General features: G+C 41.5%; 3 protein-coding genes across 4 annotated transcripts in view; 2 read left to right on the top strand and 1 right to left on the bottom strand.

Annotated features, from left to right (window-relative positions):
• Positions 1 to 23,639, top strand: part of MAP3K13 (mitogen-activated protein kinase kinase kinase 13) — a 42,867-nt gene extending 19,228 nt beyond the window's left edge. Inside the window, exons 2-14 of the mRNA XM_015426836.1 lie at positions 2,690 to 3,255; positions 5,028 to 5,211; positions 6,994 to 7,185; positions 7,300 to 7,458; positions 7,639 to 7,797; positions 8,805 to 8,913; positions 10,000 to 10,109; positions 11,793 to 11,909; positions 12,681 to 12,818; positions 15,801 to 16,518; positions 16,768 to 16,835; positions 21,424 to 21,721; positions 23,447 to 23,639. Of these exons, the coding sequence (XP_015282322.1) occupies positions 2,757 to 3,255; positions 5,028 to 5,211; positions 6,994 to 7,185; positions 7,300 to 7,458; positions 7,639 to 7,797; positions 8,805 to 8,913; positions 10,000 to 10,109; positions 11,793 to 11,909; positions 12,681 to 12,818; positions 15,801 to 16,518; positions 16,768 to 16,835; positions 21,424 to 21,721; positions 23,447 to 23,548 (2,853 nt within the window). The 5' untranslated portion in view covers positions 2,690 to 2,756 and the 3' untranslated portion in view covers positions 23,549 to 23,639. The remainder of the gene's footprint in view (positions 1 to 2,689; positions 3,256 to 5,027; positions 5,212 to 6,993; positions 7,186 to 7,299; positions 7,459 to 7,638; positions 7,798 to 8,804; positions 8,914 to 9,999; positions 10,110 to 11,792; positions 11,910 to 12,680; positions 12,819 to 15,800; positions 16,519 to 16,767; positions 16,836 to 21,423; positions 21,722 to 23,446) is intronic.
• Positions 23,640 to 29,568: 5,929 nt separating this feature from the next.
• TMEM41A (transmembrane protein 41A) lies at positions 29,569 to 41,652 on the bottom strand. The gene is made up of 5 exons (XM_015426830.1): positions 41,362 to 41,652; positions 37,309 to 37,462; positions 35,289 to 35,450; positions 33,737 to 33,875; positions 29,569 to 32,185 (listed from the first exon to the last, which is right to left on the bottom strand). Exons 1-5 carry the CDS (start codon positions 41,460 to 41,462, stop codon positions 31,962 to 31,964), a joined length of 780 nt encoding a protein of 259 aa, XP_015282316.1. The 5' UTR covers positions 41,463 to 41,652; the 3' UTR covers positions 29,569 to 31,961.
• A 772-nt stretch (positions 41,653 to 42,424) lies between these two features.
• Positions 42,425 to 68,986, top strand: SENP2 (SUMO1/sentrin/SMT3 specific peptidase 2). Of its 2 annotated transcripts, none has more exons than XM_015426833.1 (17): positions 42,425 to 42,562; positions 50,583 to 50,638; positions 51,493 to 51,602; positions 53,558 to 53,633; positions 54,596 to 54,677; positions 56,661 to 56,817; positions 59,081 to 59,184; positions 59,724 to 59,800; positions 62,279 to 62,324; positions 63,128 to 63,188; positions 64,485 to 64,649; positions 64,948 to 65,079; positions 65,242 to 65,445; positions 65,550 to 65,629; positions 66,211 to 66,295; positions 66,958 to 67,053; positions 67,303 to 68,986. In XM_015426833.1, the coding sequence occupies exons 1-17, from the start codon at positions 42,453 to 42,455 to the stop codon at positions 67,363 to 67,365; spliced, it is 1,704 nt and encodes a 567-aa protein (XP_015282319.1). In that variant the 5' UTR covers positions 42,425 to 42,452; the 3' UTR covers positions 67,366 to 68,986. The 2 variants fall into 2 exon arrangements, with proteins under 2 accessions (XP_015282319.1, XP_015282317.1); XM_015426831.1 differs by having other exon boundaries at positions 64,482 to 64,649.
• Positions 68,987 to 70,820: the final 1,834 nt, after the last annotated feature.

Here is a 70,820-nt window from a genome sequence, read left to right as displayed (position 1 = left end):
TTCTGTCCTAACAGTAGCCTCTTATCCAGAGTATAGGTTGTCTTTTAAAATCAACCATAGCTTTTCATGATCCACACAATCAAAAGCTTTGCTGTAATCTATGAAACACAAACTAATTTTCATCTGAAATTCTCTTGTATGTTCCAGTAACCACCATAAATTTGCAGTATGATTTCAAGTGCCTCTTCCTATTCTGAATCCAGTTTGAGCATCTGGCATTTCTTGTTCCATATATGGTAACAATCTTTGTAAGATCTTGAGCATCACTTTACTTGAGTGAGAAATTAATCTAGTGGTCTGATAGTTTCTGCAGTCTTTGATATCTCCTTTTTTCCAGAATTGTACTGTAGGTCAAACATTTCAAGTCTGTGGGCCATTGTTTTGTTTTCCATATTTGTTGACATTGTCTTGTTAAGATTTTGATGAACTCCATTTCTGTGGCTTGAAGTAGCTCTATTGATATCCCATCTACTCCTGGTGATTTGTTATTCCCTGTTGCATTGAATTCAGCTTTCACATCACTTTCTAAAATTGCAGGTTCTGCAAAAGATTCTTCTTGGAAGGAATCTGTCATCCTTTCATCTCTTCTGTATATTTTTTCAGTGTATTGTTCTCATCTTTTCCTTATTGTGTCCTGTTCTGTTATTGTATTTCCATGTTGATCATTTGGTATGCTTAACTGTGCTTTAAATTTCCCTTTGATTTCTTAGATCTGTTGCAATAGATCTCTTGTTCTTCCTTTTTGTTATTCTTTTCTGTTTCTTTACACTGGTAGTTATAATAGTTCTCTTTGTCTCATGTGTCAATAGCTGGAAGACTACATTCAGACTTCTGATTGTATTTCTGTCACCTTTTCTTTTTTGCATCTTGTCTATATTTAACAATTTAAAGAGTTTTGTCAGTCATCCATCAAGGATTCTCATTTCTTTTTGCTACAGGAGTAGACTTTGCATATTCTTCTTTGATAATATCTCTGGTTTCAATTCACAGTTCTTCCAGTTTCTGTTCACTTGAACTAAGTAATGCAAATCTGTTCCTAACATCGTCTTTAAACTCTTCAGGAATGGTGTTTTTAGATTGTATTTTGGCACTATGAATATTTTATTTCGTTCTTCAGCTTTATTCTCTGCCTCCTGTATGCTAAAGCTCAGTCAGCTAAGAAGTTTTATTCCTCCTCTGGCAATACAGGCCTACCCTGAAATCAGGTCTCCTGTGTTTTCTCATCTATTAGTTTCCAGTCAGCAGTCCACGTCTGCATGATTATCCTGCTTGCCACTAGTGGTCAGGTGACCAGTGTTCCTTCTAAGGTGAGTTAGTGTGAGCTAGCTCACAGTTTTTTAGCCTTCAGCTCACAGATTTTTGTCTTAGCTCAGGAAGGATGGCTCCAGAGCAATGTAATTTATGCAGTAGCCAAATCGTGCGCTCACAATTTTAATGCCGGTAGCTCACGAATTAGAATTTTTGCTCACAAGACTCCACAGCTTAGAGGGAACATTTAGGTCTCTTGAGGTTATACCATGTCCTATTTCAAGTAACTGGTATATTCTATGCTGGACTTTTTTGAGGTGGGCTTTGGGGACTGAGTCATAGTAAAACAGATATTTCTAATACAATAATGGGTCATTCTGTGTAACTGTGGATGTTATAATTTTAGTTATTTTTAATTAATAAATTACATGGATTTTCAGTTGATGCCACAATATTGAATGAATCCAAGTGATTCACATGAATGGCAGCTGTCTAGAAATAATTTATTAATAATAATTGATTCACACAAGTTATAACGGTTCATTTTTGCAGCCATATGTGAACATTTGGGGGGTATAATTGGTTTTAAGTACTGTAAAGAAGTTTATTAACCCATCTAGGTACATCAATCTGAGCAGTATAGAATTCAGAATCTTTTATGACACATGAATTACCATGGAATGAACTTACTGAAGTTTGAAGTCATACCCTACCACAAATTTTGTTAGTCTTTTAAGATGTTACCAGACTCTTACTCTTTTCAAAGAGAGCAGTGAATCATGAAAGGTCATACCCTACCACAAATTTTGTTAGGCTTTTAAAGTGTTACCAGACTCTTACTCTTTACTACTGCTACAGACAGGCTAACATGGCTGCCCATCTTATTCTGCTCTGCGAAAAGTCTTCACTTCCATTACTATTGAGATGTATGTCTGATTAATAACAAATAAGTAATCAGCCATGTATATGTTCCTGTTGAGGATAATGGTGAATGAGTCACTGTGTTTCAGTTTATAAGAATCTTTTATGACACATGAATTACCATGGAATGAACTTACTGAAGTTTGAATGGTTTTTTTTGTAAAATGGAAAGCCATGTAAATACTTCAATAGTTTTGTCACATGCCCAAGATCTAGTTTGGTTTTTATGTCAGATGATTTAGTGTGACTGATGTACAAAGTCCAGTGTTTAATATATTACTGGTATCACTATCCTGGGAGGAGCGCGCAGAAATATTTTTGCCTTGGATGAAGTTTTTTCATGCTGTTGTAACTTTTGTGGTTACCTAAAATGTTTCTCTTGAGAGGATGGTAAGCTAGAAGAGGCACTGGGTTAGAGACTGAGGACCAGGTAAACAATTTAGATGAAGGATTCTCAATTTTAAATTTGAAGTGTAGTCTTTTGCATTATTCTTATATGTTGCCCTCTGTATCTTTTCAGGGGCCACTTGCTGCACCAGGGGTGAGGATATTCTTTTGTTTATGTAATATCTCAGACTTTCTGTTCCATGCACACCCACAGTACAATGACCAGTTCTCAGGAACCCCTGAGCTGGTCTTCTTCTACAACAGTGATCACCAAGACCCTAAGTGAAGACAAAGATTTTAGTGGGATGCATGGAGAACATATGCCCGCTGGTCTTCACTCTTCACCTGAGATTATAGAAGATGTACAAGACAAGGGTTTGTTTCAGAGCAATATATCAGAGAACATGAGCAGCCCAGTTGCCACAACAGTACTGACCAGCATAAGTGAGGATTCCAGGGACCAGTTTGAAAATAGTGTGCTACAGTTAACAGAACAGGATGAATTAGAAACCACTGTTAACCAGGAAAATGACAGCGTGGGGAGGGAGACCAACAATGGAACAGATGATATCAAGATCCAGTTCAACAGATCAGGCAATGGAAATGGTGGATTTCTTGAAGGACTCTTTGGCTGTTTGAAGCCAGTATGGAATATTATAGGCAAAGCTTACTCCACTGACTACAAGCTGCAACAACAAGGTAAATTTCCATGGCAAAATCATGTATTTTTGTGGGCTTTTAAAAATATTGTCAAAGTCAGTTGAACTTAGTGGTAGGGGGGAGGATATTTGTCTCTATAGTGTCATTAAATCCCCATAGCCTCAAGTTCATCTTTTTGCATGTGTGCATCAGTGTTTCATATTCCACTCACTTTCAATAGCTCTAAAGGCAGGGAGCTTTCATCCAGAAGTCCTATAAACTTGAGTAGCCATTTCTCTTATGTCTCAGTTGCTCCTTGGGTATTTCATCTGGGGTTTGTAAACCTTGACATAACATGATTCCTGCTTTGTCAAGAAGCAAATAGGATAAGCTTCTTCAGGGCTTGGGGGACGACGATGCGTCGGAACAGAGTCCCAGAACCTCTTCGACAAAATTCTTTTAAAACTGTTTAAAAGTTCATGAGTTTTTAGTATACAGATTGAAAATTTCTTTTCCCTCTTGAGACTTCCGGCACCTCTTTAAAAAGAAAAAAGAAAAAAAAAAGCCCTGAGCTTCTTAAAAGAGTAATAAGCAAAGCAAATATAAATCATACAAATCAATGGCAACAAATCAGCTCAAACCTGAGCTGTCATCTGTTACTTATAACTATGTAGCACATGATGTATGATACCAGGTCTCTCTTTGCTTAATTCCTTTCCCTTTTCTCCTCTCTTCCTGCAACTTTCTTAAAATGAGGTAAATGATTTTCTTTCCGTTATAACTGAGAAATTGAGCTGTGTATCAAGAAACAGCTTACTGGAATAGAAATCTTTAAGACACCACTGGACTTCGGTTTTGTTTTACAAAAAATGGGGCAATTGTGATCTACCCATTTACTTGATAGCTGGGGAAAGCTCCATTACAGTGAGAATGAATGTTCAAGGCTTCCTTGTTGAAACAGGGCATCCCTTGCTTCCATAAAGTCTGTAGTGTGCACCAAAACTACTAGATCATCTGTTTCTTATCTCTGAAATCAGGCCACTCTGGGGAGGCAATGTTAAGGTATTTACCCAGGTCACAGAGACTTAGTGTTTTTTTTAAAATATTGCATACCCTGTAGGAATCTCAAAAAAAAAGTTTCTGGTGGCACCTGACATCAATGCTTAAAAAGTCTTCTTTCCCCACACCAATATTCATAGAGCTAAAACAGTAGTCAGTGCCCCCATAGGCACCCCCCCCCCAAGACGAGGGCAAAGTTCTCTTTTTCAGTAGTACAGTTCCAAAGAATCCATGTATCCATTATGGTGGCTTCTTCATCTTGCCTAGCTTATGTCTGGCAAACCAAATTCATAATGGATGCAGTCAGAGTGCCTTCATAGGCAGAAGACTGTGTTTTTCCTGTATGTCTTCAGAAAGGGAGGAGAAAGGGAACTTGGACTATAAAATCAGAGAATCAAATTAAAGCTGGGAGAAGATTGGGCTTCAAAAGAAAAGTTAGACTTCAGAGATCAGATTTCCCGTATCTAGATTGTTTCTAGTCAGCGTCTCTAGCTGCTAATATGAACTACTAGAATATTCCTTTAGGTTAAAGAATTAGGGGTGTTACTTCTCCTAATTCAGGATTTCCTGCTTGGGGGCCAGGAGGATCTCTTGGTTACTGCCTGCCATCCCTAACATCTATAGAAGGACAGATGAAGAGATGAATGTAATTTTTCTTGTTCTCTAGCATTCTATTGGTTAATTAAGTTCAAGATAGCAGATCACAAGGGTAGAAAGTGGCCTGTTACATGGTTGCTTGTTGGAAGCTATAATAGTGTGCTTGTTGTTATCAGATACATGGGAGGTTCCTTTTGAGGAGATTTCTGAGCTGCAGTGGCTGGGCAGCGGAGCACAGGGAGCTGTTTTCTTGGGTAAATTCCGAGCAGAGGAGGTGGCCATCAAAAAAGTGAGAGAACAGAGTGAAACGGATATCAAGCACTTAAGGAAGCTGAAGCATCCTAACATCATTGCTTTCAAGTAAGTCAACTTTTGATTAGGAAGACTATTTCTACAGCAGTGTTATCTGGTCAGACTTAGTGGTTGTCCTCATGGTCAGCAAAATTGTGCTTTGAATACGGCAGCTTCCTTATATCATCTGATCTGCAGTAGTAACGAGAAAATCTCATTTACAGGACAAAATGCTATAGCCATGCATGCTGATGGTATACTGTGTTCTTTTTTGTAAGGATGGTAGGGGGAAAGGAAAGTAGGTAGAAGTTTTGAAAGTTATCGATCTTCCATTAATGATGATGGAAGCTTTAATGAACTCTCTGAGAGTGCTATGGTGTAATTGCCTTCCATTGTGTAATGGAATAATAGTAGCCATCTTCAGCAATATTGATCATGAATGACAAAAACAGTGGGTTGGAGTCTGTCAGCCTGTTGCATTGGGAGTGGTACTTTCATCCAACACTCAGATTACTTTGCTGACACAAGACTGTGGAAGGAAACTGGAGAAATGTGCTGCCACTGGTGAAATGGAGTGATAGGATGCAGCTCTATGCATTCAGTGTAAACTGTGGGCTGTCCTCAGTCCCTTATCATTGCAAGCATTTCCCCCTGTCTTGTTTCAGGAATGCATCATTGATAAAACTGAAGGACTTTAAATATGGACTGATTCAATGGCTGCTTTCACACCAAGGGTTTTCCACATTTCAGCTGCCTGACTGGAGCCTTTTTTCATATTTCCACTTGATTTCATCCTTTATTTGTGCACAGGCCATTTTCTACACACAAAAAGTCTACTTTATTTTAAACCTGTAAAAAAATATATGGTGTGACCTGGGCAGGACAGTGAGCAGCTAGTCTCAGTTCCTCTTTTCATTTGTTGATGATTGCAAGGGATCAGTCCCTTGCAACAGTTAGCAAGAAAATCACTGGCCTTTTAAATAGGTAAGGAAGAGAAGATGTCTGGAGGTACCTCTGTAAATATGTGGAGGTTTTTTTAAAAAAAAAAGGTATTGTTACTGTTGTGCAATGTTAGGCATGCTGGTGGAAGTCCCCCCCCCCTTTTTTTAAACCAGAAGAGAATCCTCCACACCTCAGTCTATCTTCTGGGCAGGGGACAGGAGGGGATTGTTCCTCAAAATAAATTAAAACAGTGTGTGTGGAGAATCCTGAGGATCATGTGAGAACACAGCAGTGGTGGTCAGGCTTCAGTGCACGTTGGTTGTGAAAGGGAAACCACAGTTAGCAGTGAAGAGAAAAACAGGTCATATGCCATCTAGAATCTCCTTGGCAAGAGCGCTTTCATGCACCATCATATTAGTAACCTGACCACCATGGAAAAACACTCTGGTGAGGAAGCAGCCATTGTTTCATCCCCGGCATTCTGCCCCGTAAAGGCTCCAAATAACTTTATAATTGAGTGGGGTTTTTTAGAACTGAACAGTCATACCCTACCACAAATTTTGTTAGTCTTTTAAGGTGTTACCAGACTCTTACTCTTTTCAAAGAGAGTAATGAATCATGAAAGGTTACCCTACCACAAATTTTGTTAGGCTCTTAAAGTGTTACCAGATTCTTACTCTTTACTGCTGCTACAGACAGGCTAACATGACTGCCCATCTTATTCTGCTCTGCGAAAAGTCTTCACTTCCATTACTATTGAGATGTATGTCTGATTAATAACAAATAAGTAATCAGCCATGTATGTATGTTCCTGTTGAGGAGAATGGTGAATGAGTCACTGTGTTTCCGTTTATAAGGTCCCATTGTTTTAAGTTTGTCTTTTTCATCTATAGTTCTATTTTATGTTAGGGGAGTTTGCACTCAGGCACCATGCTACTGTATAATAATGGAGTACTGTGCACATGGACAGCTGTATGAAGTGTTGCGGGCAGGTCGGAAGATCACACCTCAGCTACTTGTAGACTGGTCCACGGGAATTGCTAGTGGAATGAACTATTTGCATCTTCATAAGATCATCCACAGAGACCTCAAGTCACCTAAGTGAGTTTCTAGTGTGTATTAAGAATAAGAAATAGAACTGAATGTAAATTAAGCTTGAATTGCTATAATAGTGCAAAACATTCTCATGCTTTGTTCTGTTTTGTCTCTCTTCAGTGTATTAGTCACTCACAATGATACGGTAAAAATTTCGGATTTTGGCACGTCTAAAGAACTTAGCGATAAGAGTACAACAATGTCCTTTGCAGGAACTGTAGCCTGGATGGCCCCAGAAGTGATTCGCAATGAACCTGTCTCTGAAAAAGTGGATATTTGGTGAGCAGTGTTCACAAAAGGACTAGGCAATTTCTGTCCCCCCAACAGAACTTAATTTAACATCAGCCAAATATTTCATGAGTTGGTATTGGTACTGGTGTTTAGAAGTCATTTTTCTTCTTTGTGATCTTCCTTGCTAAATATAGTTTTCCAATTTCTTCATTTCCCTTTTTGTATCAGGTCATTTGGGGTGGTTTTGTGGGAACTTCTCACTGGAGAGATTCCATATAAAGATGTAGACTCTTCAGCCATCATCTGGGGTGTAGGTAGCAATAGCCTGCACCTTCCTGTGCCCTCCACTTGTCCAGATGGATTCAAGCTCCTTATGAAGCAAGCATGGTAAGAATTGCTGCTTGTGTAGTGTGCAAAACTGATTCTGTAACCTGCTTCCAGCCTTGCAATACTTGCGTCACACCATGTCCTCTGCAAATAATCAGCAGGTGTCCCCCTCCAGGACCCTTACTACAGTCCTGACCAGTGTTCCCTCTAAGCTGAGTTAGTGTGAGCTAGCTCACAGTTTTTTAGCCCCTGCCTCACACATTTTTGTCTTAGCTCAGGAAGGACGGCTCCAGAGCAAACTAATTTATGCCATAGTGAAATTGCTCACTCACAACTCTAATGCCAGTAGCTCACAGAGTAGAATTTTTGCTCACAAGACTCCACAGCTTAGAGGGAACATTGGTCCTGACTCTGGCAAAATTCACTTACACAACCCACAACAGAAATGTTGACAGAAAGTGTGCTTAGGGAGATACTATGTGAAAAATGGAATTTCCCTTGATTGGTTTCTTGCTAGTGAAGCATGAGGAAATGTGTAGATGGATTCTGAGTGTTTCTTGCATTGGATGAATGTGCTGCCACCAGTGAAATGGAGGAACAGGATCCAAGCTGTACATGATGTGAGTTGCTGTCTATGGATGACAGAGAATATGCATAGTCTGCATAGCAGATGGGTGTGAGCATAGTATAAGCAACCACACTGTGTCAGGAAGCGTATCAGTGTGAGTGCAGCATGCCTTGCTGCTCTAGGTTTAATGAAAGTTTACACCTTTTGTCCTGCATTGGACCCATGATCATTGCTCTGGATCCAACCCACTTTCTTTAAATTGACAACCAAAGCTGAGATCTCTCCCTGTACACACCACTCTAACAATGCAATGCCTATTCTTGTGCAAATATATAATAATTTATTGTAATGTGTTGGCTTGATAAAATGACTTCAGATTCATGAATACCTTAATATCGCCACAGTTTACTTGAAATGTCACTGTAAAGTGAAGTACTCCAGATATGTTCATAATCATACTTTTAACTTACTGCACAGATGGACTCCATTTATTTTCCAGGCAAAGCAAGCCCCGGAATCGGCCCTCTTTCCGACAGACACTTATGCACCTTGATATTGCATCTGCTGATGTGCTGGCCACCCCTCAGGAGACTTATTTCAAGTCTCAGGTAAATCTAGAAATGCTACTAGCAGCAGAATTGCACAGGTATGGTCAGCTTTCTACGTGTCTTCTAATGAGCTGTGTATACTTGAAAGAGGACGACAAAGCAGAGGCAAGGACTGATGGTACTAAATTGGTGTGTGTAGGGGAATATGAAGGGAAGAATTTTAGGTATGGGACTCAACATGTGTCTGAAGTACTTAAAAAAGAGGCACGGGGCAAAGAAACAAAGCGTGTTCTACAACAGAATGACATTTGCTCTGGCACCTTAGGTATTAATTATTTTACAGTACTATAAAGTTTCATAAGCAGCCTGCTTCTTCAGATGTATTCCATAAACCAAAAAAGTGTGGGTATTCAGAGAGATTGAGCTACAAGAGGGAATAAACCAGATAAAGATAATACCCTAATACAGACTACACCTTTATCACTGAAGTACTGTATAGGAGTAAAGAAAAGTGCGTCTGAGGCAAATGTTGTATGAAATTAATGTAACAGTGCAGGATATATGCCACAACAAGAAGAGACATTTGGATTCTTCTAATTTGTTATTGGCTTGTTGCAAGTCAGGCCAAGCACAGCAGTGCTTTTTTAAAGATAAGGAGAAGTCTATCTTAGGTGCAGCAATCTAACATCATTGTGGTAATTCAGCAAAGGTAATCCCTGTACAGAAGTGTGCCTGGATGCACATCCTGATCCCTATTTGCATGATGATGAACACTTGGGCCTTACTGAATTGGCTGGATGTAGATAGGGTGGGGGGGTTGGAGACGGGGGAAAGACAGGAGTTGATTGATCTGAAACAGAATCAGTTTTATAGACTAAGATTACCTCATTATAGTACTGTTCCTGTTAGCGATGGTTGAATGAGTGTAGGAAAATCAGATTAAATTACAAGGAGAGAGTGGGAAATTAGATGGCATCAGCCTTTCAGAATCTGAAATGGTATTGTTTGTATAAAGATACCAAGCAGCCTATAAATACTTGCTGAGGTCTCTTTTCTAATATGCAGGAGAAGCAGCCCTTTTTATGGCAGTTATCACTGCCATGAGTTATGTTGTGTAATCATTTAAATGTAACATTGTTCTGGCAGGCTGAATGGAGAGAGGAAGTGAAGAAGTACTTTGAGAAAATTAAAAGTGAAGGAACTTGTATACACCGGTTAGATGAAGAACTTATTCGTCGCAGAAGAGAAGAACTCAGGTCAGTTTATTTCTTAAGGACATAAAAGAAACCTGCTGGTTCAAATAAGGGCTCATCTATCCCAGTATCCTGTTGCCAACTGAATGTCCACCTAGATACTTATGGAAATCCCAGAAGTAGGGTGTGAAGGCAGTAACCTCTCCCCTCTTTGCCTTCCTCACTCCACCGACTGATATTTAGAAACCTATTGCCAGCAAGTCTGGAGGTTCTAATTGGCTAACGTTGATAGGTCTGTCCTCTATGCATTTGTCTTAAACTCCTTATAAGCTGTTGGCCATCATCACTTTGGGCGGCCAGTTGGACTCCAACCCAGAAGATCTGCACCGGGCTTTACAAGCCGTGGCTGGGTGGCTCAGATGGAGCAGGCTGAAATTAAACCCGGTGAAGATGGAGGTCCTGTCCTTGAGTCGGACCAGACCGGGGTTAGGGCTCCCACTTCCGACCTTCGACGGGGCACCTTTGGTGCCAGCTTCGGAGGTTAGGAGCTTGGGAGTGCTCCTGGACCCCACCTTAACGATGGAGGCCCAGGTGGCAGCCACTGCCAGATTGGCCTTTTATCATCTTCGGCTGGTATGGCAGTTGGTTCCTTTCCCCGACCGCAACGACCTAGCTACAGTGATCCATGCGACGGTCACCTCGAGGCTAGACTACTGTAACGCTCTCTACATGGGACTGCCTCTGTCGCAGAATGCTGCGGCCAGGCTGTTAGTGGGCGCTCCTAGGTGGGAGCACATCCGACCTGTACTGAAAGTGCTTCACTGGCTACCTATAGCATACCGGATTCGTTTCAAAGTGCTGGTGCTTACCTTTAAAGCCCTACATGGCCAGGGTCTGACATACCTGAGGGACCGCATTTCCCCACATATTCCCCAAAGAGCACTTTGGTCGGGGTCACAACACTGGCTGGTGACCCCGGGCCCCAAGGAGGCCAGGCTTGCGGTAACGAGGGCCAGGTCCTTTTCAGTGGCGGCTCCTATCTGGTGGAATGTGCTCCCGGAGGAGATCAGGACCCTGCGGGACCTCGTGCAGTTCCACAGGGCCTGTAAGACGAAGCTCTTCCGCCAGACTTTCAAGTAGGAGCCGCCACTGCCACTACCACCACCGCTCCAGTACAGAGTGATACCGCCGGAGGGCCAGGTAACATCTATCTATGGCCCTAGCTCTCCCCTTCTCTTTGCAAGATGTTGGGGAGTTTTATCTTTGCTGGAATTGATGGAATTGAATTTTAACTTTTATCTATTTTATATACTATATGCACTTTGTGCTGTGTGTAAGCCGCCCTGAGCCCGTTCGTGGGGAGGGCGGGGTATAAATACAATGAAATAAAATAAAAATAAAATAAATTGTAACAGCAGAGTATATAAATTAAGTATGTTGGGTGAAGAACTGTTCTTTGCCTGTCCTGAATCTAGTGCTAAGGTCTCACTGGGTAATCCCAAATTTCGATATTATAACTGAGGTTCCATAGGTTACAATTATCTGTATTGAGTGCTTCTTTCATAGCTAAACCTTGATCTTGTTTTTGCAATTTGAAGACGTTTTAATCATTCATTCTTGTCTTAAAAATTACATAGGATATACGTAATTCAGAAAGATTCTGCATAAGTACATTTTGTATATATACACTGTGGCTTATTGGAAAGGCCATTAACTGCACGTCTGAAACTGTCTGTCTTTGCATAGGCATGCACTGGACATCCGTGAGCATTATGAGAGGAAACTGGAGAGGGCCAATAACTTATATATGGAACTCAGTGCCATCATGTTACAGCTGGAGGTTCGGGAAAAGGAGCTCATTAAGTATGTAACTCACCTGTGTGCCCAGCATCATGTATTTATGGGAGATTATTATAACACGGATGGGAAGTGCTGTGATCCATTAAAAAAAAAAAAAAGGTTGATTTCTACAGTTGCATTATGCAGAGGGTATTTGCAGTGGCAGGTTTTTCCAAATCTTCCCCTTTCCACAACAGCCTTCTTTGGCCCCTCCAAAGGCATTGTCAATGGTCATAGAAGCCTCGTGGACACACACACAAAACCACCAGAGGGGGTCAGTTTTGTCCAGTTTCCCCCTTGTGCCAATACAAAGTTTGCTCTGCTGGACTTGCCCTACAGAGCTTTCTGCTGATGCAAACATAGGATCTCAACACCACACATTTCTATATCTGGGTGAAGGACACAGTAATTGACTTCTGCATTGGGGAGAAGTACACCCTTTAGGTTTCCCGTGGAAACTATCATAAATGAATATCCCTTGATGTTAGGAATTGATCTGTCTGTTTCCAAACCCTGTGTGGTCACTTAATTAATCCCCCTAGTAATGGGGTGTGGAATCCTTTCCCTTAGAATGCTGCACTTCCTTATGTTTGGAATTTTGATCTGCTCCACAGCCAGGACTCCTGGTAGTTTCAGTAGTTGCTTAGCAAATAACTAGTCTTGTTTCATTGCTGATATGGGCATTTTGCAAGATGTATAAGAAAAAAATTTTTGGAGAAAGTTATTGTTCTGTACTTTGGTAATTTTCTTTTGCAGTGGGAACATTAGGGATTTTATTTTTATTCCACAATGCAGGCGGGAACAAGCTGTGGAAAAGAAATATCCCGGGACTTACAAACGTCACCCAGTCCGACCCATAATCCATGCCAATACAATGGAAAAATTGATGAAAAGGAGAGGAGTCTCTCACAAGCATGGGGGTCAGATTAAACGGTGAGCCAAGTAACAAAACAGTTTTCCACTGGGGTAGTGTATTCTGTTTGCTTGAAAGGAAGACACCCCTGAATGTAAGATGACTCTCGCACCAAGATAGCGGTATGAACAAAGTTTTTAATTACATAGTAATCAGTACACAGCAGACAATATGGACTGCAGAATAAAATAATTATTTTCACTTTTCACACCTTTACTTGTAACTGTGCACAAGTAGTATTTGATCATACTGTTTCAAATTTTAAAAGGCAGACACCATCCCCTCCACCCCGAGTGAAAGTACTAAGCAAAATCTCAGACTGACCACCTGGCAGTGTGGTCAAACCACAGGGTCATAATACTTTCTGTGAGCTAGGAAGTCACACTTCATTATATGTCCAATCCAGCAGGACATTTAAAATTAATGACTTGCCTTATCCTTTCCTATCAAAAATGTCCACAAACTACTAAACTACTGTAAACGCATAGGCTTTCTCTTTTTTTGGGGGGGGGGAGCTGAACTGCTAGACAACTCTGGCCAGAAGCACAGGGCAAGATGCAAAAGCTGGTGTGGAGTACCATTCTGAGCTACTGACCCAGAAGCATGGGTCAGTAGAGGAGCAAATACACCACCATTGTTCCTACCTCATCTTACTGTTTACCAGGCAAGGAGTTTAGCCCATGAGTCCACCCAACTCCTCCTCTGTCCCCTTGAAACTCCAAGCAGCTTGAAAGTCAGTAATTGCAGACTTGGCCTTGCTTTCCCTGTTGATCCTGTCTGCTGGTAAATGAACTCGTGCACTTTTCCCAGAGGTCTCCCCATATGTGCCGTGAGTCACCTTTCACACTCAGCGGATCTTTATACTGAGTGAAAGACAAAAAAGGTTAAAAAAATGTTGTCTTCCTTTTTGAGTAAATATGATAGTACCAGCTTAGATAGATGACTGTGTTGCCCATTTCTTATGGCAAATGTTGGGGCTCTCATGGCACAAAAGTACTGCCCTTGCTCCTCATTATATTTCAGAAGAGAAATCCCAGAAACGTTTGGAAGTCACACCCTTCACCCCTGTATTTTTCTAAAGCAGTTTTTCCCTGGGGTGCAAAGTATATCCTCAGGAAAGATTAGAGGGAAGCTCCTCTCTTATCTTTTGGATTGAGTATAATACTTTTTTAGAAGAGGTGTTTTAAAATACATATTTTCAGCCGATTCATGCTGCTGTGAAACTGAGATCCAAGGTTCAAAGAGAGTAATATTAAGGTGCTGCTACTTCATTTGTTGATCTAGATTACTAAGAAGACAGCACACCTAGGTTTTGATGATGACAAAGTACTTGGAAGTGTTACCAAATGCAGAACATCTTCAGGGATTTGGTCCAAACTGGAAGCTGCTACCTGTTTTGCTTCTGCAGCATGAGAACTTTGGACAGTACAGCCTCTGGCTCCACTTGTTTCTTGCTTGTCTTAGATTCCTTTGTCTTCTGCACAGTGAAATAAGAGAATGAATGTTTGAAAACCAGACATACACAATCAAGGAACAAATTAACACTGAGAAGCTTCTCAGAGTCCATGAAACATAAAGTGGAAATTCACATTTGTAAGCTATGGATCCTTCAGTGTCTGATTAGAATGATAATCTCATTTGTGCCATTTTCAAGAGTGTACTAATTACTAACATATTAACATGCTACAAAAACCAGTGTGGTGTAGTGGTTAAGAGTGGCTGACTCTAATCTGAAGGTTTGATTCCCTACTCCTCCACATGAAGCCTGCTGGGTGACCTTGGGCCAGTCACAGTTCTCTCAGAACTCTCTCAACCCCACCTACCTCACAAAGTGACTGTTGTGGGGAGAGGAAGGGAAGTTGATTGTAAGCCGCTCCAAAACTCCTTAGGGTAGAGAAAGGCGGGGTATAAAAGCCAACTCTTCTTCTAAGTCCCCATGTCTCCCACGTCTGTTTTCTGATGAGGCTGGCTTCACTTATACTTTCTCCAAAGAGAATAAGTGCTTTCCGCATGCAGATTCTGCACCCAGTCTTTTTCTTTCATGGAAGGCGGCAGGTGCTTGTGCTACCTTTTGTACCTTGTTTTGAGCACAGAAGCAGGGTTGCTTTCCATTTATGCAATAGATTTGTGGCATTTGGCTCATGGGCTCACTTTCAGCTTGATGCTAAACATGCGTAGTCCCTAAAGCCTGAAGTTGCAGCTGGCGTTTATTCCTGTAGCTGATTGATCACTGATGCCATTGACTCTTAGCAACACTTGCTTTTAGCATCAAGTAATTGCTTTAGAAGCTTGACAAGATGTAGCAGTATAAACAGTATTATCAACACCGAGAAGGCTGTGGGATTCATACATTCTTAGTATATAGAGACCAGGTCCCCCCAAACAAGTGCGCAACTAGATTCATCTGAGGGCCAAACTAGATGTGACAGCATCATCAAGTCATCTAAAAATGATGTGAGGTCCCGATCCTGATTGGCCTGATGCACAGCAGGTTGTAGTTCTCTTGCCCCCCCCCCACAAGCTTATTCAAATCCTGAAATGTATCCTCCCACATCTGTTTTGGCACTTGAAAAGGCATGGGAGAAAACAGGAGTGCCGTGCTGTGGGCCTGATCAGGACTGAGCCCTCATCGGCATTCTTAAATGACTTCAAAATGCTGTTGTCCATGAAGACACTGTCAGGTGGGAGGGTGGGTCATTCTGTACTTGTCCCCAAAACAGCAGCAAACATGACAGACTTTCTTTGAATGTCAGAGAAGGACTTGTTGGATGCGTAATAGCCTTTAGTTGTATCTGAAGTAGCGCTCCTGATTCTGGCATTATTTATGCTTTTCTTGATGTGTACCAATTCATACTTCATTTTAAAAATGCACTAAACTACTCCACAGTAATCAGTTAGTAGACACATTGTGCAATGAGAGAAAATGTGAAAAAGCTCTATACAACTGAGCTTAGCATTTACTAATTCTAACAGAGAAAATGCTATTTTGCTTCCTTTCCCAGGCCTGATCTGCTGAGGTCTGATGGCATTTCCAACACTGAGGTAGGCCCTAGTGGCTCTCCCCTCTCAGGGAGTCCCAAGATGTCTACAGTTAGTAGCAAAGGCCGTTACCGTAGCAAACCACGCCATCGACGAGGAAACAGCAAAGGCAGCTACAGTGACTTTGTAGGGATTTTGAAAAACCAGCCAGCCCAGGATGACTCAGACCAGCCGACTAACCATCATCAGCACCATCCTCCTCATCATGGGCATCACCCTCGGCTAAATGTACATGGGCAGGACATAGCCAACTGTGCTAGCAACCTCCGGTATTTTGGCCCTGCTGCAGCCTTGCGGAGCCCTCTTAGTAATCATGCGCAGCGGAGGATGTCTGGCTCTAGCCCTGACCTTATCTCTGCTGCCGTGGAAGCTGATTCACGGAGGAATCTGGAGGAGGATGAAGGCAGCAAGGCTAATAATTGGGAATGCTGTAAAGGCGACATGTGCAGCCTCTGTCCGGAGTGCAGACTGGGGGGAAATGTTTCAAACCAAGGGCAGTCGCTTGAGCCAGGGCTGGAGCAGCTGGAGGCACCACTGCATGACCCACTGTATGCAAATGGCCAGTTTCTTGGAAGGAGTGAGGGAAGTGAATTTAGCTCCCATAGGCCAGGATCATCCCTTGGTGCCTCACACCCAGCGAGCACTCCAGGACTGCTGTGTAAAACACGACCCATCCCAAAGGTAAGGTTCTTCTAACCTTCTCACAGACAGTGGATTGGTGTAACCTTTGATGTCTGATCATGTATGCTAAATTTGTTGGATGTGTCCAGGAGTTCATAGTTCTTGCCATGTAGAAGTACATTCTAAGGTTTCACTTCGTGAGCATTGTAGTGTGATTTGCTTTTTTATTGGAGGCCATATCGCTGTGTGTTTGTAATTGGCCGTTGGTAATAATTGGCAAACCACAGTAGTCTTTTATCTCCCTGCCAGAGTGGTGATGATTCTTCAGAAGAAGAAGGAGAGGTAGACAGTGAAGTGGAATTCCCTCGAAGACAGAGGTAAAAACTTAAATTGATGAACTCTTCCTGTAATTGCTAAGCAACTGATTGGTTAATGAAAGGGATTGGATTTTAGTGTGATGTAATTCGATCGTGGCATGATAACTGAGAGGATTGATTCTCCTACAGCACATCTTCTTTAAACAGACTTTTCTAGTCTTCCACATATCTAGAGAAAATGTAGCAGGTAGTAGAATAACACTTGCCTCTCAATCCATGGCTACATTATGTTCATTGATGAACAGGGAGCAAATCCATGGACTATCTGCACAAAAGATTTTCTTCGACATTTGATGGAAACAGCATACACTTCTGACACTTTTCGGAACAGAGGGCAGATTTGACGAAGGACAGATTCAAGATTATTTCCCAGTTAGTTTTTTGGATTATCTAGGGACAGAATAAATGATGGATTTAAATTAAAAGGAGTGCTAAATATCCATTTCTCCTTGATTTTAGAATTCATTGATTATTATAGGCAGCAGGATGTATGTTGTACAGATATGATTGTTTTGTCATACTGTGCCTCTCAAGAGGTGTTCAGAGTAGAGGATTATCAGGTCAGTGTGCTAGAGGGTTTAAGTCACAGTAATTGTGTCACGCTGGCTCTTGTAGTGATGTCACACTGTCTGCTCAGACCTGTATTACTTCTAAAAAGTAAATCTAACTGCAAATTAATATTCACATATGAGTGAGTTCAGTAACTCTAGTTCGCTGGCACGGCTACTTCACCCTGCTGGTATCAATGTAGTAATCTCTTGATGCTGTTGTTTGTTGCATTTGTGAAATTCTCATCATCCTGTAGTGTTCTGTAGACAGTCCCTCCTTTTTTTTTGGCCCCCCCAAAGGGGATTTTTTTATTGCTTTTCTAATAACTACAAACAGAAAATTATGAAAGGGAAACTACAATCTAAGGGAGAAAGTAAAGAAAACCCTCTAAAAACCCAAGAGATGGTGATCATACATACATTTGCAAAATTCCCTTTAAGCCTAAACACAAGTTAAGTGTAGTTGAAAATGATCATCTATCTATTTACATATTTAGATATTCATCAACAATTGTAGTTTCATAAAAAGACTGTAAAAAGATGTACAATATACTTGTTTTAGATACTCCAGAGTAGATTAACAATCTATCCCCCCCCCTTTCTGTGTCTCAATTGATAGCTTTGTTTGGGGGCAGCAGCCCCCAATTTAGAGTCAGAGTCTTCTTTGGAAGATCCAGCCTCTCCTTCTTCTTCGCTTTCTTTGGCAGCATTGGTCGCACCGTCTCCAGCTGGGCTGCTATGTTGACAGAAAAACTCGCAAGCCTTTTCAACAGAGTCAATCCTTTCTTTTCCATTTGCATATCTAAAGATTAATCATCCGGGTGTTAGCCATCTGTAGCAGACATTGTGCTTTTGTAGAAATAAAACCAAGTCTCTGTATTTCCTTCTTTTCCTTCTTATCTCAAATGGAATGTCTTTCAGTACTCTTATGTCTTTGTCTTTCATCTTCAAGGTTGCGCCATTCGATGCTTTCAGTAGTTGATCTCTCACTTTTCTTCGGGAGAATCTTATTGTAACTTCCCCTGGCAGATTATTCTTTCTGATAAATTCTGTATACGATCTATGGACTGTATCAATTTCACTTTGAAGTTGATCCGATGTCATCTCTGCCAAGGGAGCTAATACATCGCCAACAATCTGTCTCAGATTCTCTCCTTTCTCTTCTTGGACACCTTGAAGTCTCAAGACATAGCTTTCCCTTTCCATTTGCAGCTGTAATACTCGAGACTCTTCGATTTGGCATTCCCCCCCCCCCAAAGTCTGTAGTTTTTTATTCATCTTTTTTGAGTTGGTATCAATCTCTTTAAGTTCTTGCTCTGTTTTTTTGATTTTCTGTGTATTCACAGCCATTTGTGCTTGTGTATTGAGTTTATTGTCCATTGCCATAATTTTCTCCAGTAGGGGGCAAAGTGCTTCCGACAACAACCTTTGGAGTTCCTCAGTTGAGTCCTGTCTAGGTACAGAACTAGCAGGGCTGGAACTTCCGGGAAGAAGCTTTGTTTTCGCTTGTTTGTCTCTCTGGTCCTTCACAGGCGATGCCATGTTTGAGAGTTGTTTACTTTTATTAAAAGTTTGTCAAAGTCTCTGGAAGTTCTTATATCACGCGGTAAGCTCTTACAGTCTCTTTATTTTAATCCATTCGCTTTTTGTAGTGCGCCCCCCCCCTTTTCTGGCTTAAAATCACTTGTAAACAGTTCTTAGTGGAGGAGAGTCCCCTTCCCCCCCTTGTTTTCTTTCGGGAGGGCCATGCGGTTTTTCGTTGTTCTTGCTTGTACTTAAACTCACATTTTCAATGATTGTTCGCATGTGTCTGAAATCGCTTGATCACCAAACGCTTGCTCTGGTGTGCTGATCTTGTTCCCATACGGGACGCTCCACAGCGGGACTGTCGGGGCTTGGAGTAGCTCCCCCTCACCGGCTTGTCTCGCCGGAGGGGGGCTCTCTAGCGCCCCATGGCTTTGGAGCTCTTCACTTGGGCTCCTGGGGTGGCGCGGACGATCACGCCCCCCCTCCCAGCCGTGGGCGCTGGCAGGCTTCTCCCAGAGGTCCGGGGGAAAGTGACTGCCATGGCGATCGCCAAGACCGGAAAAATCTTCTTTAGACAGTCCTGATACTTGCTCTAGACTTCCATTTGTTGTTGTTCAGTCGCACAGTCGAGTCCGACTCTTTGCGACCCCATGGACCAGATCACGCCAGGCTTCTGGTCTTCCGCCGTCCTCCGAAGTTTGCTCAACTTCATGTTCGTTGCATCTATGACACTGTCTAACCATCTCATCCTTTGCCGTCCCCGTCTTCTTTGACCTTCAGTCTTTCCCAGCATCAGGGTCTTCTCCAGTGAGTGCTCCCTTCTCATTTGGTGGCCAAAGTATTTGAGCTTCAGTTTCATTATCTGGCCTTCCAGGGAACAGTCAGGGTTGATTTCTTTTAGGATTGACTGATTTGATCTTCTTGCAGTCCAAGGGACTCTCAAGAGGCTTCTCCAGCACCATAGTTCAAAAGAATCTGTTCTTCGGTAGACTTCCATAGCCTTCTCCTGTTAGCTTGAGTAAATGCTGTATTGGCTTTTCAGTTGTCCTACTTCTCTGAGTATCTGGCTTCAGCAGAATGTAAAAGTGGCATTTTGTACTATAAGGAAGTGCTGAGCTTTTTAAGATCTGGCAAACAAGGGTGCTTATAGAAAAAGCCACCTTTGCTAGGTCAATTTAGCAGCTACTGAGGAATGCCATATAGGCTGTGAATTATCCTGTCTGTAGCAGTTAGGTAAAAATGCTTGGAACGTAGAAAAGTGAAGAGTGCAGGGGAAGTTAACCTGCTTTTCCTTTTCGTATGTTCTGTTATCCAAACAATAAAGGATCTGGGGAGGGGGGGGAATAGCTATGCAGACTCTCTCATGCCAGTTCCATCTTCTAGCTTGTCAGTATGCTTCTTGAACTGAAAGGAACATCAGCTAGGTGAAGGAGGCCACTGAAGTTCAGAATTCATCATGAAAGGTTCAATGTGTATATGTTGCATAGAGGATCTTTTGATATTTCCATCTGAGTGATTTCCATCTGAGGTCTAGACATGGACAGAAAAATCCTGTATTCCCCTTGTGTACGATACTAAACTATACTGACTCTACAGAGATGTTGTTGAACTCACTGAAGAAATTGTTGCCAGATTTTGCTTTTGTGAGAACTGCTGTGAAACCCCTGTATGCAGATCATCATATGGAGGTTTTTTGTTGAAAGTACATGCCCTGAGAATCCATGGTTATAACATCTATGTCCATATCGTATACAATTTTTTGTAAAATGAGGGTCACTAGAGAAGGAGCACATTATTCTAATAATCCCATATGTCTGCGAACACTACTCTGTGTAAAGATGGTTCTTTTGTAGCTTTAATTTAAATTACTTATTTTTTGGACATGCATAGTATTGTGAAGAGATCTGATATACTGGGTACACTTCTAGAATCCTGAATATTAAAGTAATAGATTTCAGTTCAAGAATACACCAGTTTCAAACCCAGTTCTCCCAGATTAGATTCCCCACTCCTCCACTTGCACCTGCTGGATGACCTTGGGCAAGGCATAGTTCTGGCACAGCTGTTCTTGAAAAGAGCAGTTTCTGTTAGAGCTCTCTCAGCCCCACCTACCTCACAGGGTGTCTGTTGTGGGGAGGGGAAGGGAAAGGAGTTTGTAAGCCGCTCTGAGACCCCTTTGGATAGTGAAGGGCGAGGTATAAATCCAATCTCTTCTTCTTCATATGTGGGGTAAAATCTAGATGAGATGTTCTGAAGCATGAAACATTTTGGAAAGCTTATTTGGTTATAGTTTTTTCTCAAAAGCATGGGAGAAAGATTTTTATGAGGCAGTTGTGTTTCCTCGGTTAAAAGGAGAGAGGTTTTCCTGTGGCAGATTTTGACCCATCATGAGTTTAAGTCTGTATGCATAACAGACATGATTTTAGGAACTTGGCCATCGTCCTTGTGGCCCTACTTAATTGCATGTAGCCTTTAAGTCTTGTCAATAAGACTAACCTGTTGTGGATTTGCAGGCCACATCGCTGCATCAGTAGCTGCCAGTCCTATTCAACTTTCAGCTCAGAAAACCTCTCTGTGTCTGATGGAGAGGAAGGGAATACCAGTGATCATTCCAACAGCCCAGATGAGCGGGCCAACAGGCGAGAAGAGCAGCTGGCTGAGAAGCTGGATGAGATGATGTCACAGACTCCAGAAATCCCCATTGAGATCTCTACTCAGTCTGATGGGCTTTCAGATAAGGAGAGTGCTGTACGCAGGGTGAAAACACAGATGTCACTGGGCAAGTTGTGTCCTGAGGAACGTGGCTATGAGGTCAGTATTGTTATCTTTTCTGCCTTTGTGTAGTTGAAAAATCAATTAGATGCTTGGAAACTAAAGCTATCAGTTAAATGTCTAGTGGATAAATCTGTTAAATATAAGTAAAATACAGCAGGATTCCAAAGGTTTTTGCCATCTCTGAGGTGAACAAGCCCCTTCTCTCTTTCCTTAATATCAACTGTATTAGGCCTGAAATTTTCCCTATCACCTCTGTCCAGAGCTATTCATACCTAAAACCATTAGAAACGATCACTCCTCCTGACCACACTTTTAAGTTCCCAGCCTTGGGGAGATTCAGAGGTGTTACATAGCAACCACATAAAACAGTAACACCCCCCCCCCCAGTTCTTAAACATGGATGGGAAGAACCAGTGAGGCTAATCTATCTTGGTTTCTAAATGAACTTCTGTAAAAGTTCTGGATGGAACTGGATATTGAGTTGGGTTCTGCCTACTTTCTGCTGGTGGAAGCAGATCATCCCCTTCCTTGGTGGCTCTGGACGGGAGCCCCCCAGGACATGGTGGCTCTAGACGGAAGCCCCCAAGCGATGTCGACTTGACACTGACAGTTGCCAGCTGGCTCCAAAACAAGGCCCTTGCACCTGCCTGGTCTGGTAAGCAGAACCCACATAGCAGGGTGAGAGATGGGACAGCTGCAGTCATCTGTGTACCACTGTGAGAGTTGTTGTCCAGGGCCCTGGGGGAACTCTGTTACTGGCAGGCAGCAGTGCCTTGGAGGGTTCCTATTGATGTTTCCAAGGCCAAGGAAACACCACCCCCACTGTTGCATAGCATTTTCATGGCAGAGTTTCTGGGTGGGTTTCATTTTCTGAGCCACCCCAAGCTGCACCCAAAAGCTCAGAGATTTCTTTGGAGACCATGTCCATGCCAAACATCGCCTCCTGAGCCCTGACCCAGCACGAATTTTGACTTCTCATGCGGTTTGTGCCTATCCTTACTGACCAGGTCTCCATTTCAGATGAAAAGCTGCAGCATGTGTAAATTTTTAGCAAGTTTGTTCTGAGTCTTCTGTCTTGTGCAATGGATAAAGAATGCAAGAGTGCTGTTGAACACAATGCAATAGGGATTTCTTTTTGCTTCAGAAGATGCAAGGAAGTACCACTAACATGACAGAGCTCTGATCCACATGAGGAAGTTAGGAGATCATGCAAAATTTGTTCACCTCCATAAGTTAGTGAAAGAAGAGTCGATTAGAACTCTTTCCAGACATAATAGTTTTCCAAGTACAGGAAAATATTTAAAAATTGTGGCTTCCTTTTTACAGTCCCAGGAACTCTATATTCTGTGACTTAACACTTGGCTGAACTACAAATTGGCTTTTTGGGAATCTGAAGCCTAATTCTACTATGCAGAGTTGAATATGTTGCAAACTAGCAGACAGAACTGAAACAAAATTCTATTGGAGGGTCCCTTCAGTAGCAGAACTAGAGCAGCTTCAGCTGAAGCAGTTGATGCTGACCAGGAATTAGTACCTCAGGTCTGCTGAGGAACGTTTTGTGTCATCTACCTGAGTTTTTTCAGAAAAGTTTTTGTAGTCTGCTTCAGGAAAAAGGGGATAGTAGCTCTTTTCTCCAAAACCTTGTTATGTCCTTTCATTATGCATTGAGGGGGTGCTGTTTTTGTCTGATGCAGATGAAAATACTGACCAGAAGTGCCCAAAACTAATTTCAAAAATTGTTCTGTGCACTTTGTGTTGCAGAATCCTGGGGAGTTTGGAGGTTCTGGTGGGGACTCTTCTGATGGGGAGTGCTCTGATGCAACTGTGAGGACCAGTAAAGCTGGTAGTTCTGCAACCTGGTAATGATGACCTCTGCTCCTCAGTCGTTTTATCAGCTGGCATTTTGATTCCCTCAAGAACCCACTTTCCGTTTCTTCTCTGAGAAACTGCTTCTCCACCCCATCACCAAAACGATCTGCAATAACTTGAATCTTTGGAGAAATGTTCTGATGAATCGGTTTTTCTGTGAGCATTTCAATCAAGAATGGCAGGGATGTATTTTATTAATAGTTGAGCTACTGTACCATATTTTTGGCATTTTAACACTTTTTACTCTAAAGAGTGAATTGTATCATAGACAAAATTTGTTGCAAAAGAAGAATTAAGATGATAGGCTTATAAAAGCAAATAATCTTTTTGAGTCTTTGATTGCCTGCCTGGATAGGCTAGGATGTGATGCTGCTGTTTTGGCATGGGACCAAGCCACATGGCCCAGAAGGAACAGGAAATAAAGGAAGTGAACTCAGTGACATGGTTCTATCCAGTGAAACAGTGGGTGAGGTAACCAGTAAACAAAGAGGAACATTACCATAAGCTGTTTAACTTTAAAGAAGTTATTCACCTTCCTGGAAATGGTAGGTAGCAAGGTGTATCTAGTCACTGCACACCTGGCATGTGAGAGTTGGGGGGGGGCTAACCGTGTTTGTAAATCAGCCTTTGACATCCTACAGCTGTATTCTAGCTTCAGTTTCCCTGTAGAACTTTTCACCATTCTGCTACTGTGGATCAGATGATGCAGCATGAAGTGGCTGGCTGGCAAACAGACAGAATTGAAGATGCTGTTGCTTGGTTATCTTCCTCTCCTCTCCAACCTGCCTTTTTTTTTTTCCTTCCTTCAATTAAAAATAAATCGATCAAATTAGTGTTGAACAAGAACTTTCACACCACAGAAAAAGCACATTCTGCATATCCTGAGGAATATCCTGGAGGAAGAGATTGGAGCTGTTCCGACTACGGTTGACAATTGCCAGTATACAGTAAGGGAAGATTGTACTTGGGTGAAGTTGGGGAAAGCCTTGCTTGAACAACACCCCTATTTTTTTTAGTGCCATTCTCTTACTGGCAACTTGCAGCTGATGCAAAGTAATATTTGGAATACAGAAATGAGCGAAGGATGCCCTTCATTTTGGGTGTGAGAGAACCTAAGCCATATTTCCATAGTGATGGGTTCTGGACTGGAAAGTACCCTAGGCTGTTGCCTTTCCTAGGGGAATGGTATTTCACCTTTCCTCTGCATTACCTCATTCATTCTAATCAACTTTCTGGGAGTCATAATCATGACCCTTTTAATTGAAATGTCCACAGGCGTATACCCCCTCCCAAAAGAACACTGAAGCTGGTTTTATAGGCAAAGTGCTGCTAATGTTCTTATCTGTGTCCCCATAGCATGGCCTGTTATAACCACATTCAGGGAAGGAAGGAGCCTCGTGTGGAATGTAAGCTTGTTATGTAGTAGGATCTATCTTTAAGATGGTGATTAGGAGTTACACCTCCACACCCAAAATGAAGGGCAAGGATTGGCTTGTATGAGGTGCTCCTGTTTGTTTACATATGATTTGAATTTTTTAAAATATAGCCTACTGGCAAAAATGAAGGGAAATTCTTTCAGAGAACAGTATTGTATGCATTAAATTATTCCATATATTTTTTTTAAATTGTAGCTGGACTACATGGATCTTAACTTATGTCATTGTTATTTATTGTAATTGCTTTAGATTACTGGCAGAGTTTACTGTAGCACAGTTTATTGGCCCCTGCTCCATTGTCTCTTGGCTCCTTATTGCAGGAGGAGCAGGAGCCAAGTTGTTTCTTGGGATCTAATCTCTTACCAGCCACAGCATACCATGAGGCAGGGAGTAGGTGAGCACAAGTAGGCCATGTGCATGGAGTATAAAATGGACAGGATGCAGATCTAATACCTTGACATGCTTTGGCCTCCTTGCTGTTGCCCAGAACACTGTGCTGTGGCAGAAAGCAACATAAATCAGTCATGTTTTCCTGAAATGACACACTCTTTGCTAATGCCAAGAATACCACTAGTTACAGCTTAGCATGCTTATAGAAGACAAAGCAGAACTCTACCCAGAGAAGTTGTCCCTGGCAGTTCATGCCCTCAAGCTTGTGAATAATCCACTTATTTTGAGAGTCCCATTGATGGTGGTTTTCATGCCATAATAAACCCATTCCATTGATAATATGAGCTAGGCCAGTCGTTCTCAAAATGAAGTGGGACCCACTTCCAGGCTACTTTCACCCTCTCCAGCATAAAAAGCAAGAATCTCCCCTCCAGTAACACTGAATAAGTTCATATCTTATTTTTCTGTTTTAGTGTTCATAAATATGTAGCATTGTTTTTAATCATCTTTATTAATTTTAAATTAATGTACAATACAGCGTAATACAGTGCATCCATCTACAAGAATGTCATCTAAATGGGAAAAGTTGAAACCTACAAGGTTAACCACTGTATTTCATGGCCATTAAACTTCCCAGAGTCTCCTTTATCATCTCAGCCTGTTTCAACCCCTCTGTCTTGGCCTTGCAGCTAGAGTTACCAACCTCAAGGCCCAAAATCCTCCTGGAATTATAGTTGATCACCAGATTACAGAGATCAGTTCCTTTGGAGGAGATAGCAGTTCGGAGGGTTGAAATAAGAGTCCTAGAGTGACATCACATCCCTGCTGAGCTCCCTCCCCACACTTCAGACCCCCTGGGCACTGCCCCCCAATCTCTAGTCATATGACAATCTGGAATTGGCAACACTACTTGTTACCCACCTGCAGGCAAGGTAGACATTTAACTCACATGCAGTGCGGTACTTTTCAGAAGGCTACTTGGCATGATCCAAGCTCTCACGACGTGACTTCTATTCCATTTTTATTTGCCTTTTTGGAAAATCGTTGCTTCATTGTTCATATTTGTGTTTTTAGATAAGTATTTTGTTGTGGGGGATGATCCCTAAATACAATTTTGGGGAATTGGACTCCACATTTTTGTGCAAATCTAGGAATCTCTAGTTTACCAATTCCCTTTGGTAAATGATCATAGACTACTTGACAATAAACTGAAGTTCCCCTGTGGCATGCTAATTCCAGTTTAACAGCCACAGCTGTTCATTCTAAATAAGCAAAGGATGGTGTCAAGAATGACAAGGAGTTACATTTTGTGTTTCCTGTAGTGAGCAATTGGTTTTTGTCAACTCAGTGATTTTCCCAAACTTCCTTCTCTACAAGGAGTTTCATAGCAAAATATCCTGTTCTGCTTATAAAGAATTTTGCACCTAATGTGGAATTGCCAACTCTGATTAGAGTTATCCAGGATTTTGAGCAAAGGAGGCATTGAGCTTGCAGCACCATGCATGTAATGTGTGTGCTCTGTCATATAAGTACATCCTGTCTCCATAGTAAGCCTCTACAACTACTGAGAATGTGTTGATTTAATGAATCTAACATGCACATATACCAAAAAGGAAACTACAGATGTTGGTAACTTTTTGATACTTGTGTGCATACTGCATCTGCAGTTGTCATGCTGTACAATGTAATAACACTTTGAAGGAATTAGATATGTCTTGACTAGTACCTCCCCTCCCCCCAAATGCATGTGCCCTGCGTTTTCTTTTGAAACTTACAAAAAATAAATAAATCAGTTTTTACCTTTTACCATCCCCAAAGAGCTCAGGACATTGAACTAACAAAACTAGTGAACCTGTTGATCGAAGAACATGGTGCTGTAACTAAGAAGTCAACTTGTTTTTGAGTCTCACTGGTAAATTCAGCTTCAGAACTTTCCAAATTATTTGATATGTATATTGTGCCATGGAGTACAAATAGAGAATTCTTCAATATTTTTAAATATGTTGAGCAGGCAGGTAAAAATACATTAAAAAAAACTGAACTGAGATTTTAAGCTGTCTTGAGGCTAATCACCAGCCATTTAATTTTTCCACTGTGCTGTTAATAGCTTTTGTTGTGAGCCTTCTACAATGATGCATCCTTAAATGTACAAATGTATTTTTATAAATCTAGAAGAGTTCTAATCTTTATGGCTGTAGAGGGATTCAAGTAGGAGGCAAATCAAGGAAACTTTAGTACACTGGGTGGAAAAACAACAGTATTGTTCAGTGAATTAAATCGAGAACTTGGCTTTACAGTAGGTCTGCTATGGTGATGCTGCTGAAAATAGCATCTCTGTGGGGAAGTCTCCCCTTCCCACTTTAATATATTAGAGCACTCGCCATATACTGCAGCATTTTCACATTGTATGTTTCCTGGCACCCAGTCTATGTCATTGGGTGGATGGAGCTGAGGTAGTTTATCCTGGGATCACCACTGTAGCTGTTCAGCCTCAAATAGGACAATAATACTAGTATTAGAAGATGGAGGGAAGATGAGTTCAGCTCTAATATTGTATTGGTTTAGAAGATGCATAAATTGCAGTTGTTCTCTCTTCTTGGCTTGTAGTACACAAGATGTTTAAGTTTTTTTCTAGGTGTGAGGGCTAAACACTTTTAAAGGTGGAAACCGACTCTCAGGTATTTGTGTGACTTTGGGCTTTTTGAAGAGCCTGCTTTGTTGTGAAGGTCCAATAAAAGGTACTGATGGTACTTATTTTCTTATTCTCTGGGAACAACACTCCAAAGCACTAAATGAAGAGACATTGTAAAAATTATGGGATTTGGTAATGCTGATACTGAGACACATTCCTTAGGAAAACGGGCCTATATTGACAGAAAATGGTAGGCTAGGCACCATACTTCTTCTACACATTTCTTTTGAGTTTGTGTTCAAGGAGCACAAGAAACATTTAGCACACCAGTTTTAAAAAGGCACAGTTTTGTTATAAGGTAGGAAAGTGGATCAGTTTTTAACATTCTGATAGGGTCTTGAGAGGAATAGATGACTTTGTTCTGAAGAGTTTAAATTCAACTCTTAAAGGATTCTTTGCTTTTTAAATAAAAGCCATAAATCAAATAATCTCATTCAGATTATTAGACAGTATTGCCTGTGTGCAGTTATCAATGGTGAACCTTGCTGCGTGTTGACTGTTTCATGTAAGGGCATTACAGTAATATAACTAGCTGATTATGGGCTTGCCATTAGCTACACAACAATCTGGAGCATGCAGTGCAAAGCAGAAGCGATGCCTCTGGAGGCAAATGGCTTCTTTGGGCTATCTTCATTACTCATATGATGCCCTCTTAACTACTGGGACCAGCTATGGCACAATCAGTGTGGTGGTTAATCATTGTTTGGGATTAATGGTTTTATATGTCAAATGATCATTTCATCTCCTATGATGTCTTCTCTCCCTTTTCTCCCTACTCTGTGGCTTCCTGAGGTAAACTTGATTTTTTTTGTACTGAACAGTGTGTAACAATTGGGAACAAGAATGACTATCCAAACAAACAGATGCATGGAATAAAAGCCAGTGTACCTCATATGCTTGTTGTAGTAATTTGTACCTAACACTACAAAAATGGAAGCAAGCAGATTGTATGGTATTGGATGCAACTCTGCATTTCCAGAGAAGATTTTCTTTTCAGTGGAAACAGAACTTATTTAATCACATCCTGGAAGGTGGTAACAGAGTGATGAAAATGACATACCAGACGTGATGATCAAGGTGAAATCCACGTTATCCTCATACATGTGCTTTTGCCTCCCTTAAATTGGATACATAATCATGCCACTTTCTAGTTTTTGCGCTCTCTATGTATTTTGTGGATGTAGAGCAATCTAATGCTGGAAAGGCTGTGTTTTAATGGTTCCTTTCTTTAGTAGTCTTGGTACTTAAAGCCAATCTTCATACATATAAAGAAATCTCAAATCTTTTCTACAACATATTCACGCTTTCCAATATGAAGCAAGCAGGTGTACAGCACTTATAGAAAGCGAAGTTCTCTTTTCCCTGTGTAGGGAGAAAATAAGTAAGGGATAGATATATGTAGAGTTGCCAATTTCCAGGTGAAATTGGGAGAGCTTTTATGATTACTACTGATCTCCAGGGTGACAGAGATCAGTTCCACTAGAGAAAATGGATGCTCTGGAAGGTAGACTCTGCAGCATTATACCGCACTGAAAAGCCCTTCCGCTCCCTGGACTGGCAACCCTAGTTATATCTATACTATGCTAAACAGATGACACTTCATAATAAGTTTTACACCTATTTATTTTGTAAGAACAGTTTCCAAATTAACTCGTGATAAGGCACTTGATAAGGACACAATTACTATTTAATTCAAAACCGACATTTTCCTTTGTCTTTCCTCTGTTCTAAGTCTGACAGTATAGTTATCAGAGTACTCCTTGATATTCCTCCTACCAAATGGTACTGAAGCTCCATGTTCTAAGGACAGATTACCTCAATTAGTTTCCCAAAGGAAGCAAGACAACCCAAGCTGAAGCTCTTGAAATGCTGTACTAATTCAGTAAGGTGATATACTGGGGTTTGGACCAAATCACTTCATACTGCAGACTGGAGCTCAGGTGACAATATTTTCCCACACTTACAGCTCCCTCAATAGCAAAAAGGGGCTAATTCATTTTCTTGCTGGCATCTAGTTTTCTACAGGGAGGAGGGGTTTTTATAAAGAAAACAATTATATAAATTTATTACTTCACTGTCTTTTTGGGGCCAAGCCTCCCACCCTGCCTGGGAAGGTGACAGGGACTTGGCACCTGATGACTGAGACTCTCTCCACGGCTGTGGCAGGAGGGCACTGGTGGACTAGCGGCCATGACCTAAAATATCCCAAGGAAGGGGTGTGTGGGTCTCCCCACTGGAGGAACCCGGCACCCAACTACCCAGACTCTCTGTGAGACAGAAAGACTCCTAAGCCCCACTGTTGAGATGGAATGCTTATCTACAGCAACAGTGTTCTCAGTGATGCCAGACGTGCATTGATGTTGTCAGGCTGGAAGCCAGCAGTCTTTGGGAGAAAGATTTGGGGGTGAGATGAGAACTCCAGAAAGTGGTGGGGTGAGCTGGGTGTTTGAGCTACAGAGGAAAGACACTACCCCAAGGCTTTCAACCAGGAAACCCAGAAAAAAGGGGGGGGAGTTCTGTAGAGAAGCAGAAAGGGACCCCCAGGAGCAACTCTATCTCAAGGAGCCACACAGCAAGAACTCGCAAAACAAATGTCATGTGAAAGGGAATAAATTCTACCCAAGTTTCCCACCCTTCACATCAAAGAAAGAGATGGGAGGAAAGGAATTGTTGCACTGGAACACAGGGAAGGGAAACAAGGCAAAAGAGAAGACAAATCATCTGGAAATTGGTATTGTAACCAGGAGATCCAGGAATTCCCCACCCCAGACCCACCAGCAGCTATAGTTTCCAATCCCCAGTTGGAGGCAGGGGATCCCCTGGTTTGGAGCCCCTCCCCCCACTTCAGGGCAATCAGATAGCAGAGGTGGGTGGGAATGGCTGCTGGGCCCTCCATTATAACCCTATGGAGACGGTTCCCATAGTGTATAGTGGAGAATCAATCTGGGGCTCTGCGGGGGGGGGGGTGTTCTTGAGGTAGAGGCAACAAATTTTCAGCATAGCTTCTAGTGCCTCTCTTCAACCCCACCCAGTTTCAAAAAGATTGGACCAGGGGGTCCAATTCTAGGAGCCCCAAAAGAAGGTGCCCCCATCCTCCATTATTTCCAATGGCAGGAAAGCCAGAACTTGCCTTGGAGTTAAATTGTGTTTCTTCCCTACCCTCTCCTGGTTAGTACCCCAGTGGCTAATTCCCACCTGGCAACCCTACCAACAGCTATTTTTCACAAACGCAAGAACTCCAGAACTCGCAAAGACCTGACATGTACAAACGAAAGGAGCTTATTTCAGTGCTTATTTACATCCCCCCTCCCATCCCATTGGAGTGCTTATTTACATCCCCCCCTCCCATCCCATTGGAGGCAGATGGACATCTCTCCGTTGACAGCAGACTTGCCTGTCAGCTTTGGATGATCCCTGTTAGTCCATGAAGGCTGAAAAAAAACACACACACCAGCTTTTCAGTGCGAACCTACATGGGTGGTTTTTTCTTTGCCGAGAGCATCTGAGAGCTTCGGAGACGGGCTGAGAATCTCAGAGACTTCGAGGTCCGAACACGTGACCTTTGAACCGAGTCACCTGAGCCTTGAACCAGCCAAAATTCAGGCCAAACTGTAGCTCAGCATTCAGGTCTGTGCCCATCCCTAGTTATTACTCTTTTGCACACAGTATAGCATAAAACTGATTTTGTGAAGGGAAGTCTTGGCTTTTCACATAGCTTCATTTTGGGCACTGTCAAAAGATGGCATTTAAGAATAATTGGGTCTGCCACTTCTTATTGAGAGAAAATGCCCAAGCCTCTGTTAGATGCTTCAGGAAAAAAAATCAGTAGAAAAAGAATTGCACCTTTCCCATAAGCAGACTCTTAGTATCTGTCTTGCTCTCAGTCTATTCAACTGTGCTTCCGTCCATTGAGCACATAAACATTCTCATCACTTTTGTCCAAGTTCAGATGCTTTTGACTGAGTTTCTTAATGATAGTCCCAGGAATTAATGCCACCATGGCTATAGCCAGCATCTTGAGTAAAGTAGTCCAGGAGAAAATGGCATCAAGGGAGGTGATCTGTGAAAGGATTGAACCTGTCTGGACACAGATGAAGTTATATGGCACGAGACCTGCAAGAATGGGGGGGGGGGAGAATACTTGCATTAGAAAGATCTTGCACCTCACAAACTCACCTTGGACCTATGTCAAGGAGGTCCGCCTGCCTACACAGAGACTGAACTATAAATAAAGTACTGAAAATTATTTATGGCTGAACAGTACAATGAATAAGGTGAGTCTGATACCCATATCCAAACCCCCCACCCCAAATACAGATACAGGACCTCCGTCTTCGATGGATTTAATTTCAACCAACTCTGCTGCAACCATCCAGCCACAGCGTCCGAAGCCTCTATTCATCCTGATCAGGGGAAAGTTTTTTTTTAAAGGCTTACTGGCCTATGCCCATTGCTCAATAGACTCCTTTTTCAAGCTTGCCCCTCCTGCCATTCCTGAAGACAATCGGGAGTCTTGGTCATGTCCTTGGCTCCCATTATTTCACAATAGCCTGCTCTGCAAGATGGTGTTGGCACATCTATCACTTTTCTGGGCTATTCAGGAGCTCATGGGATCATACTAGCTACAAAGGGAAATAAGAGTAAGAGAGGGCATATGCCAGTTTGGTGTAGCAGTTAAGAGCAGTGGACTCTAATCTGGAGAAGTGGGTTTGATTCTCCACTCCTCCACATGAAGCCAGCTGGGTGACCTTGGGTCAGTCACAATTCTCTCAGAGCAGGTCTCTCAGCTCCACCTTCCTTGCAGAGTGTCTGCTGTGGGGAGAGGAAGGGAAGGAGACTGTAAGCCGCTCTGAGACTCCGAGTGAAGGGCGGGGTGTAAATCCAATTTCTTCTTCTTCTGTTCGAAATCTAACTTCAAGCCACTCCATGTAGCTAACAGCACTGTTTATTCCATAGTAGTCTGAGCAGCATTTCACACCAAAACTTGCTGAAACAACTAAGAAAAGGTGCACTTAGCAATAGCTGGTACAATCCAAGATACCATCTTAACCTGCTCTCTATCAGAAGCATTCTTGGTATCTTTATTTTCTTAAGTACTTTTAGGAAAACGGATGTGGTTCTGAGGTTAATCAGAAACATTTATCCCTGCAATAGATGTGTACTTCCTACTGTGAGGGAAGTTTATATTGCATAAACTTTATTCTGTCTGTGTATTAAGGGAGGATGTTGTGCATATGTACGGGTAAACTGTGGTTCTCTCTGGCTTTTTTCACCTGTAGATCTTCCTGAGACAAGAAAGTAGGAGAACCTATAGAAACAGTAACAGAGTTAATCTTTCTCGGCAATTTGGATATTAACTCTGTGTTTTACCTATGTCTCTCACTGCTTTACCAGTCACCAATGGCATTGGTTAGAAATGAAATATTTAAGGGAATCCCAGCAATTGCACAAAGCTCCAACAACAAACTGCAGTACAGAGTCCACTGTATGGCTCGAAGGTACTCTTATCAAGCCAGTACATGCAGGATGGCTGTGCACAGGAAGTGGGAGCAGGTGACCAAGCATGTACTATCATGCCACAGCTATCACAAGGGAAGAGAACAACATCAGCATCGCCTGGCAAATATTGTTACACTCAGCCCCATTTTGCCCCTCTTGTCTTACCTATGAAAACAGAGAAGAAAAACTGAGTCACAGGAATGTTCAGGATGGGAGATGTGAGATTCAGAAGCCAATTGGGAGACATAGGGAATAGCCTCAGAAACAACAACAAGAAAAACAGGGAACTTCTGTTCTCTTCCACCTGCACAAATCAAAGAAAGTCAGACTCAGCTGAACTGCTTCCTGCTCAGTTTTATTTTTCAGGTTTTTATAAAGTTTTCATTACCACCAATATTCTGTGTGGTATTTAAGGTACTTTAACATGGCTTCACTAGAAACAGAAACTCCCAATTTGCATTCAGACTTCATGAACAAGACAAGGATCAGCCAAGAAATCCTTGGTCTCACATATGGAGATGAGACTGATGACCTTCCTTGTTTGGGAAGAAAACAGTTTGTTGTGACGTCTGACTCAGGTGCTTTAACATACTGTGGCTTGTGTCTTGCCTACAACAAGAATTCTAACTCTGGTTTAGAATCCTGATTTATAGGGGAAAAGAACAAATGGGGGGGGGGGGAGGCATGTTCTAATCACCAACAAAACAGTGCATTACACCTGAATGCAGCCTATATGAATAAATAAACTGAAAAAGTACAATCAAGCAAAATCTCTAATAAATTTGTTTTCCAAAGCTTTCCCCCTATACCCTCTTAAAAATAAGACAGGAATCTGAATTTGAAAAGATGGTCTGATTGCAGACTGCAATTCTGTTAGTGGCCTGCTAGCGACACTAGAAAAGAAACCAGTTTTGTGGGAAGGAATGAGAGCCAAACATGATAGTGGCCACAGGCAGATGCTGTTTTAGAAACAGGTGCAGTTCTTTAAACTGCCTGTGAGGCCCCAATCCAGATTGGGCATGCAGCTCAGCAGCTCTTGTTCCCTCCCCCCAATGCCTTTTCAGGTGCACAAACAGTCCCTCATGGCTGTTTCAGCACTTGAAAACCTGTGCGGGGGTGGGGGAGAGCTCCTGGGGCCACCACAGGCCCAGTCCAGATCGCAGCCTTGCAGAATTTTTTTAAAAACTGCAACAACTTCTAAAATGGCATTAGCGGCCACAGGATGAACTTGCGGCTGCTGTCACATTTAGTTTTGTTCTCAGAGGGATAAAGGTGGAGAAGTGAATTCCTCGTTGTCTACCAGCTTGAGACCCAGGCCAGTTGAGTAAATCTCTCATTCTCCATGGTAAAACTGAGGGCCTGCAGGGTTGTTTCACCAAGTGAATAAAATGATATATTTAGTCAGAAGACTGAAACAAAGATGGGTAGAAAGTAACTGACTTGCTTGCCATGATTGGAAACTACTATATCCAGTGTTTTATTGTAGGTCTAAACTTAGGCAAAGAGGGGCAAAGCAGCCTTTAAATCTCTCTCTTGCTGCAACCTACATCGTGATCACACATTTATCTCTAATTATACATCTTCCTGACAAGGTATTTTCTAATTACAGACCCCAAAATTTTAATATTTTGAGTGCAGGCAACTATAGCCAGGACATGACATTTTGTCACTAAATATTCATATAGTGACTGAAAGCAAATAGTGACAGCCTTCTTACCTTTCTTTGAAGTATAGCTACTTTATCAGGAAAACAGTAGATGACAAATTGTTTTCCAAAGATGTTGGATAGTCCATAGCAACAGGTAGCACCCACAGACGTCAAGGCACAACACAGCAGGAGACCCAACCATGGTCCAAAGAGAGCCCCAGCAAGGATGTTCTGTTAGAGCAAAACTAGACAATGATCCAGTCCATAACAAACTGTGGGGAAAGCACGAAGGACTCCATGAAACATAACAGCAGTTCTGCCTGATCAGTCCACAGAGCGCAAATCCTGTTTTTTAGTCAACCAGATACTTCTGAGAAGCCTACACACCGGGCAGTAGATCACAGCTCCCACTGCTGCTTGCTGTGCAGCACTAGAATTCAGAGGCGCATGTTTCCAAAGATGGAAGTTCGACTCAGCTGTCATGCCCTGTCCTCTGTGAAATTGTATAGTCTCCTTATAAAGCCCGCCAAGTCCATGGCCATCACCACATCTTGTGAATCACTTCAGCTGTGTTTATGCACTGTATTTGTTACATTTTTATCTGGCACCTCTTCCAAAGTATTCAAGGTGACATGCATTGTCCTCCCTCCTTTTTATCCTAACGGGGTAGGTTAGGCTAACAGAGAGAGCAACTGGCTCAGTCACCCAGCAGTTTTCATGGCAGGGTAGGCAACTGAACCTGGGTCTCCCCCAGTCCCTAGTTCAACACTTTAACCCCTGCACCAGTGTCTAAAGCTGTGCTGTCTTTTATGTTCTGAATCGATTGCCAATCAATTTTACTGGGTTAGTGTTATGAGAGAGTGATGACAATTTTTCTCTTGCTACTTTCTCAACATCTTGCATAACTTTATAAATCTTTTTCTGAACTATAAATCCCCAAATAGTGTAGCCTTTCAGTATGGGGAAGACGATATAATACCTTGATTGTTTTTATTGCACCTTTCCAGCACCAATGATACTATTTGGAAGAAGGGGTGACCAGAACTGTACACCATATTCCAAACACTGCTGCATCACACATATAAAAACATTATAACGAAATCCTTTTCTTTTTAAAAGACTTCATGAATAATTTTTATGTATTACTCTGTTGGAACAATACATACATAAAGAAGGCAATACGGAATAAAGCAAATATACAAAAAAAAGCACTATTTTCCCAAAACTGAAAGACAACCCCCCAAAAGTTGATTCCCCATGGGTTGCAGGGCCCACATAGCCATATTAATAGGTGGGCTGCAGTGAGGAGGGGGTTTCCCCTCGAATGGTCATGGCCCCGCCCCTAGCGTGCCCGGCGTCATAACGTCACTTCCTGGTGACGTGCGTGCGGTCCGGGATCCACCCGGGAGTCCCCTGCTGCAGAGGTAAGCTATACTTGGCAACCCTAGTGTACTAAAACTCTGTAACAGGTCTTTGAATGTGTGTCTAGAATATATAGATAATAGTGACCACTGAGGAAGGCCCTTAGGGGCCGAAACGCGTTTGGTCTTCAGTTGTAAAGTATTTATCCATCATATGTATGTATAGTGGATAAGCTTTTATAGTCTGATCTTAAACAAAGTAATTTTTAATCAGGAAAGTTTTACATGTGTACACCTTAATAAATATTTGTACTTTTATATATATGGTTTTGCAGAGTTTCTTCCATTTATATCCAGCTAAATACTAGATATAAAGAGATCCCAGTCTTGCCACAATGTTGATTATGTTAGAAACTGACTACATGGAAGGAGAGAAAAGGATAACAGTGCAAGTTCAGGCCCTCTTTAAAGGAGTCGTAGAAATACAGAGCAAGTTCTAAGATGAACTGCACACTTTCAGAATTACACAAAACCAGGTCCTACAAGGAGTTCTAGTAAAATAGTGGCAAGATCATATTATTTATAGATGAGCAATAACCCAGTTCAGAACGTTACTGGGCAAGTCCTCCAGACCTAAGAAGAAGCAGGGACAGAGGAGCAGAAAGGTGTCTGATTCAACAGTAAGCTGCAAAGCTAACATCTTGAAGGTTTGCAGATAGTATACATACCAGAAAGCTTGAACCAGGAATGGCGAAGCTCTGTTTATACAGGTAGGCACTACAAAACAGCAGCAGCACATATGCATGGTGCTCTTTGTTATAGTATTGTAGAAATTCTGCAAGCTCTCGCAGTTCCTCTAGGTTTGAAGGGAATTTTAATAACCTGATAAATAAAGATAGCCATCAGTTCCGAAGTAAACAAATCATATGCTGCCACTGAAGTGTTTTTATTTTATAGATAAGTCAATGGTATGACAAAAAAAGTGCTAGGGTCCCTTGAAAGATTAACAAGTGTACTGCAGCACAGGCTTTCAAATGACAATTATGTCTTGGAGGTGAAATAGCACTTGCCCTCTTGCTACAAACCTAATATGCCTATCCTTCTACAGTGATGTTAAAGAGAATTATCACACTAAGATTTCGTTTACCTTTTTCTGGAAACTGAAGATTAACTGTTACTGTATCCGGTATCTCCATGGAAGGTACCACATTTAGCCATACAAAATGGAAATCCATCAATCTTGTGAAGAAACTTGTCAATCACACCTGCTATTGTCATTCACTTGCTACTTTCCAATTATAAGGACAGATTACTGTATCTGAAGAAGTATCACATTCTAGCTGTATCTGAAGAAGTAAGCAGTGACTCACAAAGGCTTATACCCTGCCTCAAATGTTGTTAGTCTTCAAGGTGCTACTGGACTCCTGCTCTTTTCTGCAACTACAGACAGACTAACATGGCTACCTGTCTTGATCTGTACCATTTCCAGCTATTACTAAGAATCTTTCACATTAAAATATCATAAAACCTATTAGACAGAGGAAGGATGGTTACGGTGGTAACCTGACAAGTGGCAATTACAGAATAGCTTGGCCTGTAATACATCATTGTGCTAGCCAAGCAGATTACAACTCCAGAGCTGGAAATACTTGAGAAATCCAATAAAAATTACAGCATTAATTAGAAAAAAGTTGTAAACAGCCATTTTTGTGCACACAAAATCCAAAAACAAGAACAAAATCTATGTAATACCTTTTATTAGAACCAACCAAACTGACAGAAAACAGAGCTCAACAGAACACCAGGCTGCATGTTATAAAATTTTATAGATAGAGGGGTGGGAAGCAGATTTTTCAGGCCATGATGTTACAACAACCTGATCTTACAAGCATTTCTGTGACATACATATAGGCACAAAATCTAACTTTATTGCAGGTGTTATGTTATTGCACATTCTCTGGGAAGAGGCATTTTGCCTACACATTGAAAATACAGAAACCAGCAATAGTGCAGCCATGTTCCTCTCAAATGCCAATGAGACACATTGTTCTCTTGCAGGCTGAAAGCAAATGGCAGCATGTGGTAGTCTTATGTTAACAATGTTTAAGTTAAACTTCAGGTGATGCACAAAGTATAAAGTCAATGGAAGCCAAATTGGCCAGTTTTAGTTTGTTTTGAGTAAATCTTTCCCCAGATTTGCCAAAACAATTCAATTACAATCCTCCCCTAGAGGAGCAGGAAGGAAGTGGCACTCTTGATTTTTACAGATGTAAAAATAGGAGACAGCAGGGAATCCTGGCTTCAGCTGCAGGAGCAACATTCCACTGTTTCCCTCACAGAAAGCCTTACAACCAGTTTGAAAATTCCATAAGGCAGATGGGTTTGTGCCATCAGATCCTGTTAGCTCTTACCTACATTTCCCTTCTCTTGGAAGGATGGGAGATCAGTGGCATAGTACATAATTAGCAATCCCCCAAGGAGACAGAATAGTGGAGTTTATAATAAAAACAAGTAGCAATAAATAAACTGGAAACACAATCATTTAGCACAGCAGTGGAAAGCCATTTAAATAAAAATAAAATAACACTCAACTTGGAAGACTGACTTCCTGTCTTGAATGCAGACTGAATTCAGTCTATACATACTGCTAACGTAAAGAACATAAAGTTCAGGAAATGTGTTTGCTACTTACTCATCTTAAAAAAATCATGTACCTCATACAGTTACTGTCCCTTCTTTAGCCATGGTCACATTCATCCACTGTTCATTCATTGCTTGATCTTAACAAGCCAGCTATAAACGTTCCAAGCAGAAAACAGGAGCTTAGTATTTACCCTGTGGCCTAATGCTATCACAGAGCCACTTGGATAAAGGGAAAAGGTACAACATACTACTAAAAGAAGAAGAAGAAGAAGAGATTGGATTTATACCCTGCCCTTCACTACCCAAAGGTGTCTCAGAGCGGCTTACAAACTCCTTTCCCTTCCCCTCCCCACAACAGACACCCTGTAAGGTAGGCGGGGCTCAGAGAGCTCTTGACAGAAACTGCTCTTTTTCAAGAACAGCTCTTATCAGAGCTACGGCTTGCCCAAGGCCATCCAGCCACGTGCAAGTGGAGGAGTGGGGAATCAAACCGGCTCTCCCAGATTAGAGTCCGTGCACTTTAACCACTACACCAAACTGGCAAACAACAAGGATGTCACTTAGTCAAGTACTGATTAGTAAGATAAAAACAGCAAGCTACAAGTTAAATTATTAGTGCAGTATACATTAATTAGATCAATCAAATACATTAAAACAGAGTGACATTTTCTTCTAGAAAAATTCTAATACAAAAGGGAAATTATACTTTAGGCTGCATTTTTTTACAGTGCTCAGAATTGCTCTATGAAATTGATGAATGAAGTGCTCTGTGGAATCCATCAGTTCCTGCCCACAAAAATTTTGAACAGTTCACTTTCAACACTCAAAATCTTTTGGTTAAATAAGCAGCTATTCACCTTAAAAAATACAGCCTTAACACAAAACAGTTGCTGAGTTAAGAACTGTAGTCAAGTATTGCAGTGCATTCTGGTACCTGAGGGGTGAGATGGACTACTGCTTAGCTTTGATTTTGTGGCAAAGACAGGTTGCTGGTTTTACAACTGTTTAAAACTCAGCAGGACTTTGAATAACTGTTCTGTTATGTATATAACCTAAAGTCAAAGGAAATGAAAAACAGATCAATTATATTCTCCACACTGAGGTGTATAAAAACTATTGACACAAGCTGGGCATGTGAATCACTTTAAATATGCTATATTAATGTTCTGAGAAGACGCAGATCTTTCTGTTTTGAGAATTCTGCAGCTCTCCTTTTACACTTATTTCAGAGAGAAAGCTGTTTCCTGAAACAGGGATTTCAGAAGTGTAGAGTGTTCTTTATTAAATACGGCAGAATGAGATGCTTACCATTATAAGTTTATGGGTGCATGAACATCCATTAATCTGAAAGATGCATCAAAGTACCTATGACTGAAGACTGGAGCTATTCATTATTGAATTCCTCAAAGTATAAGCATTTAGGAGTCAGTTACAGTAGCGGTTACAAGCTTACATGCTACAACCTTTCTGCTTACACAAGAAATCTCAAATAAACCAACAGGTTCTCCCAGGCCACACCAGAATCGTTTTATTTACTGACTGGGGTGTTAGTGTGTTGCAGCAAAACCAAAAAGGAATCTCCGGGCATCCTAAAGACTGACATACATTGTAAAGACTTCGCAGGTTCAGAGGAAATCTGTTAGTCTTTGAGGTGGCCCAAAACTCTTTTTGGGGAGGCCACTTATCACTTTTGTTTAAATTGTCGACTTAACTTCATAAGCTTCTCGCGAGGGGGTTTCGTAATAAGGCCGAACCTGCATCACCTACTCTTACTTTAGATTATGCTTGCGACCGCGTATTTCTGCGCACGGACCTTGTCAAGGGCAGCACTGGGTTTCGGCGGGGATGTATTTTCAGAATCGCAGATGCCCTCAGCCAAACCCCAGCAGCGCACCTTCGACTCCTGCGTCACGAAAGAGAAACGAGAAGACCCCCCCGCGTGACCAACGCCGAGGCTCAGGAGTGAAAATGCGCTTCGTACTAGCCCGTCCTGACAACCATAAGGCTGGTTCAAGCACACGAAGGCGGCAGTCGGACTTCGGTCTCCGCCAGCCTCGCCTTTTAAATCCACCCTCAACACAGCTCCGTAGAGCGCCTCCACGTGAAATTTCTGCCATTGCTACGAAATAGCCACTCACCCACTTCCCGCACGCGGCTCTCCGGGAAGCCGCACCGACAACCAATAAAGGCCCGCCGTGGCTGTCCCCAAAACCAACAAGAACCCGACGAGCGACCGCATGGCTGCACCGCCAGTGTGACAACTGGCAGGAACTGAAAGAAACGTGGAACCAACAGAGCGGCCCCGGGGGAACTCGGGAGCAAAGTACACGCGATGACGTGAGACGCTCTGGGTTTTGTCTTTTCCATAGAACCCTCTCGGACGCGTAGCCTGAACTTCCGGTAAAAATCCAAGGCGGTTATTGGGTTTGGAAACTGTGAGAGGTGTCGCTCAGTTCCTGTGGTCTAATTCTTTGCTTAGAGTGGTGAACCAGTTCAAGTTCAGATCGGAATGCCAATAATGTTGGGCTAAATGTAAAAAGTCAGTTGCCTAGGAAGCACAGAAGCCTTAGGCAGTATCCCCCATCTTTCCCTGATTAGGGGAAAATGCTGGTCAAACAAATTGCAAAGATGATATGACTCCAATGGTAACAAGAAAAAGAAATTTTACCTACAAAAATAGGAGCAGGTCTTACATAACATATTCATGTAGGTACTTTTAACTTCTTGTGAACAGATTATTTCCCAAAGGGGGAGGCACTAAAGCTAAGGACAGCGACTGCCCCTACAGCTCCAAGCCCAGGTAACAGTAATCGTCTTGCATCCATTAAGCAGATGAATAATGAAGCAAGCGCTGACTCACGAAACATGTCCGCTTGAATAAATTGTGTTAATCTTTACAGAACCACTGAAGTTCTGTTTTATTTCAATCCTAGGATGGTTCCGGATTAGCGTGGTTTGCCTAACAACGTCCAGAAATCTCGTCCTCCTTTAACGACTGGAAGATTTACTGTACCATTAAACAAGTCCCCTCCCTATCGCCTACATTCCTAAACTGTAGGTAGCCGCCTTTCGAGGCAAAAGTAGTTTACGGTGCGCGCATGCGTCAGAGAAACCCCATCCGGCACCAAGGCGACGGCGAAAGCCTTTCGGAAATCAACTTTCGTTGGTGGTCACGCGCCCGACGCGGAAAAGTGAGGCATTTCCGGCCCAGCTGTTGCGGCTGAGGCCTATGTTCAAATGGCTCCCCGAGGGGCTGCGCTCTTGGTTGTTTCCACCTTCCTCTTGTCGCCGGGAAGTGGAGCCTTCGCTCCCTCCGTCGCGGAAAAGACGCTATCCCAGGTCAGGATATGGGAAGGCTCGAGGCGGGAGCCGAATTAATGGGAAGGGGCTGGGCGTCTCGTGCGTCTTTGAGCCTCTGGCGTAGGCCTGGGAGAGACGTCTTCTGGGCCTCTGTCAGACTGAGTTTTGCATGCCCCCCTTTTCTTACTAGTCAGAGCACAGAAGTTGGGTATTCCTCTAATCCAGCCTCCCGTCATGAGCTTTCTCCGTTTCAGTCCACACGATAAACTCTTAGTTTGATTTAGTTTAATTAAAACAGGGTTACATTACCGCCGATAACAAAAAAAAAAGTATTTAAAAAAAACAAATTTTAAAAAGACAGTAAAAGGAGCGAGAACAGTATTCGTGGAGTGGGAAATCACCTCAAATAAATTTCTATCTACTGATCCAAATAGTTTCCTTTACAGTGCATTATTTTTTCTAATGTAATTTAAGAAATCTTAAATCTAGTTGTGTAGCTTTAGGGAGGTTATTATTTACATGTCAGGAGTGTTATGTATGCTGATCGCCACTAGGGGTCCGCGGCAAAGACAGGAGCTTGGCCACCTGGACAATAGCCACTTGGTGGCTTGACTCCCCTGGACAATAGGAACATAGGATCCTAGTTCCCCCCAGCCCCAACCAATAGCCACTTTGGCGGGAAACTCAAACCCTCCAGTGGACTAGGGCTGTGCTGGGTGGGTGTGTATATAGTTGGCCTTGCAGGGCCGTTTTAGTTAGTCTGGTGTTAAGTACAATAAACATGTGCAACTCATGTCGTCGTTCTCCTCCATGTGGCGAACCCAGTACTTTTCAAGGGATTCCCCCAATAAAACACTGTTGCAGATCAAAACTTTTTGATCATGTTTCTGAAAATGCCTCTTGAGACTATGACTAATTTTCTTTGGAGTGGGGTGGCTAAATGTAGTTATGTGCACCTGTTAACTAAATTATTATTTTAGCCTTGGACAAACAGGTTATTTGTATATTAAAACAGATGCATAGTTATTTGAGAGTAAACCACAGAGATTTGGTTAGGCTGCACAAGTGTCATTTAAGTAATTATTTTCTGTGGGAGGGAGAAAGAGGCAAAGAGTTTTTAGTGAGAGCTAGTGGGTTTTTTTGTTTAAGTGTTCTTTTCTGACACCTTTGAAAGTAAGCTATATTGTAGGATGGCAGCAGCTCATGTGCGGTGCAAAGCTGAGAAAGACTGGTACGTCTTTCCTTTGGGTGCCCCATGCTGACAGCAGTTATTTTGCTGCACAGGCTATCCTGATTATAGCTGTCCTTTTCTGCAGTGTGGGTTGAAGCCTTGGGAGTGTGGGAAATGTATGTGCCATCTCAATGAGAAAGAAGCACCACATGACTGTAGCCATACTCTGCAGTTTTTTTAAACAGAAATGTTAAAGGAGGTGTGGAATAATATAAAGAATGCTGTTTCTGGCTTGTGTCAAGCATAAACTGATGAGTGTATAGGAAGTGGCAGGAGGCTTTGTAGTGACTACACAATACCAAGTGTGTTTTGAATCCCTTTGAGCCTGTGAATTGTAGCAATGGCATACTGTGACAGTTTCATTAAAGTACAGAGTGGGTGATGCAGGAAAGTGTATGTTTCTCTCCTCACCCCCTGGCTGTGTTTTGGCATTTCCCCCCAAAGCTGCAAATAAAGGAACATTTTGCTAAAGTTGGTTCCTCATGGTAATTTTAAAAGACACTTCATATCATGCAGATGTTATGGAATCATCCCTGTATTGTTCAGTGTCAAATGTGTAAAAAGCAAAGAAATCTATACTATGGTTGCACAGTATGCTTCAAAGAATTAGAGAGGAAATGGAAGGTACTTGCGTTGTCAAGAGATATGTGCCCTGTATGATGCAGCCTGGCTGTCATGCCAAGACATAGAGAATGAAGAGAAAGTACATTATCATGCCTTGCAACAAGATGTCTTGGTTTTAGAAGCAAAACCAATTGATGCTGAGAACCTAATTTTTATAAAGCATTTAATGATGAAACATAAAAAAATATTTTATACCTTTCATGCACATAATTGGGACAGTGCTTCAAAAGTTGAAATAGTGTGTCTCAAGACATATGTACAAAGGGGCAAAAATAAAATGTGTGCGTAGCATTACATGTTGGATTTTCTACACTTTAAGCATTTGACTTGTGCATCTTTCTAATATGAAAAGTTATCTCTCTTGCAGTGAGAAATCTCTTATATTAAGGCTAATAATAATTTACCTCCTTCCAGGAATGTATATGTAATTGGCTTGGATGTTAAGAGCCATGAATAGAGTGACGTTCATGGGTCTTTGTCTGTTCCCAGTTCCCCCTACACCCTCTGAAAATTTATTTCTGGTGGTCTGGAAACCTTTGAAGCTGACATGGGATGTGGCATGGAGGGTGAAAGATGCAGGGGAATCAGCAGAAACCCCCCTCCCCCAATGCACAAGCTGTGGTGCAAGCAGAGCTCCTGCAAGAATAGAGAGGTGTGACATGCCAGTTTCCCCTTTCTACTGCAGCTCCCCACATCACTTCCCATATAATTGCCAAGGATCCTCCAAGTCTCAGGATGCCTTTTTGGTTGGGATGCAGGGCCATAGTTAAAGTTGGTAAAGATCCTTTCTGTGTCCATTCATTGTTCTCAGGCTCCAAGCTATTGTGTGCTACTTTAGGAGTTATACAGTTGTTAGTTATATTTGCATGAATATATGAGTAGTACATAGGGTTGGAAAATTCTTACAAATCCAAAGCTATGGGGAAAAAGCTTTCCCCCATTTTTGGGGGGTGGAGTGGAAATATATGCAATGCTTACTTTCCTGTCAGTCTTAAAACCCGCTTAGGTGCTTTAGCAACATATAACACTTATATAACTTAGCATATAAAATTGTATTAGCATATTTATATAATTTAAAAGTATAACTGTCATTGCTTTCTACAAGCAGAATTGCAGATACATCCAATACTACAGTGAGACAGAGCTGTAAACTGATGCACCCTATCCTATTTTTCACCTATTCCAAAAGTGTATATGTGTATAAATGGATCCTCCCACCAGTGCGCCTCCAAATTCACAGCTTTTCCATTGGGGAAGAAATGAGAAGAACTTTTAAAAAAAATATACCATCACATCTGTAGTAATACATAAATAGGTCCAAGAGGATATTCCTTACTTTTCTTGCATGGGGATCAGGTTCAGTGGAAATGATATTGCTACTAGGGTCGAACTGCCTGAAATAAAATATTATCAAAACATCGTGATGCTTAAAAGCATAAGGTCTGAGTATCAGACTGCTTAGAACATCAAGAGCTTTACATAAGTTGTAGTAATTTCACGTACAAAGTTGATGAGTTCACATACACAGTTGATTAATATATCAAATGACCAACAAGATCATACGCATTTCAGCCTCTAGGGCCTTCCTCGGTGATCAACAATTTATACTGTTTCAGAAAGGCACACATTAAGAAGTTAATATATAAATCCAGACCAGAAGTTGCTTTCTGAAAATACAGTCAGGAAAAGAAGGCCAAACTGTTATAATAAATATAAGTATTATGAATACTATTTTAAAAAAAATCTATAAGAAACGAAAATAATTTCTACTTCCTATGTTGTGCGGTTGCTGAAAGTTTATAAAGCAGGCCGTGGATCTCTTCTTATGGTAACTGCACTCACACAACAAAATCTTCAATTATATAGCAATCTAAAAATTGAAAATTATATATAAGCTTACATTTATAGATATATAAGTATGCAAATAAATATTTAAATCTAAAAAGAATTAGATTTGCAAACCAACCTGGTATGGAATTTCCAGTGTGTCTGGATGTTTGTGTCATAAACCAAGAGTTGCAATAAAGTGGCTCATTTGTCATACTGCAGTCAGCTATATGATGGAGCTAAAGGATGATGCAATAACCCCCATGTGTTGGGTAATACAGCTCCCAGAGGAGGGAGGGGAAAGTAAGAGAGGAGAGGGAGGGGAAAGGGCTTAAGGATCAGCACTGTAAATCAAAGAACAGCAGGCACTTATTCATTCTCATTCAGATCCCAGGTCCAGGCCACTTCTTCAATCAGTACCATGGGTGTTAATGTCTGAAGATGATGTAGCCAGAATACTTTGCTTTTCTGTAGGAGCTTAAGCAGGCTTGAAGATGTATTCTGGACAGTTTCCACAACCCAGAATCACGACTGCTTCTCAGTGTGGCTGGAAGTAAGATAATGGCTGACAAGCGGAGTATTCATTTATTTTGATCTAATACAGCTCTTATGCTCACAAAGTCTCACCAGTGCTCCTCCAGATTCACAGCTTTTCCACTGGGGGAAAAATGAGAAAAACTTTTTTAAAAATGTACCATCACATCTGTAGTAGTACAGAAATATGTCCAAGAGGATGTTCTTTATTTTTCTTGCATGGGAATCAGGATCAGTGGAAATGATACCAAGGCATTTCTTTCTCTTACTGTACTTGCCCATAGCTAATTCTAAGTTCTGCACTAGAAGTTAACTGCTATAGAAATTTGGTTTTTAGAAGAATAGTCAGCCACAAGTGTGGTCCTCTGGGCAAGGACAGGCTACAATTTATTCTGATATTACTTTCAAGAAAAACAATACTGGGATGTGTACTTCTGATTTATTTTCCTTGAATTGTTTTTCATTGAAAACCAAAGGAAAATGAACTGTATCATAGTTTTTATTATTCACGAAGCTTAATTAAATGGCCTCTTCAGAGTTGCCTTATTTGATTAGTGTCATGGCATACTCAAGACAGCATGACTGTACTGTTCTAGGATAGGAAAGCTTTGGAGGTATTCTTTGATAGTGTAGCATACAGTCATGGGTAAATGCTGAAGGCATGGAGTAGCTAAGCTCTCTGCAATTAATAAATGAAAATTTGACTTTTCTTTCAGCTTTGTTACATACCCCACTCAAGTGGCCTCCAGACAAATTAGAGAAAGGGGTATGAAAAGGACAGGGCCCAGTGCTACGTATGTATAAGCAAGGTTTATTTATGTATTAAATTTGTGCCCTGCTTTCCCTTAAGAGGAGCTGCGGTGGCTCAAGTGGTTAAGACGCTGAACTGCAGGCTGTGGAAGGTCAGTAGTTCAGCGGTTCAAGACCCGGGTGCCGCAAGACAGGGTGAGCTCCTGTCTCTAGTTCCAGCTCCTGCCAACCTAGCAGTTCGAAAGCAAGAAATTGCAAGTAGATAAATAGGGACCACTTCGGTGGGAAGGTAACAGCGTTCCGTGCGCCTTGGTGTTTAGTCATGCCGGCCACATGACCACGGAAACGTCTTCGGACAGCGCTGGCTCTTCGGCTTTGAAACGAAGATGAGCACCGCAACCCTAGAGTCTGATTCGACTGGCTTTCGAGCAAGGGAACCTTTACCTTTCCCTTTCCCTTAAGAAAACTTAAAATGAACAATCTGCAGAGAGTCCTAAAATATTAAAATGTTTAAACTTTAAAGTAGTAAAACATCCAGTTCAGAGCTGTTCAAACAATTTTTTTCAACAATATAGACTATTTTACTCTATTTTGCATAAATATAGTAGTATAGAAGTTAACTGTTTACTATCTGGAGTGCTTTTTCTTTAGCATTTAGAGGTATCCAGCTGTTCTGCCACTTTTTGTCGTCCCCCCATTTCATATAGTTCTGTTGTCCACTGCACCCCTATATACTGAAAACTAAGTGGCAGTGAAGTCTAACTAATAACTGACATACGTTTTGGGAGAGGTTTTATATTTGTGCAGCAGATATCGCTAAATGAAAACTTTTCTAACTACTGCATTCTTTCTTTAGTTAACTACACTTAATTCAGCTTTATCAAGCTTTTTCCCCTACTCTGTAAGGTCAGACAAGTATCTTGGGTAGATCTCAATATAGTATTTGTTTGATGTCAGGAATATAGCTGTGTTACTTACTACCACTGGTTAAAGTGTTTTTTGTTGTTCAGTCGCACAGTCGAGTCCGACTCTTCCCGACCCCATGGACCAGATCATGCCAGGCCTTCCTGTCTTCCGCCGTCCTCTGAAGTTTGCTCAATTTCATGTTTGTTGCATCTATGACACTGTCTAACCATCTCATCCTTTGCCGTCCCCGTCTTCTTCAATCTTTCCCAGCATCAGGGTCTTCTCCAGTCCCTTCTCATTTGGTGGCCAAACTATTTGAGTTTCAGTTTCATTATCTGGCCTTCCAGGGAACAGTCAGGGTTGATTTCTTTTAGGATTGACTGATTTGATCTTCTTGCAGTCCAAGGGACTCTCAAGAGTCTTCTCCAGCACCATAGTTCAAAAGAATCTATTCCTCGGCGCTCGGCCTTCCTTATAGTCCAACTCTCGCAGCCATACATGACTACTGGGAATACCATTGCTTTGACCATGCGGACTTTTGTTGGCAGGGTGATGTCTCTACTTTTTATCATGCTGTTTAGGTTCGCCATCGCTTTTCTCCCAAGGAGCAGGCGTCTTTTAATTTCATGACTGCTGTCACAGTCTGCGGTGATCTGGGCTTCCAGAAACGTGAAGTCTGTCACTACTTCCACGACTTCCCCTTCTATTTGCCAAGGAGTGATGGGGCCGGATGCCATGATCTTAGATTTTTGATGTTGAGCTTCAAGCCCCACTTTTGCGCTCTCCTCTTTTACCCTGAGCAAGAGGCTCTTAAGGTCCTCTTCACTTTCTGCCACCAGAGTGGTATTGTCTGTATATCTGAGGTTATTGATCTTTTCCCCAGCAATCTTAATTCCCGCTTGTGATTCATCCAGGCCAGCATTTCGCATGATGTACTCTGCATATATATTAAATAAGCAAGGCGACAATATACATCCTTGTCGTACTCCTTTTCCTAAAGGCTTTAGCATAGTCAATAAAGCAGAAGTAGATGTTTTTCTGGTACTCTCTTGCTGTCTCCATAATCCAGCGAATGTTGGCAATTTGATCTCTAGTTCCTCTACCTCTTCGAAACCCAGCTTGTACTTCTGGTAGTTCTCTATCCATGTACTGTTGAAGCCTAGCTTGTAGGATCTTGAGCATGACCTTGCTAGCGTGTGATATGAGTGCAATTGTGCGATAGTTTGAACATTCCTTGGCATTGCCCTTTGGGATTGGAATGTATACTGACCTTTTCCAATCCTGTGGCCACTGTTGCGTTTTCCAAATCTGCTGGCAAATTGAGTGCAGCACTTAAACAGCATTATCTTTTAAGACTTTGAATAGCTCAGCTGGGATACCATCACCTCCACTAGCTTTGTTGTTAGTAATGCTTTCTAAGGCCCATTTGACTTCACACTCCAGGACATCTGGCTCGAGGTCAGTGATTATACCGTCGTGGTTGTCAAGGACATCGAGGTCTTTTTTGTATAGTTCTGTGTATTCTTGCCATCTTTTCCTAATCTCTTCTGCTTCTGTTAGGTTCCTACTGTTTTTGTCCTTTATCATGGCCAGCTTTGCATGGAACGTTCCCTTGATTTCTCTAATTTTCTTGCAGAGATCTCTAGTCCTTCCAATTCTGTTGTTTTCCTCTATTACTTTGCATTGTTCATTCAGGAAGGCCTCCTTATCCTTCAATGCCCATGGACAGTATCAAAAGGTTAAAGTGTACATGTGCTTATTACATTTTGCCAAAGTGTAGTAATAGTAATTTATTGCAAATGCACAATGGCTGTTACAATCTTATCTCAAATCGAGAGTACATAAAATACAGATGTTGATAGGAAATAATAAAAACAAGTTAGTTAAAAATTGATTAAGAAAAGCAGAGATAAAATTTTCTATACCCCCTGAAAATTAATGAATTGGTATGAGAATGTTACAGATCATGCAACATGTCAAACTTATTGGTGTGAAGTGCTATCACGAGGGAACTTTCTAGTGTGTATATGCATGTGTACCAGTTATTTGATGGTTAGGAATAAAATGGTGTTTTCATTAGCCCTTGAGGACGAGTGAATCAAATTTGGGAAGAACAGAGTATCTGCCTCCTTTTAACCTTTTGAAAGACTTTTTTCTTAAAAGTATTTAAATATTTTCTTTCCACAGTGCTCAGTTAAATATAGAAGACCCTGACCAGGAGCGAACAAAACGGCAAAAACTTGGTAATGCTTGTTCAGCCACTTCTCATGTGATTTGTTTGGCTTTGACTGTATATCTTGAAATGAAATGCTTTGGCTGTATGTCTTGAAATGAAGATTTATTTCTGAGAGCTTGCATTCAATGCAGAATATCCAAGTAGATCCTTGAGCACATCTCTCCATGCCCTCCCTTAGAAATTTCACCTATCTCGATATGTTTAAGACCAACAAAGTTTTATTCTGGGTATAAGCTTTCAAGTGAACACAGGAACACAAGTGAACAAGAGTATGTGTGCACACAAAACCTTATACCTGGAACAAAACTTTGTTGGTCTTAAAAGTGCCACTGGACTCAAACTTTGTTCATCTATCTTGATGGTTGGCTATAACTTGTTTGTGTGTGAGTATGCCGCTACTGGAGGACCCCAATTTATTGTAAATCAAAATTATACAACTATGGAAAGCCAATTTCTGTATGTTCTTCAGCTGAATTATTCAAATATTATTTTAAAAAATCAGTGCAGTAGCAAGGGAGGAATTATTGTCGCTAGGTCTGTCAATATAGGAGCCATTCTGCATGTCTTATTAATATGAGTGGAATTAGAATCATAGAATGTTAGAGTTGGAAGGGACCTTGCAGGTCATCTAGTCCAACCCCCTGCACTCTGCATAACTGCTCATGCTCTGGCAGGGTGGGGTGAAATTTAAAATCCATGTGAATATTGTCCTCTGTTACAGAAATAAGGTATAGCTGCAGTCTTGTACTACATGAAATTTAGGAAGTAGTTTTTGTTTTAATTGGAATGCCAGAGTTTCTAGATAGAATGTCATTTTATTATGTTTAAGGAATTTTAATGTGATATATTTAACTTTCCTAGGAATTTTCTGTGCATTTACACAAGGGATTGTCAGTCTACTTAAGCTACCATCCCAGCTGACGGCTAAGTATTTTCTGACTGGAGATCAGCATGCAGAAGCTACAGATGAGGTTTGTAAGGATTTTGAGAAAAGAGAGAGTTAGTACATTCAAGCCAAATTAACAGTGGGATCCTTGTCATGTCTTCTGTGGAATAGCAGTGTAATGAACGAAAGTCTCTTTTTAGCTGTAGGAGAGGATAATTTTATGAGCATCTTAGCTGACCAGAATCCCATCTCATGAAGTAAGCCTTAAAGATTTGACACCTGAATTAATGTCAAATATATCCCCAAGAGAAAACAGTGGAGAACTCACCCACACTTAATGGCCCATTGTAGGAAAATTTCCCTTAGTCTTATGCCTCTACTGTATATGGTCCAGGAGACATTGCCCGTTGTTGTGCTAGCTTTCTAGCTCTGCATCCATCCCCAGTAGTGCTGTGCAAAACACACATATTCCTGGGGAGAATAATTCACGTGGTCTGAACCTTGGAGGGGGACTTTTGCCTAGCCCCCCATTTTCTGTCTGGTCAAAGATGTGCCCCTTCATGGAACCCTTAAATTAAGGATTAGTAAGAAGGAGGCATTTGCTTAGTTTCGACTATGAATTTTGAAATGCTTGGCCAGCCTCATTGGGGAAACCTGAAGACCAGAAGTCCTTTGAGGTTTAGAACTGGCTAGATTATTTTGTTTTCTATGTTCTTTGTTTCCCCTATATCTCTGTGTGTGCTTAGAATAAACTTTAAAAACTGGGAACCTAGTCTTGACAGTCTCCCCCCCACCCCCATGGTCAGTTGCTCAGCTCACATAACATTTAAGGGAAAGGTTGAGTGGGGAAGCCAGTTGCCTGCTGCAGACCAGGGCCTTGCCTTATTATTCCTCCTGCAGCTGAGAAGGGACTTCCTCTGGCACATACACACTGTGATGGCTGAGGCTCAGACTGTTCTGAGGCAGTTAATTAGGACCACAAAGTGTTACCCCTGGAGACGTGGCAGTGCCACTCATGAGTAGACAATTTAGAGGTGTTGTGTATCGTGCATAAAGCCTTAGCTTCTAAACACAGATGCCCGCGCACACCCTCAGCAGATTCCCAGTGCTTTATAGGTAGCCTAATAGAATTTAGGTTTGTAGAGATGACTCAGTAGCAGGGTGCTGCTCTTAATTTAAAAGGTCCTTTTTTCTGTGTGGTTGTCTTCTCCCCTATCCCCAGTGAAGAAGCAGACCCTGTCTAAGCAAGGACTCTTCCTGTGAGTCCTTACATGTTAGTTTAAAACGGTATAAACAAATAGGACTTATGAAATGTCCAGGCAGGTACTGTACAGGCATTAGTTGTTCACTGTCAGGTGGTGAAACAAATTGCCAACTCAGATGTGATATCAGGCTACTTTGGATTCTGTTGCTAGCAGGTGGGGGGCACACTGCTGCATATACTTAGATTAGGCAGGTCTGCAGTTCCTCTGGCAGGGCTGTCAACTAGAAGGTCCTGTGGAAATCAAATGCTTTTATTGCAAAAATAGTTTCAGTTCTACAATGTGGAAAAGTTCTGGTCTAAGTGAACATGAACGCTGCTAAAAGATCTCCCAAGTGTTGACATTGCTCCATAGTAAATACCCAATAATTTTATTTTTTTAATAAATGATGTGTCCATTTGGAGATCAGCATGCTGAGGTACTTCATTGGGAAAACAGATTAAAAAAACTAGCTAGGCATGTCAAGAGAGACGTACAGGGTTTAGCAATTTGTTTCACCATTGAAAGTATATCTTCTGTGGCACTAATGTACCAAAAGCTCAAGACTTTCTAATCTGAACTTGTTGTGATATATCACTTTAAGTTACATGAGAATAAGCTTTATGTCTTGGGCATATAGCTGTGAGTTTCACGCCATGGTCCTCAGAATCATAAAATAGTAGAATAATAATTTGGGCATGTTTTGTGTTCTGAGCAATAACACTGGGTATGGGAACCGTATGGATGTCGTACATTTGAAGTGACTGGAATAATACTTATGCAGACACATTTCTTTAAGTTTCTTCCAAATGCTTCTGGTACTTTGGATGCTGAGCTAATGGAACCTACGTCTGGGATGCAAATGGTTGAACTGAGTAAGTTGGACACATACTGTAATTCTATCTATGATCTGTTTGGTCTAGCCAACTGTGACATTTCATTTAGCATTATACATCTCACATTAATTGAGGCAATAAAATAAAAATACTCAGAGCACTGGATTTTGTACTCCCATTTTCTCACTGTTGCATTTTCTCTTCAAAAGCGGCTTTTATAACAATTCTACTTCTTAACAAGTACTTGTGCTTATGTAATGTTTTATATTATGGAATGAGCTGCAGAAGTGTTAGATTCAGGCTGTGGCTGTATGCAGACATCACAAGTCTCTGTTTATCTGTGCACTACCTTCCCCCACATGCTATTGAAACATTGTTCTAAACTAGGAAGTTTTCAGAGTGAAGCTTGTTGTGATTTATGAATAAGGTGAAATGACAAACTGTGTGGCTTGCTTATTTATTTAAAATTTTCATATACCCACCTTTCTCTCAGGCATTCCAAGACACAATGTAAACCACAATGTGGTCACAATGTAAAACAAAACCAGGTCCCAACCAGCATGTCAGGCTCAAGCTACCCCTCAAACTCTCCAGAACAGCTCTGTTTTGCTGCCTCACTGAAAGGCCAGGAGGTAGGAACCTCTTACCTCTTCTGGGAGGTTCATCCCGAGCCTTGTAGAAAAGTTGTAGGATTCTGGAGCTTTCCTTGCAACCTAATTATTGGCCAGGAGAATTCAAGCCCTTGTTTGCTTGCAGGTGTGCTCCAAAGGAGTGCTTTATCCTTCCCGTTGTTGTGGCCAGCTAGAACCCTTCTTGTAAGCAGATTTGCTTACAGGTGGATTCTGTAGCTTGCCACTTAAAACAGCAGGTTGGTGCTCGTAGTAATAAGCTTAGAGGGCTTCAGTGGTCTCCCTTCACAATGGAAGGAAATATGATAATCCTCTGGGAGCAGCCCAACAACATAATTGTTAGTGATACATCCTATTGCCTTTTTCCATCAGATAAAAAAGCTGCTTATGGTACCAGTGGGCATCCAAATGAAGAGATGGCTCCTAATGGTAGCAGAGTTATGCCCTTTCTGAGGTAAAAATCTTCCATTTAACTTTTTTGTTCATCACTTTAAAATTCAAACTCACTAGTGGATTCAAAGTTTTCAGGCATGTATTACCGGTACTCCTCTTGTAGTAGTTCTCAGTTTGTTCTTATATGAACTGCTGATTATTGACTGGTATTCAGGGCTGCAGTGCCATAGATAGATATCTCACAATTTGTTCCACAGTTCATTTGGGGAGGGGCCGTGGCTCAGTGGTAGAGCATCTGTTTGGCTTACCGAAGGTCTCAGGTTCAGTCCCTAGCATTGCCAGTTAAAAAAGATCTGGTAATAGGTGATGTGAAAGAATTCTGCCTCAGAGCCTGGGGAACTATTGCCAGTCTGAGTAAACAGTACTGACCTTGATAGACCAGTGGTCTGATTCTGTTTAAGACAACTTTGTATACATATTGCAACTTAAAACTCGGTTAAACTAACCATGTAAATAAATTGGGGGGAAGAGTCATGCATGCATGCTGCACTTCACCATTGCTGCAAGGTTGTTCTCATTTCATGTTAAAAGGTTGTTGACACTTCAGCATTACTCAGGAGAGAAGTACACTTTTTTAAGGTCCTAGGTGATGTGGGCCCCATTAAGAATAACTATCTGTGTGCTTCTATGAGCCCCTCTCAGACATCCTGCATTTCTGCTTCTTTTTCTGAATTCCACTAACTTCACCTATGCTAAACTGATACCATCCAATATGCAATGTCCATGGCTTGGCTCTGCATTTAGCGTTTCTTTAAAGTGCATAGAAGAGAATGGTTGAGGACTAAGGAGCAAGTTTGTTGAGAGGACTAGATGCAAAGAGTCTGGGAAGATAACAGTATTATACAAGCTGGAATGGGGGTTTGGTTTCAGGAGTTGAGAGGAATAAATGTAATGTTGCATTCGCACAAAAAAGATTTTTGTTAGCCACTGTTTTTTCTGGTGTGTCTAACACAGCAGTGACTTGCATGGAGCTCTTCCTGGACAGGCAGCCTAAATATCTTGGAGGCATGTTTTGGTCCTGTTACATAGAAGCAGCCTTTAGGGGTGCTGACTAGAGCTTAGGAGACCTTGCCCAATAGAAAAGCATTATCTTAAAAGGAAATGGAATGAGACTCTCATTAGTCGTTCTTTGTTCCTGAGGAAGGAACAAAAGTCTGAAACACTGGAAAATTACCTAGGAAAAGTGTTGGACTTTTGTGGATATTTATCTTGTATATTTATTCTTTGGCTCCTGTATTTTCCTACGATGGACTCTTTTGGCTTCTGCATTTTCCTATGATGGATTATATGGGTAGATTTATTCCAGACAATAGATGCATTTCACTGTAATGAAGTCTCCTTTGTGAATATTTTGCGGGAAATTCAGCTCACAGTTATTTTCTGTTATTATTTGCAAACTACGGTAAATATCTTGACAAGAATTTATCTGTTACTCTTTACAAATTTTGGTATCAGTTTAGCATAGCTGAGGTTGTTGGAATTCAGAAAAAGCAGCAGAAATGCAGGACGTCTGAGGGAGGCTCATAGAAGCACATAATGGGGGGTCCACATCTCCTATGACTGTTAAAAAAGTGTCACTCAGGAAATAAGAATCACGTTTAACATTAAGACACTGGCTGATGTCCATCAGGCACAAGGTTCTCATTGAATCTGTGTCACATGCATTTATCATAAATGTAAACAATTTGCCATGTCTGGAGTGCTGTTTTATGTCTAAATTTTTCTTGGGGTTTTGGGGGTCATTTAATGATAATTGTGCACGTGGTGGGTGTTGATGTTTAATCCATTAAGAGCTAATGATACAATGTGCTGTCTGCTGCATATTTTTACTGTTTCCATGGATCTTGACATTTAAACTGATGTAAAGAGGACTATGCTGTAGTCTGCCTAGGGATCCTCAGACTTGTATATTTCCCAGAATGAAAATGTGCATGTTTTAGTAGTATGTTTAATTCTGTACTTCTTTGTTGTTGTTTCTTGTCAGGAAGGACTGTGGTACCAGAAAGAATGGCAAGACAAATAATACTTCTTTTTCAGAGGACTTGCTACCCTGGAGAATTGGAGTTCACAGACATATGTCAGATACTCCTCCTATCAGTACAGGAAGGCTTTTAAAAAAACCTCACTACACAGTGGAAGAGGTATGTCCAATTACATATAACAATTGTATTCTGAAATACCTTTTATCAGTGTCTAGTATTTTATTATTTATTTATGTGATAACTTGCCTGTCTTCTATCATGAAACTCAAGATGGCTTGCATAGTTTTCGCTGGTGGTCTCCCATTCAGACACTGAACATATTTGGCAATGTTGCTAGGTTTGGTGTCTTAAGATAATCCCCTGGGGACCAAGAGAAACACCTCCTACAGAGCATTTAAGATGTGCCTGAATCAGTGCTGCTGACTGGAGTAATTGACTTCTGACAAAATTAGTGTCATGGTTCCTTAAAGAATGGGCTTTGTAATTCTCAGTTTCTTCAGCTTTAAAACTGGGAGCTTATACATGTTACATTTTCTGCATCACAATGCTATTCTAGTTCTCAGTTGCAATGGGTAGAAGTCTTGTAATCTGAACTGTCATACCCAGTGGGACAGTAGGAGATGAGTCACTTCATCTTTGCACTGCAGCTTCTCACACTGCATCTCTCCCATGCCATTCCTGAATCTCAGTAGCAGTTTTTCAAGGACCACAGAGAGCTACCATCGGAAGGAGGGAACCACAAAGATCCATTCCACAAACCACAGCTACACATGCATTTGTTTAGATCTGAGGCATGCACTTGATTAACAGTCTATTGAACTATAGCTTCCTAGCATACAGAAGATTTAATATCTGTTTATAAAATGTCCTATTCATTTATTTTAAATGATTATGTAGTAAAATGATACTATATACCCCAGATATTGGGTAAAAGAAATTCCACTTTGTTTTATGAACATTGGGTTTGCAGTCTGACTACTAAAGTGTTAAGCCCAAACTGTCCTTACAGGTAGTCTCGTCAAAAGAAAAATCTAGCCCCTCCCCTGCTAAATTGTAAGCTAGAGTTTGGTGGAGTAGCCATTCCTAAAGTAATGAATATAGACCTGTAAAACAAAAGGCGCACCAGGACTTGCAGGCTGAAAGCATCTAGGCAATGGGGACTTTTGAGCCTCAAAAGTTACCTGACTGTTATAATGTTTTCCTTCTCTCACTGGTGAATTTACTGTCAAACTACAATGCTTCTAGTGACCTACCAGTGGTAATGGAGAGAACCTTATTTGTAAAAGGGAATGAGCGAGAGAGAGCTGGATTGGTGAACTGCTCATTGTAATCTAGCAACTTGAAACCTGGGCCAGCTGAGTAAAACTCACACTTCCCAATGTAAAAATAATGGCTTGTGGAATTGTTTTCCAAGGTTTTTATCCCACTTTTCCAGTGTGTACTCTTCAAGGCAGCATACATTATCAGAAAAAGGCAAAACCCAGTTAAGATCCATTGTGTGTGAAATTAGAAAATACAATGTATTATTCTGAAATTCTTCAAGGAGTTCAGGGTGACCTCCGAAGTTCTTTTCATCCAGTAGTGACTAGCTCATTGTCCCCCATTAGTTCCTGGCCAAGCAGGAACTTATTAATATTATTTTATTATTATTATTCATTCATACCCCACTTTTCTCCTGGGGCTTAACCTTTTGATTGCTTCTAATTCTGAATCTATGGCTCTTTTGGCAAAATTACTATTTTGACTGTCACTCAAACACATGGCCCAAAATTAAGTGGGCCTGTATTTGTACTCTGTTGCTAAATCTTTTCAATTATGGCTGGTCTGAATTCAGTCTTTTTTCCTCTAGTGTATCCATCAATCACTGACATGCAGTGTTCCCTCTAAGATGAGTTAGTGTGAGCTAGCTCATAGGTTTTTTTAGCCTCTAGCTCACACATTTTTTATCTTAGCTCAGGAAGGAAGGATCCAGAGCAAACTAATTTATGCAGTAGCCAAATCACTCGCTCACAACTATAATGCCAGTAGCTCACAAAGTAGAATTTTTGCTCACAAGACTCCGCAGCTTAGAGGGAACATTGCTGACATGTTAGATTTATAAAGCAAGAGATGATGTCGTGATTAAGTGAGAACACTCTAACCTGGGAGAACCGGGTTTGATTCCGCATTCCTCCACTTGCAGCGGCTGGATGACCTTGGGCAAACCATAGTTCTGTCAGAGGTGTTCTCTCAAGGACAGTTCTCTCAGAGCTCTCTCAGCCCCACCTACCTCACAGGGTGTTTGTTGTGGGGAGGAGAAGGGAAAGGAGTTTGTAAGCTGCTCTGAGACTCCGAGTGAAGGGCGGGGTATAAATCCAGTCTCCTCCTCCTCCTTGTCTTCTTCTTTTATGGTAACTTCATTGCATTTATCTTCCCTCTGCAGGGGGTTCAGAGAGGCGAGAGAGAAAAATACAGACAGCTACTTGAACAAGAAAAAGAAAAGAGCCCTAAAAATTATGCCCATCCCGCCGTAGGAAAGCACTCAAAGTAAGTCACTGCTATGCTGTGTAAAGCGTAGCAATAAAAAACAGCAATTGAAATGGATAAGGATTCTCATTAAAGAGGGAAACGGCTCTTGCATTTCCTTTTGAAATGTAATTTGATACTTAGTGGGACCAAACTGACTAATGTTATTGTGGTTTTTTATGTTAGAGGTGCTGATTGGTTGAGCATCCACAAGTACGAATTTGGTGTTTGGAATCCACAAATGTAGTAAGCAAGTGTGGAAAAAGAACAATCAGCACAAACATGCAGCGTGTTTGCTTTAAATAGCCAGCCATTTCCCCAGGCTCTTTGCAGTTGGGGTTGTGGTATTGCTTTAAACTGCTGTATAGTTGTATGACTCCCCCCTCCCCTTCAAACCTTTGTTGGTTTTATGGAACTATGTTGATTGTTGTCTTTAGTATCAAAGAATATGGGAAATGATGTTCAATAAAATGTTGCTGTGTAGCTGAAACTTGGGGATTTTCTTAACTGGGGGGAAATTAACTTTTCCATCTTTCTTATTTTGAATGTGCTGAATCAAGTGTCCAAGGACATGAGTTGTTAATGTCTGGTTGCTGTGTGGAAGTAGATGTCCCTCCAACTGTGACACCAAGGAACGGCAAGTATTAACTGTACTTACCATTTGAGCAAGTGTTCATAGCAGAGAGAAGAAGTCATACTGCTTTAGATGTTGTGGGAAATAAAACGGTACAAATGAAAGTTCATGTATCTCCATAGTGAGTAGCACATCTGTAAGTATATGTTTAAGGACCGTTGCCAGACTTTGTTCTGGGGAGCATCCTCCATGTATCCAGATGGTATCACCCCTACTGATGAACTATGAACTGATATTTGCATAACTGTGGACTGATTATTGCTGACACTATGACTTGTGCTCACACATATACACTCAGAGGTCCAGGGAACACCGTTTGAATTGCCAGAGTTAGAGACTTTCACCTGAGGGAAGAAAGTTTGCTTGCTGCCTGCACTGTCATGCTAATGAACCTGGTGACTTACACAAAGGCCTGGCCTGAGGGGGAGAGAAGAAGCACATGTAGCCATTGTTAGCAAAAGACCACAACTTAAAGACAAGCAGCCTCCATGGATGACAGACCTGCTGGCATGCAGTCCGCATATCAGCTCTACATCTGAATTGCTGGTTCCTGTGGAATGTTTATTCGATGCCTGGGAAACCTGTTATTTATCTGCACAGATTCTGGAGCAGAGCCTTGACACCTAACCAGATGGTGGTTCCTAAGTTAGAGGGTAGTATTTCAAGCATTGACCAACCCCTAGGTCAGCCCCCTTACCTACATTCACCAATGATTTTAGGGATGGGACGGACTAGTAGTCAGGTGAGTCCTTTGGATGTCAAAGTTGCCAACAACGCCAAAGATTCAGCTTATATAAGGCAGAAGCCATGTGCCATGCTTTTGCTAGCTACATCCCCTTTCTTTGTCTTTTGTCTTGTTTAAGGTAAAGGTAAAGGTTCCCTTGCTCGAAAGCCAGTCGAATCCGACTCTAGGGTTGCGGTGCTCATCTCCGTTTCAAAGCCGAAGAGCCAGCGCTGTCCGAAGACATTTCCGTGGTCATGTGGCCGGCATGACTAAACACCAAGGCGCACGGAACGCTGTTACCTTCCCACCGAAGTGGTACCTATTTATCTACTTGCAATTTCTTGCTTTCGAACTGCTAGGTTGGCAGGAGCTGGAACTAGAGACGGGAGCTCACTCCGTCTTGCGGCACCCGGGTCTCGAACTGCTGAACTACTGACCTTCCACAGCCTGCAGTTCAGCGTCTTAACCACTTGAGCCACCGCAGCTCCATTTGTCTTGTTTACCAACCTCTTAAGTCCAGCTCTTTGTCTTGGTTCCTGGGTGCATGCTTTTTTGATTTCTCTGGTGTGTACAGCCAAGAGAAGTCCACACTTTTGCTAGCTGATTTCTAGCAGTGTGAATAGAAGAATCCCTAGGTTCTAAGTTCCAACCCCTCATTCTTCATGGCAACAGAGGAGGCTTCTGGAGTCATATAAGTGTATAAATCGTTTGTCCTACTTACCTCCTAAACAAACTATTTTTCCATTGCTGTATGTCTAAAGGAACTTGGTTGCTATGTGTGAGAATCTGTATTGTTTGAATGAGACTTGAATATCCTTCAGTAAAAGACAAAATTGATTTTAATACACCAGTCTCGACTCTTTCACTGGAATTTCTTGGGTTTGATTGGACCTCTGTAAAAGCTGGCAAGAACTCAACTTAAATTTAGTACCCTCTGCTGTAGATAAAAGCAGTTGAGCTAACACTCCCCTTTTATATGCTTATTTGTGGAGGAATGGGAACTTTGATTTTTCTGTAACATATGAAACAACTCTTAAAAAGAAGGGGCTTCCAAGCAATACATGTAGTTGACGTAGAAGCTGTCTGGAATGGATTAATGGCAGAAAAAATAGCAATTGCCAGTAATTAGTAAAATAAGAATCCCCCATCTTGATTAGAGATTACCCAAGGCATGTTTACTTCCAGCAGCATTTAAGGGAGCATGGTAGGCTGATGGGGGGGGGGGGGAGACAATGACAAGTGACTTTGAATATAACCCATAGAAACTGGGATATGAAACAGATAGTAAACTGTACCAGTATTCATCTTTGAAAAGGAAGCCAAAGAGTTCATTAGAAATAGGAATTTCTAAATATTTCAAAAGAAACATATTGATAAAGTGAGTTTAATTTGTTCTTTCCATTTTAAATCTGTTATTTAATTTGGCATTAATTCTATATCAAATAACTTTGAATTAGATGCAGGTTATTTAAGCTTCCTTTCATAAAGGATAAGTCATAATCTTGTATTTAAAGTACACTAGTAAGTGAGAAATAATTTACAGATGGAATGGATGTAATAAAGCCTTCATCTTGTTTTGTAGTTTGCTGTGCAAATGTTATGATGATCCTGTTGAAGGTTGCCCTGAACCTATGGATGGGCAGAATAGAATGTTTTAATATAATAAAGAGAGCTCTTATTCTTTGCTGAAGATATAAGTTGTTACTGTCATGGTAAGGCAGTAATTTTATTGTGTTCCTTGCACATCTTTTTCAAAGGTATCAGAAGCTTTGATTCCAGGTGCTCTAGAAGAGATGTAAGCAGGTAAGAGTGAAATCTTGGTGTGGCTGTCATAGTGTTGGGCTTTTGAGTAGAGTGGTTGAGTATTAGAGCACAAGAATTTGTGTCTGTATGTAAGAAAGTGTGAAAGAGCTTATTTTTAATGTATACTGTTATGTTTACTGTATCAATGAATAATACCCAAGGGCATCAGTTATTTCTTCAGGGCAGGAACAGTTTAAATATAGCTACTAAACCATAATATGAAGCTGCCTTATACTGAATCAGCCCATGAGTCTATCAAGATCAGTATTGCTTACTCATCTTGGCAGCTGCTCTCCGAGGTCATCACCTGCTGTCTGGTCCCAAAGCTACAGTCTCCCCCGTAAATCAAAAAGTTAGTGGCTTCTGTGTTTCTTTTGTATTTGGGGAATTTATGCTAGGTATATACTGGGTCTCCAGCCTTTGGCATCACTGTCGTTTTGGAGCTCTTACTGAATTTTGGCATCCCTACCATGCCAGTGGTATTGTAACTGTTTGCTGAGAAACTTTTTTTTTGTCCTGAAACATTTCTAGCTATGCCACTGTAATTCTTCACTGTGTAGCTTTGTTGTGCCTTGGGTGTGTGTGGGGGGTGATGTTCTGAGTATTTTCTGGTAAGCAGCACAGAGGGGTGGGTGTGCTGCTATGTCATCCTCCCCAGCGAATGGTGCTTCCATTTCTGTTAGGTATATGTTAGTATTGATTTAGAAAGAATAAAATGCTAGTGAGCTTTCTTCCTGTTGGGCAAAAAGTGCTTTCCATGTCTGCCTTCTCACCATGAGTTATTTTCACTTTGTTTCTTTCAGCCCAGTAATAGTAGCCAAAAGATCTTCAGAGCTTGAAAAGCTCATAGCACAGAGAAAAGAGGTGAGCCCTGGAGAAACGCATGCCCTGTTATGAACCTTTTCTACTTCCCTGTATAAATGTATGTTCTAACTTCATTTTTCCCAATGTGGATCCAAAGTGGCTTCTCCATTTTATCCTCACAACAAGCCTGAGAGGTAGCAGCAGAAAAGAGCAAGAGTCCAGTAGCAACTTGAAGACTAACAAAATTTGTGGCAGGGTGTGAGCTTTCGTGAGTCACGGCTCACTTCTTCAGGGATCTGAAGAAGTGAGCAGTCACTCACGAAAGCTCATACCCTGCCACAAATGTTGTTAACCTTTAAGGTGCTGCTGGACTCTTGCTCTTTTGTGCTGCTACAGACAGGCTAATACCTGAGCAGTACATTAGGCTGAACATGTGTGACTGGCCTCAGATCACCCAGGAACTTTCCATGGCAGAGTGAAAATATGAACCTGGGTTTCCCAGGCTTTAATCCAGCACTCTAACCACTACACCATGCTGGTTCTCAGCATTTGCAGATAATAAAACTTTGTGTTGTTTTTCAACCAAAATTGGATAGTTAAGTGATTTAGAAAGTTCATCACAAAGGTACAATATAAAATGTCAGATATATGTTGGGGTATGGGGAATAGAGGGAGGAGGTTACACCTTACAGATCTTTTCTCTAGTTCTGCTTTGTACATTTTGTGTGGCTCTTGTTGCACCAGCCTGGCCTGCCTGTTCCTTTGCCTCTACAGTGTTCTCTCATCCACTTGTCCGTCATGCAGCCAGTCTTCCAGCCTGCCTCCTTGCTGCTTTCCCCTTGGCTGTTTGCCCCCCTGCTCAGTTGTCTGCTTGTCAGTTTAGTGAAGTATGGGGTGTAGGGAGAGGAGACATGCAGGGGAAGCAAACCGGAATAGCTCTAGCTTCCTCTTCATGTCTGCTCTTTGTGCTGTTGCTGCCATGGTTTTCCACAGCATCAACCGAATATGCCACTGAAAGGTTTTATTGAGTCATGTCTGCATCTACTCAGACACTGCTTCTTGGTTGTGTTTATTTCTACCACCAGGTTTTTTTTTAACATTTAATATTTTTCTATGAATCTCCCCCCCCCCCCGGCCTGGATTGCAGAAACCTGTATCCTAGTTCTGCTGGTGCTATAGTGTGGTGTTGGTTGTGTTTCTTTGATGAACATGCGGGCTGTTCATAGCTGTCAGATAAGCAGATGGTACTGAGATTTTAACTCTAGAGTAGCTTTAATGCTGCTTTCCTGTGAAAAAGCCAGTCACAGAAGGATCTCCAGGATTCAAGATTCACTATGATTTTTCCCCTTTTAGCAGCATGGAAAGCATCCCTCAGCGAATGACCTATCAGAGGAAGTGTTGCTTAGGTTAAACCTGAGCAATGAAGGTTCTTCACGTAGAAGGAGCTCTCAAGTTGACCTAGAAGAACAGAAGTATCTGAGCTGGGACAAGGCTGCACAGTGCCTTCCTACCCTTACAGAGGTACCATTTTTCTGGTAGGGTTGTTTGGTGTCATGTACTAATATCTGATTTTTGGAATGGTCGTTTTCTGTCATCTGTACTGTAACACTTTTATTTCATCACAGTCTGAACAGAAAGCTGGTTTTAAAAATTAATCGCAATGTTCAGTATGCAACAAATTGTGAGCTTTTGATTTGTTTATAGTCTAAAGGTTAGAGAAATGTAGAGAATTCATTTCCCTCCTTCCCGTTTCCTTAATTTTCTCCCTCTCTCTCTTTCTTTTGCTCATGGAGCTCATTACAAAACCTTGCTCTTTCAGGATATGGAGAGAGAGATAGACAACGTGCTGAGCCATGGCCCAGAGGATGAAGTTTTGAGTAGTGCCTTCAAGCTAAAGATCACACGTGGAGATATTCAGACACTAAGAAATCAGCACTGGCTTAATGATGTGGTAAAACTGAAGTTGGGGTGAAGGTTCTCTAGAGAATTGGTGTAAATTCTAGAATCCAACAATTTAGCCCATTACAACTGTAACATATCTCTCCCTCTCAAGAGACAGACATAGAATCTCTGATCTTTTTCTCCCCTTTCTGATTTCCCCTTGTGTTTGTAGATCATTAACTTCTACATGAATCTTCTGGTAGACCGAAATAAAAGGCCAGGACTTCCAGTACTTTATGCTTTCAATACTTTCTTCTATCCTAAGCTAAATTCTGAGGGCTATGATGCAGTCAGAAAATGGACCAAAGGAGTCGACTTGTTCCAGTATGATATGATCTTGGTACCCATTCATATTCAGATACATTGGGGATTATTGGTGAGTCCATATCAGCTTTCTCTAGTAATTTCTTTCAGAAGAGGGGAAGGGTATAAGGTGGCATAGACTGTGACAGTTTCATTAACCGCCTTTTCCAATAACAGGTTGTAGACATGAGGAGAAAGGCAATCAAATATTTTGACTCAATGGGACACAATGGCTATAGGATCTGTAAGAGATTGCTGTAAGTAGGTGCTTGCTAACAGTAAATTGTAGAAGTGTATTTCCCTTTACCATCGCTTATAGTTGGTTTATTCTAATTTCTGTATAAAACTTCTAATTAAAGGTATGGGGTTGTCACCTTAGGTACTCACAAATGGCCGAAGATCAGCAACTGTTTGACATGGACTTGCTGCTACTCCAGCTGAATATGTAGCTTTGCTACTGTATAGCTGTACAAAGCTAGTGTGGAAGTTATTACGAATTTTTGACTCTTCCATTCAGTTTGAATGAGTAGTTCATGAGTGTCATTTAAAGTGATAAACTTGTCTCCAGAGGGGGTAGTACATTAATCTAATGAAAGCTGTATGGTAATTTGCAGTAATGTGGTTGTGTAAAATAGCTGTTTGTATGAAACATGATCATTGTGGGATGTATGATTTTGAACACTGCTCTCTGTTTGTTGTAGTTTTGAATGGTATTTTCCCCCCTTATGATATCTTTCCCATTGAAAAACTCGGTTATAAAAGACTTGGCTAACTTTATGTAGTGATACACTCTATGCTTAGGAGAACCTTTATAGATGTATCTTATTTTATTGAACAGACAATATCTGCAGGAAGAAAGCAAAGCCAAGGGAAACCTGGACATTAATGCTTCATCGTGGACACTTTACAGTATGAAACCACATGTAAGTGAGCATCTTTTGCATTTTACAGACTATGTTCATTGGCACATGGATTACAAACTAAACTTCTGAAGCGCTGAATGTTGGATTTGTTGAAGGCTTTCTATAATATTGCTTAAATGAACTCACAATAGTGTCGTATACTAATCTTTTCAGCCTAGAAATATGTTTGTTTGGTGTTAAATACTAACTCTACCTTGAATAAAGCCAGTACAGTGGCAAAGGGGTCTCGAGGTTTAAGTGGTATAGATTTCATAGAATGTCTTTTTGGAATGTTCCCTATCTTGAAGTCTGAAGTCTAATTTATGTAAAGCAAGCATGTTAATATAGTGTGTGGGGGGTGGCAGTTTAGAGCCTCTGTAAATTCAGTAAACCTACAATGTTAAACCTACTCGAGAAGACCCTGATGCTGGGAAAGATTGAAGGTCAAAGAAGACGGGGACGGCAAAGGATGAGATGGTTAGACAGTGTCATCGATGCAACGAACATGAAATTGAGCCAACTTCAGAGGACGGCGGAAGACAGGAGGGCCTGGCGGGAGCTGGTCCATGGGGTCACGAAGAATCGGACTCGACTGTGAGACTGAACAACAACAACGTTAAACAAAGCAAAAATAAACTAATAGATACCTTTGTATCTTTATTTCCACCCCTTTTTCCATTTAGGAAATTCCTCAGCAGCTGAATAGCAGTGACTGTGGAATATTTGCTTGTAAATATGCAGACTTTATCTCCAGGGATAAACCCATTATGTTTACTCAGGTGAGTGATTAACATTTTAGGAAAACCTGTTCCTTTACTGCTGAATGTTTTAGGAATTCAAGCCTGTGCCACATTACCTCCAGAATAGGTTATTGCAAAGGAATCTTTCATTGGGAATAGGGAGAAGAGCAAATAACCGTGGCCCTGAACACTTCCATGGTTATAGGATGTATGGGCATTGACTCCTGCATAGACTGGCATTTGCCTTAATGAACACATTGAGTAATTCAAGGTACTTTCTTCTTGCAGCATCATATGCCTTATTTCCGCAGAAGAATGGTATGGGAGATACTTCATCAACAGCTACTGTGACACCAGGCCTCTGACAGAGGTGCACTTGCACAGTACCCTTGATGGCAAAATAAGTTCTGTGTTCAGCTGCTAATACTTGGATCTGTCTCTGAAAACAAAGACACTGGTCTGGTCTCACTTTCAGGGATGGATGATAATCCAAAGGTTTAGTTGAAAAGCAAGTTCTGCATCTGAGCTTGAAACTCCTTCCAAAGGAAATAAAATGGATTAAGACTGGACTTTAAAGGAGAATAATGGTACCAGTTTAGTGAGAGACTGGCAAGTGGCTAAGAATAATGCTTTGACATTCACTATTGAGTGACTTTTGAATTACCTGAATAGCATAAAGAAGTCCTCTTCACAAGAACGACACACTACTGTGTAAAGATATTGGTTCCACTCATGATCCTCTGAATTATGCTTTGAAGAACTGGAAACTTGCCATAGTCCTGTGTGCCATTTCTCCATTTCCATGTTGCTGAAATGTCTAGCTTGGCAAATTGTAATTAGTGTTTACCATAGTTAAACATTAATACTAGCATTAGACCTTCTGAGTGCCAGTTTGGGCACCATGGCAAGTTTTGATTAGAAGCACCCAGAAGCAGAGAATGGAACTGATGTACAAGAGGGAAAAGAAGGGAGTATACAAGCCCATGGCATGTTTCTAGTCCTCCAGATGAAGTGATTTTCTGTCATTGGAAGGCAGAAGACTTGTTCATTTGTTCTAAAACTTAGATTGTTGGTGATTTTGGAACGATGGAAACACTGATTTGTAACAAATCCATAGAAAAAGCCCTAAAATGAGGGTCAGTCTTTATTTAAAAATCTATATATTGTATGCATCTATTTATTTGTATTCCTGTATTTAAATGCAAATGTGTTAAAAGGGTTTTTTCATAAACTGAAAATAGAAATAATACTTATCTAGTAAAGTGGCTTCAGTTCATTTGAATAATACTGTAGATGATGAAAATTTTAAGGTGGTGGTATGAGGTTGTAGACAAGAATAAAACTGATAAGTGACAGGGCAACATTCAAATAATTTCTCAAATGTATTAACTAATGTTATAATTGGGAGGGTGAGGGATAGCACTCCCTGTAGCTTGATGCTTTGAGATATGTGTCACCTATATATCTAATTCTCAACATGATCCCATCTGTGGATACTTAAATCTTGATATTAGCACTGTGAATGGACAAGACAGATCATTATGCAAGCCCGAAAAAGCCCCAGGCTTGCAGAAGAATCTGAAATCTAAAAAGAAAAAAACCCCAAATGATAAAGGAGCACATATGCCTTTAAGAAATTAATGTCCTCAGTGGCTGGTGCTAGGCAACCACAACAATATTGCCAGTTGAAATCTTCGTTTCTGTTAGAACAAGGCAGTGGGGTGTGTGTGTCAGGGCCTTTCCAGGGGAGGACTTACCAGGGTCATGCCTGGCAGCAAGAATTGGACTATTTGATACCACACAACCAAGGTTGTGCACACACACAAAAAAAAAAATCGGAATTTTTCAGATTTGGATCTACCTAACCCAAAAAATTTCGGTATTTGCTGATATTCCTGAATCCCAGTATCGGTATAAGACTGGGGTTTGAGAATTATCAGGCAAGCCAAATAATTCTACTCAATTATACCCAATAGGGACTGTCCCAATAGGGTATAATAATCCCCCCCAGATGGGGGGGGGGGTTCCCATCACTGAAGGAAAGACAAATTGCCTTCCCTTCAATGAAGGGAGCATGCCGCCTCTGCGGTGCGACTCCAGAGAGGTTTAAAGTTTAAATCCCCCAGAGTCACGCCACAGAACCGGGACGCTCCCTTCATTGAAGGGGGAGGCAATTTGCCTTCCTTTCAGTGATGGGAGCTGGTTGCCCGCCGAGCTTGGCCCCCTCAGCCTTCCCGGGCTCGCCCGCCTGGGATCCAACTTACAGCAATCTCCTTTCCTTTATCCTTTCAACAACCCTGTGGGGTAGATTAGGTGGACAACCAATCCAAAGACACCTAATGAATCCACAGCACAGTGGGGATCCAAACTTGGGTTTCCCAGATTCTAGTTTGAAACATTCTAACCACTATATCATACTGGTTTTCATGGGGTGGCTGCTGTTGAACAGTAGCAAGCAACCAGGCATAAGAGTTGTGTGTAGGGATGTACATTCAGTTCGGACGAACTGAAAAACAAAACAAATAATGCCTATTTGGCATTATTCGGGTCTGCCGAAAGCCGAATCAGATTCTCTAATCTGATTTGGCTCGCCGAACAGGGATTCCCCGAATGGATGCTGTATATTCGACATCCATTTGGAGAATCCCTTTGCTAGGCGATGAAGGCACAGGGAGGCATTTAAATGCCTCCCTGTGCCTTCATCGCCTAGCAAAGGGATTCTCCAAATGGATGTCGAATATACAGCATCCATTCGGGGAATCCCTGTTCGGCGAGCCAAATCAGATTAGAGAATCTGATTCGGCTTTCGGCAGACCCGAATAATGCCAAATAGGCATTATTTGTTTTGTTTTTCAGTTCGTCCGAACTGAATGTACATCCCTACACACAACTCTTATGCCTGGTTGCTTGCTACTGTTCAACAGCAGCCACCCCATGAAAACCAGTATGATATAGTGGTTAGAATGTTTCAAACTAGAATCTGGGAAACCCAAGTTTGGATCCCCACTGTGCTGTGGATTCATTAGGTGTCTTTGGATTGGTTGTCCACCTAATCTACCCCACAGGGTTGTTGAAAGGATAAAGGAAAGGAGATTGCTGTAAGTTGGATTGTGTTTCCATTGTGGACAAAGACAGGGAGTAAATAAAAATAACTGAAGGGGGAGCAGATAAGATAGGTTAGTTAGTGGGCATGAGAGAGAGAAGCAAGCAGGGAAGGGTGAAGATATGGGGGCTGCCAGAAGCAGGAAAACAGTGTGGGGAGGGGATACAGGAGAAAGTGAGGTACCCCTGCAAGTCTTTGCAGATCTCCCACTACTGAACTGGGGCCCAGCTCAGCCAGCACGGCACAACTTGGACAGTTTTCCCAGGGAGAGGCTGCCAGGGGGAGGGAAGGAGGGAAAGCTGAAGAGTGGCACAGATAAAAGGTTAGCTTGGTGGACAGGAATGAGAGAAGGAAGCAGGGAAAGGGAAGAATATATGGGGGTTGCTAGGAGGCTAGAGAGGAGGAGTATAGGCAGGCGGATTGGGGAAAATGAAGTGAGTTCAGCATGTCTTTGTGGGTTCTCAATTTGTATCTTTGTAAGAAAAAAGCAAGAGTTGCATGAAAAGAAAAATACTGCATTCTATAGCATTGCAAGGTCGATATGGAGAGATCATGGTCTGATTACAGACCTGAGACTTTTAAACCTGGGAGACACTTAAGCTATCATCTTATCAGTTACAGAAACAGAAATGAAGTCTAATTCTGAGGAGTGGTGTTTGCAGTGTGGGACGAACTTGTCATGGGGTGGTGTGGTATTCAGGGA

The sequence above is a fragment of the Gekko japonicus genome, unplaced genomic scaffold, assembly GCF_001447785.1.
Source record: "Gekko japonicus isolate JY-2015 unplaced genomic scaffold, Gekko_japonicus_V1.1 scaffold14, whole genome shotgun sequence".
NCBI lineage: Eukaryota > Metazoa > Chordata > Lepidosauria > Squamata > Gekkonidae > Gekko > Gekko japonicus.
This window is presented reverse-complemented; position numbering and strand designations above follow the sequence as displayed.

Coding starts and splice junctions, on each gene's coding strand:
- TMEM41A (XM_015426830.1), bottom strand. CDS start 41,462: ATGCGGTCGCTCGTCGGGTTCTTGTTGGTTTTGGGGACAGCCACGGCG. Junction 37,463..41,361: donor GAGCCGCGTGCGGGAAGTGG/GTGAGTGGCTAT, acceptor TTTATTTATCAG/GTTATTAAAATTCCCTTCAA. Junction 33,876..35,288: donor TAGCTATACTTCAAAGAAAG/GTAAGAAGGCTG, acceptor TGATTTGTGCAG/GTGGAAGAGAACAGAAGTTC.
- SENP2 (XM_015426831.1), top strand. CDS start 42,453: ATGTTCAAATGGCTCCCCGAGGGGCTGCGCTCTTGGTTGTTTCCACCT. Junction 51,603..53,557: donor ATGCAGAAGCTACAGATGAG/GTTTGTAAGGAT, acceptor CATTTCTTTAAG/TTTCTTCCAAATGCTTCTGG. Junction 54,678..56,660: donor AGAGTTATGCCCTTTCTGAG/GTAAAAATCTTC, acceptor GTTTCTTGTCAG/GAAGGACTGTGGTACCAGAA.